The sequence below is a fragment of the Leptodactylus fuscus genome, chromosome 2 (assembly GCF_031893055.1).
Source record: "Leptodactylus fuscus isolate aLepFus1 chromosome 2, aLepFus1.hap2, whole genome shotgun sequence".
Classification (NCBI taxonomy): domain Eukaryota; kingdom Metazoa; phylum Chordata; class Amphibia; order Anura; family Leptodactylidae; genus Leptodactylus; species Leptodactylus fuscus.
The window spans coordinates 105,827,187-105,890,451 of NC_134266.1; the positions used below are offsets into that span (position 1 = coordinate 105,827,187).

Here is a 63,265-nt window from a genome sequence, read left to right on the forward strand (position 1 = left end):
AGAGGAGGAACCGGCCCCACAAGTGATCTCCCATGCCAAGAAGATCTGGATAAGAAGACAGTAATTATGATGGGGTGGGCAGAGTAAGTTAGTTGGGAAGGAATTGTAGTGGGCAGGCTAGCTAGAGAGATGGGGAGGGAGTGTGAGAGAGGGAGGAGGAGTGAGTGAGAGGGGGAGGTAGTGTGAGTTAGCCCTGAGTAAAGAGTAATGTATCATGGTAGTTGTAGGATAAAAGAACAGGAGGCAATACCTAAGTAAACCAATGCAGAGAATGCTAAGAGTTCCCAAAGAAATCCAGAAATCACTCAAACCAATGCTAAGGGTATTTAGATGCCCATATTAACCCAACTGACCCGGAAACCCCTTTAAGGCCAGGGCTAGGTGTTGTTTTTGGCCACTGCAGATACAGTGCAGTGTCAAAATGCACTGTCAGCAACACTGAATTTTACAGTCCTAGCAAAGTGAAATACTGCAGAAAAAAACATATTCAGAACAAAAAATAAAAAAAAACCATATTCAAAAAATAACAAAAATAAAATAATAAAAATAAATATATCTGCAAAAAGCTGCTTTTCTGTTGCTGATTTCTTGTCCCATATTCAGACCTCATAAACTAAAAATAACAAACATTTTCAGTCCTGTGTCCTTACTCTTTGGCATGATTTTAGCCTTTCCATTGCTTTTGTGCTGCTTTTCTACATTGGTTTCCCCTCTGCTTTTTCTTTTCTGCAACAGGAGACATTCTACTCAAATTAAAACCCAACTTTGCAAAGCTGAAACTTTTTTTGCTGCTGCGGAAACAATGCTGCAAAAAAAATGCTGCGTTTTACAGTACCTGCAAATTTATTGAGATGCATAAAACCTGCATTTTCAAAAGCTGCTGTGTTTTTAAAAATCGCAGCATGTTAATTATACCTGTGGAAATGCTGGCATTTTTCCTGCAGCATATTTTAACTGCGTATCGCTACGTAGGGCCTTAGCCTTATGTCTTGAGGTGAATGAAACCACTGTGACAGAAGGTGAATGGCCACCATATTCTCTTACTCCTATTGCCACTATAGCCCTGAACCTCCTCTCTGCCTGAAAACATTGCACAATGATGAAATCTATTGGAAAGACAAGCCAGAAAAAAAAGTACTGTTTGTAAAAGTATTCATAATTTGCTATTGAATAAACAGTTCCATCTGTTTCTGTGGGTTTTTTTTTTTAAAAAAAAAAACCAGCTAAAAAGAAGCAAAAAACTAATTTGTGTTCAACTTTCATCAAGGACAAATAGCACTCCTTCTCTTTTTTTTTTTTTATCCAGTCCTGTTTTGGTTTTAAAAACAGCATAAAAAACCTGAACATATGTCCTTATCCTTAATACTTTTTGCTAAACGTATTATACTATTTTAATAAGTATTAGGATATATTTGTATCTTGGTTTCTTTAGCACATTTTTCTTTCTGTACATACAGTATTCATAGATGGCTGATCATTCTCCTGTGACTGGGAATAGATTTGGAACCTTTTGTATTCCTCTCCCACAATAGTGCCAAGGATTAAAATTGTATGCATAGTAGTCCCTTTTTTGTTCAGAGATCAAGGTCTGCAGCACAAAGACAGGTGCATGATTATCAGTCTTCCAAAAAAAGTATAGCTCTTAGGGAGACCGTAAATCCCTATGAATGTCACTCACCATTTAAAAATGTGTACACTGCAGAGACTTCTCAGTCTGATATACCAGCTTCCACCAACCAGGTTATAAAGAGGTAAGTGTTACACTACTACTGCATATAGACAAAAAAATAAATGGTGGTATTACATATATATATATATATATATATATATATATATATATATATATATATATATGTATAGAGATAGAGTTCGGTGCTCGTGGGACCTGATGCAACCATTCAGTATCTAGACCCATTAGTTGGTAATAACACAACCTACTAGCTTTCCAAACACACGCAACAAAATCCCTCCATTTGTACATGAAAAGTCATATGAGGCAGTTCTTACAATAAAACTCCAGCAACAAACTTTTTAGAGCTTCAAGAGTTCAAATGATCAGAATTTGATAAAGCAGGATTGCAGTGTGACTCTGCTTACATTAGTGAAATAGTTTGTATGGCAACACATTGATCATTGGTTATGTGACAGAAGTCATGGCCAAAGTTGCTGTGTAGCCCAACCTTAGGCGTAGATTCTGCTCCTAAATCCTCATCAGCTGCACTAACAGTCTACAACTTGGGAAAAAAATCTGCACATATTTTTGACTGTGCCACATGAAAAAACTGTGGATTAGTTTTACTTAGATTCAAGTCTATCTTCGTGTACATTCAGGACAGAAAACAATGTATGGGCTTATATAGTTACAGACTAGTCTGGCTGCTGCTTATTGTACTTGTACTATAGATGTTAAAGTATATTCTGATAGCTAGAAACCTCATTATTATTATATTTATGGGCAGTTCTCTGAGATACATTATACCACACTGTAGCTACATTTTTTCTGCTTGTCACAGTTAAATAGATTTGGACTAGTTTGACTGCTGCTATTTGTATTGTATTGAGATGTTAATATGTGTTCTGATGGCCAGAAGCCTTATTTTTATTTTCATGGGCAGTTCTCTGAAATACTTGAGATAACATATCCATATGTACTTTGTTTTTCGGGGTTATCCTTTTTTCCTCCATATAGTTGTAAGTTTTTAACGTAATTGATGTTCAATAAAGATGTATTATGTTTTTGTTTTTTTTACTTGAGGCTTTCCTGTTACTTTATTCGGTTTGAATATATAGGTTATTTATGGGATATATATTATGCCTGCAGTTTTGTAGGTTGAGTCATCCTTAAGTCTGACACATCACTTGAGATTTTATTTTATTTTTATACCCTACTATCCTAATGAAGTGAGAGTGCAACTCTTTAATTAAGTTGTAATTCATAATTTGAGTGTATATCAATTAGATATGTGATCCATGACCTCTTTCTCATCCACCTTTAGGCTAAGGCTGCATTCACACGGAGTAACGCTGGCCGTAATTTGAGCTTATTTTTACAGGCATAGAAATCCGAGGGTCGCGTTAACGTTGCATTTACGCTGCGTTTTATTTACTATGAGCGCATACGCGCCATTTTTTGCTCATGTAAACGCTCCACGTTTTTTAACGGAGCGTGCACGCGAGCAAAAAATGCCGTGTATGCACTCATAGTAAAAAAAATGCCACGTAAATGCAACGTTAACACGACCCTCGGATTTCTACGCCTGTAAAAATAAGCTCAAATTACGGCCGGCGTTACTCCGTGTGAATGCAGCCTAAAGCACCATGTTGTGGAAACACATCTTTTTTTGTTGCAGATTTTGAGTCAAAACCAGGACTGGATTGAGCAGAAGGGAGAAGTATACGTGCTTCTTATAGATTTCCATTTGTAGCCATTCTTGGTTGCAATGTGGCTCCATTCTCTAACATGAGGATCACAAAGCAACACAGTGATCTTTGGTCATACAACAGCAGTCATGACTAAAGCCACCATGCAGCCCAGGCCAAAATTATCTCAATACCTTGCAAGGCTTTATAAATTTCCTCAACTGTGCTTTGACTCTACTGCATTTTTGTAGAGTGTTTGTGGTTAGTTGTGGCTTGTTTAAGTATAGCATTTTTTGCATTTTTACATAGGCAACTCTGTAACATTTAAAAAGACACAACTGTTTGATGAGGGCGTAAAAAAAAAATATTGTTACTCTTTGAGGTTTGGCTTTAAGCTAAGGCTCTACATCACTTTGGGAAAAAACACAGTGCAAACGCATTGCATTTTTTCCTGCATTGCTTGTCACGAAAAGAGGTTTGCTTTGTGGACTTTCTGCCTCCATTATACCTATGGGAAAACCGCCAGCGTTTCAATAGGAATAATTATCATGCAACGATTTCCAAAACTAAAACGGTTTTAGAATTCGCAGCATTTCAGCTGAACTTATTTTTCTGCAATGTGTGGATGGGATCCGATCCACTTTGCATCGACTGTAAACACCATCTGGGGCCTCAGCCTCAAGCTTTTATTTAAAAAAAAAATGCAACAGAGTCTAGTTACAGCTTTTTTTTTTCTGATATCTTTACCCATAAATTTCTGATAAGTACTTTAACCTCCATTCACATTAAGACAAGGCCCCACATTGATATTGTTACTTTTTTATTGCATATTAATAATTTGAAAGTCTTATATACATTTTATCCCATTGGTGACTATTGCTAACCTCATGGACATTAACTGAATGTTAATGTCCATGAGGTTAACTGTAAGTTATTATTGTATATCAAGTACATAATTGTATACTGCATAATTTTTAATATTTTATGGGTTGGAGAATTCTGTCATTAATATTTTGGAATTTGTTTTTACATTTCTGGTATATATGACAAGGTAACTTCACTCTGCAGACCATTACAGCTATTGAAATACAAAATTAAGGCTAAAGCTGCATCTACATGATGACTTTTTTTTAACAATATCACAGTCATATGGTAGCATTAAATTCAATGTCAGTGAATAGGGGCTATTCGCATGACCATTATTTTTCATGGTTTGTTGTTGCAGAGCGTTAAAAGGTAAAAGGTCATGTCCTTTTTTTAATCATTTTTCACAATCAAATGCATGGGGGGTGCATGAAAAAGAGTGCCCCTCTGGACCAAAATATTGCATGTTGCAAGGCATTTACACAACGGCCACACTTAGAATATTGTATGCAATTTTGGGTCACAATATACAAGAAAGACATAAGAGAACTTGAAAAAGTGCAAAGATGGGCAACCAAAATAATTAAGGGAATGGGTGGACTGGAGTACAACGATAGATTAACAAACTTGGGATATTCAGTTTAGAGAAAAGACATCTACGGTGAGATCTAATAACAATATACAAATACATGAAGGGACAATACAAAGAACTTTTTAAGGATCTTTCTACTCCTAGGCCAGTGACAGTGACAAGGGGACATCCACTACATCTGGAGGAGAGAAGGTTTCACCAGAAACATAGAAGGGGATTCTTTATAGTAAGAACAGCGAGGCTCTGGAACTCTCTGCCCCAGGAAGTGGGGATGGTGGATTCAATAAACAAGTTCAAAGAGGGCCTGGATGCCTTTCTTGAAGAGAACAATATTACAGGTTATGGACTCTAGATTTTAAGGACACGTTGATCCAGGGTTTTATACTGACTGCCAGATTGGAGTCAGGAAGGAATTTTTTCCCCTGAAACGGAGCAATTGGCATGAGCCTCATGGGGTTTTTTGCCTTCCCTTGGATCAACACTGTAGGGGATTGTAGGATTATAGGTTGGACTTGATAGAGTGATTTCTTCGTCCAACCTCATCTACTATGTAACTATGTATAAATGTAGATTTATGCCATATGTTGCAAAAACATAGCAATTTTGTTTGCTGCTAAAACAGAGCAGTGAAAACGCTAGATTATAACAAGCAAAGTGAATGAAATTTTGTGTAATGTCATCCTTGCATTGCAAAAAAAAATGTTAGGAATCTGTTTCACACTTCTATTCTCAATGTGGGAAGAAGATTCCCACACTACAATTTTCCTGGCCCTATAATGATTGTAATATATATATATATATATATATATATATATATATATATATATATATATATATATATACAGTCCTATGAAAAAGTTTGGGCACCCCTATTAATCTTAATCATTTTTTGTTCTAAATATTTTGGTGTTTGCAACAGCCATTTCAGTTTGATATATCTAATAACTGATAGACACAGTAATATTTCAGGATTGAAATGAGGTTTATTGTACTAACAGAAAATGTGCGATATGCATTAAACCAAAATTTGACCGGTGCAAAAGTATGGGCACCCTTATCATTTTATTGATTTGAATTCCCCTAACTACTTTTTACTGACTTACTGAAGCACAAAATTGGTTTTGTAACCTCAGTGAGCTTTGAACTTCATAGCCAGATGTATCCAATCATAAGAAAAGGTATTTAAGGTGGCCAATTGCAAGTTGATCTCCTATTTGAATCTCCTCTGAAGAGTGGCATCATGGGCTACTCAAAACAACTCTCAAATGATCTGAAAACAAAGATTGTTCAACATAGTTGTTCAGGGGAAGGATACAAAAAGTTGTCTCAGAGATTTAACCTGTCAGTTTCCACTGTGAGGAACATAGTAAGGAAATGGAAGACCACAGGGACAGTTCTTGTTAAGCCCAGAAGTGGCAGGCCAAGAAAAATATCAGAAAGGCAGAGAAGAAGAATGGTGAGAACAGTCAAGGACAATCCACAGACCACCTCCAAAGAGCTGCAGCATCATCTTGCTGCAGATGGTGTCACTGTGCATCGGTCAACTATACAGCGCACTTTGCACAAATAGAAGCTGTATGGGAGAGTGATGAGAAAGAAGCCGTTTCTGCACGTACGCCACAAATAGAGTTGCCTGAGGTATGAAAAAGCACATTTGGACAAGGCAGCTTCATTTTGGAAACAAAAATTGAGTTGTTTGGTTATAAAAAAAGGCGTTATGCATCGCGTCCAAAAAGAAACAGCATTCCAAGAAAAACACATGCTACCCACTGTAAAATTTGGTGGAGGTTCCATCATGCTTTGGGGCTGTGTGGCCAATGGCGGCATCGGGAATCTTGTTAAAGTTGAGAGTCGCATGGATTCCACTCAGTATCAGCAGATTCTTGAGAATAATGTTCAAGAATCAGTGACGAAGTTGAAGTTACGCCGGGGATGGATATTTCAGCAAGACAATGATCCAAAACACAGCTCCAAATCGACTCAGGCATTCATGCAGAGGAACAATTACAATGTTCTGGAATGGCCATCCCAGTCCCCAGACCTGAATATCATTGAACATCTGTGGGATGATTTGAAGCGGGCTGTCCATGCTCGGCGACCATCTAACTTAACTGAACTTGAATTGTTTGTCCAAAATACCTTTATCCAGGATCCAGGAACTGATTAAAAGCTACAGGAAGCGACTAGAGGCTGTTATCTTTGCAAAAGGAGGATCTACTAAATATTAATGTCACTTTTCTGTTGAGGTGCCCATACTTTTGCATCGGACAAATTTTGGTTTAATGCATATTGCACATTTTCTGTTAGTACAATAAACCTAATTTCAATCCTGAAATATTACTGTGTCCATCAGTTATTAGATATATCAAACTGAAATGGCTGTTATAAACACCAAAATATTTAGAACTAAAAATGATTAAGATTAATAGGGGTGCCCAAACTTTTTCATAGGACTGTATATATATGTATATATATATATATATATATTGGAGGGGGGAAAAGGTAGGGTCAATAGGGATCAAGGAGGGAGGGACATTGTTAATTATGTACCATATGTCATCACATATCACATAATTATGTATAATATGTATCACACATGTATCCCAAAACATTGTTCATGTAGCAGCAATAGTAACAAAATAAGAGACAAAGAAAGTGTACCACTAATCAAATTCCTGGTTAAAGGTGAAGTCCCAGTGGTAGCAGAAAATGCCAACAAAGGATTAGAACTCATAACCTGATCATGCAGCCCATTTACTCCATAAATTTTTAAAGGCGGGTGTGTTGCCCAATCTAGATGACAACATATGTTCCATAGTACAATTAAAAGTGACTCCGCTAGTAATTTTAGGTATGCAAGGAAGATCGGAGCTCTTTCACAGTTGGGCTATCTTGGATATGGTAACAGTTAGTTAGAACATGGAAAATGATACATTGATCATCAAGGGGTAATGTGAGAATGCGCAAACAGAGAAATGTCACATGTGGCCCCCAGGGAAACAGGTACTGGACAACAGTATATAATAAATCATAAATTCGGGTCCAAAGTCGTGTGATTTGTGGATATGACCATCATATATGCATAAAAGAACCCATGTCCACATTACATCTCCAGAAAGTTTTGGATAGAGAAGGGAAAATAAGAGCTAGTTTGGAAGGAGTATAATACCACCCTTACATCACTTTCCTTGAGGACTCCAACTGGTCAATGCAATGAGATACCCTCAAAGGTAAGGAGAATACCTCAGTCCATTGAGCGTTGGTAAATGTCTGATTAAGGTCAGATCTCCATTTAGATCTAAAGCCAAGTTGCAGAGGAGGTGAATGGTCGCAGATAGCTTTAAAAACAAATGAAATTCCTTTGATCATTCTAGAAGGAATATACAAATATAAGGCAAAGGGAGAGTTAGGGACATTGCCAGGATGAGTCCTCTTTCAGAAAGTGACGAATTGGAAAATATTTATAGAATTCAATTCTGAAATAATTCACAAATGTGAACAAAGGAATGTAAAACTTTGTCTTGATACAACTGATCTAAAACCAGGAAGCCACCCTGGATCTGTTTCTGGATGTCTAGATCGGAATAAAGAAATTTAGGGTCTCCAGAGGGGCAAATGCAAGGTTAGTTTGGACATTAAGTTCAGTATGGCATAGTTTCCACACATTCACTGCTGCCTGCATTGTAACGCTAACCTTTGGAGATGGGAATCTGAAATGCTAAAGCAGCAATGAAAGTGGGTAACCCCGAGCAATGTCTCTCAATATCAACCCAATGTTTCCTTTAACACATGTGCCATAAGGCTTTTAACTGGTCTAAAGTAGATGCATAGTAACAATGCAGCAAATTAGGGCAGTCTAACCTGCCTTTGATTTCGGAGAGAAGCAATATGGTGGATGGAATTCCAGCTCTTTTGTGCCCCCAAATATGCTGGCAAACCCTGAAGGGTGTTAATATGATGTTTGGGGATTTTGATGGGGAGGTTTCTAAATTAATATAACATTTTTGGAACAAGGAACATTTTTGCCGCACAGAGCTTGCCTTGTCATGAGATGTGAACTCATGGATAATATCTTATCAAATTTGTATGGTCAGTAGAAGTTTAGAGTAGTCAGTCCGGCAAAGTTTTAAAGTTTTAAAGATTTGTAAGGAACTTGGACATTATTGGCCAGTTAGTTGTCATACAGTCAGTGGCGTAACTACCACCATAGCAGCGGTAGCAGCTGCCACAGGGCCCGGGACATTAGGGGCCCGGTGACAGCTGCTACCGCTGCTATCATTATTCTCGGAGGTCTTTTCGGACCCCCGAGTATAATGATCGGGGCCCCCTGTTGGTGGAATACTTTCCACCAACAGGGGGCCCCGAAGCTGCAGCAACGGCTGAGACACAGGACCTGCAGCTCTGGCTCCTGTCAGCGCTTCAGGATGCTCCCCCTCTCTCCCCCCTCCCTTTCTCTGCTGTCCTCTGCCCACCAATGAGAGGAGGAGGCGGGGCTTATCCCTGCCGAGCTCCTGCCATCCTGCACTGGAGGGTGAAAGGAAGAAGGAAAATGAAACTAAAGCTACACAGGTACGTACTGGGGTTACTTATTAATGTCAGGCATATGGGGTGATTACTTGTGTTTTAGTAACTCCATGTGCCTCATATTAATAGCAGTTAACCCCATCATCTCCCTCACATTAACCCCTGTGTGCCTCACCATAAGAGTTACTGATAGGTGAGACATATGGGGGTAATAATAATGAAGATACTTTATTATTACCTCCATGTCTCTCACATATCAGTAACTCTTATGGTGAGGCACACAGGGGTTAATGTGAGGGAGATGATGGGGTTAACTGCTATTAATATGAGGCACATGGAGTTACTAAATTGTAATGCACATGACCAGATTTTTTATCCACAATTTGTCCTGGTATAGCGGTCAGCGGGTGACGTGACAGTATTTAGTCCTGTAGGGGCCACTATTGGGTATAATACTGTGTGCAGGGGCCACTATTGGGTATAATACTGTGTGCAGGGGCCACTATGGAACATAATAGAGCGCGCAGGAATGCGTAGGAGGGACTCGGTCAAGATCTTCGGTGTCGGGGGGGCCCCATGTCAAAAGTTCGCCATGGGGCCCCGCCATTCCTAGTTACGCCACTGCATACAGTATAATCACTAATAACATATCTCAAATATGTTAATGCCAAACATGATATTTGGGCTGTAAATTTATCAATCCCAGACTATATAACATGCAGACTCTTCCCATGATTAAAATTCCTGTCCAGGGTACAGTGAAATTTTGATCTTGAACTTCAGATGTAATACTGGGAGGACCTTCCATACTCAATTCTCTGTGATTGAATGACATTATCACATGTTGACAGTGGCATAACTAGGAATGGCGGGGCCCCGTGAAAAAACTTTTGACATGTACCTCCCCACGCATCCGAAGACCCCGACCGACCACCCCCCTGCATTCCTGCGTGCTTTATTATGCCCCCTAGTGGCCCCTGCACACAGTATTATGCCCCATAGTTGCCCCTGCACACAGTATTATGCCCCATAGTTGCCCCTGCACACAGTATTATGCCCCATAGTGGCCCCTGCACACACTATTATGCCCCATAGTGGCCCCTGCACATACTTTTATGTCCCATAGTGAACACCCATGAACAATTATTATACTCTGGGGTCTTTTTGCGGTGTACCAGATTGACAAGTTTTGCCAAAGAGGTGTGCAACCATTTCTAATGTTGCCCTCATGTCCCCCTATCCTCATTCTCAACTCCCGGTTCGATTTCCCGACATACTCTTTTTCACAATCACAGACAGCCCTGTAAATAACACTTTTTGTTCAACAGGAGATAAAGTGTGTGATTTCATATCTGATGTTGGACTTTGAAGCCATGAAAGTGAAACTAGTTATTAAAAATGGGCAAACTATGCACCTACTGCATTTGTGACAAGGTAGCTCAGTAGCAGTAATAGTGCGGATCCAACCAGTCAGAGACAGGAACACAATGTCTGATGCCAACAGGTTTATTTGGAAAAAAAACTGCAAAATAAATAAATCTTCACTTCAGGTACAGAATAAGTAAAATAAAATACAGCCTTAACTTTAGGCAAAAAAACATCAAACAAAACCCTGCTCATCCGAGCACTAACTAAACAGTAAAAACTAACTATATGTGTGGCTTACTATCAACCACATGAACAAACAAAGTAGCACAGTATAGTTTCCCAGACTCTCAGTATTTCAGAATACAGACTCCTCTCACTCCCAGGATCTGTCCTGAAGTGTAGGCTCTGCAGCCTTCTATGGCCAAATAATGAGCCCAGCACCCACACCTGGGCTGAGGCCTACACTAGACCCGCACTGGACCACATATACATGAGAAATCTGGGGAAGATATACTGTGAGTCCAGTACTCTGCCTGTCACCTTCTCACATAGGAAATAACAGTAGTAGACAGTGGCGTAACTAGGAATGGCGGGGCCCCATGGCGAACTTTTGACATGGGACCCCGCCCAACTGACGCCGAAGACCTCGACCGACCCCCTCCTCCGCACTCTATTATGTCCCTTAGTAAACCCTGAACACATTATTATGTCCCTTACTGGCCCCTGCACACAGTATTATGTTCCTTAGTGGCCCCTGCACACAGTATTATGTCCCTTACTGGCCCCTGCACACAGTATTATCCCCCATAGTGACCCCTGCACACAGTATTATCCCCCATAGTGGCCCCTGCACACAGAATTATGTCCCTTACTGGCCCCTGCATACAGTGTTATCCCCAATAGTGTCCCCTGCACACAGTATTATCCCCAATAGTGTCCCCTGCACACAGTATTATTTCCCTTACTGGCCCCAGTATACAGTATTATGTCCCTTACTGGCCCCTGCACACAGTATTATCCCCCATAGTGGCCCCTGCACACAGTATTATCCCCAATAGTGGCCCCTGCACACAGTATTATGTCCCTTAGTGGCCCCTGCACACAGTATTATCCCCCATAGTGGCCCCTGCACACAGTATTATCCCCAATAGTGTCCCCTGCACACAGTATTATGTCCCTCTGTGGACACCCATAAACAATTATTATACTCTGGGGTCTTTTCAGACCCCAGAGTATAATAATCGGAGACCCGGGGTATAAAAACATTAAAAAAAACACTGTTGCTTACCTGTACCCGGCTCCTATGCTGTCGACCGCCGAACATGTCCTTCTTTAATGACGTCGGATGTCACATGACCCGGGAAGCATGCCGGGCTCATGTGACGTCAGAGACGTCAGACGAAGTAGGACAGAGGCCTGGCAGGATCATGGAGAGGTAAGTAACAGTGTTTGTTATGTTCCCTTACCCCTCCGGTCCGCCGATCATTATACTTGGGTAGTCTGCAAAGACCCCCGAGTATAATGATAGTCTTTGTGGGGCCCGCGGTGTCACTTGCCGATCCCGGCCCAGCCAGGATCGGCAAGTGAATAGGGCCCATAACGGCCTATTTTTTTAAAAAAACTGCAGCGGTAGCAGCTGTCACCGGGCCCCCTAATGGCCCGGGCCCTGTGGCAGCCGCCTCCGCTGCCTCTACGGTAGTTTATTTAATTTATTTGTTTGAACCTCCCTGTGATGACAGGAGCTAGGTAGAATATGTATGTATTAGTGTATGTATTATTGCTTATTCGAATTAGTCCTACATATACCTATAGGAATGTTGTGTTTATGCTGTGTTATCAATCTGCCTCAATGGTTTGTGGATAATCGTGCACATCAGGGAGAGTGTGTGCCTACATAGGCAGTACGGAGACTTACAAGTCATTCCTGCTCTGCCAGGGATTTTGGGTAAAAAAATATGCAAATCTATTCTCCAGGATGTAATTAGGAGAACAGTGCACTCTGTGTGCCACCCTCTAGAGGGCAGCATCCTTAACATCATACATGACTCCTATCATGAAAAGTCTCCTATCATGATGAGGAACAGATTCCCAGTTCCGTTTTGGCCTATTGGGCCTCCTTAGCATAGCGCAGGGATACTGATTTGGCAGAGTGAGAGACTATAGACCAGGGTCAGGGGATAATCGTACACATCAGGGAGAGTGTGTGCCTACATAGGCAGTACGGAGACTTACAAGTCATTCCTGCTCCGCTAGAGAATTAAATCCACATCATGATAGAAGACTTTTTAACTGAGTCATGCATGATATTAAGGATGCTGCCCTCTATAGGGTGGCATACAGAGTGCACTGTTCTCCTAATTACATCCTGGAGAATAGATTTGCATATTTTTTACCCAAAATCCCTGGCGGAGCAGGAATGACTTGTAAGTCTCCGTACTGCCTATGTAGGCACACACTCTCTCTGATGTGTACAATTATCCCCTGACCCTGGTCTATAGTGCATCAACCAAAATCAGATCCCGGGGCTTGCTCTACACTACTCTTCACGACGCTCATTCTGACACGTAAACAGAAATCACATTGAGTTCAATGGGTTCCATCTTATGTGCGCTACACATTGAAATCAATGTATAAGGAAAATGTTTGTTGTTGTACCGTGTTAGCTAGTGGGTAGGAAATATAAAAACTAAAAATTTGAGAGTCTTCAGTAGTTGATATCTTTTTTAATGGCTAACTCATAATGATGACAGATTACAACGTTTTGAAGCTCTCGGCTTCTTCTTCAGGTATATCTAAAAACAATTTCTGAAGGATTAAGAGTAGAATTTACGACGGAGTGGGGAAAGAAGCTTATTGTTATGTACAATTAAACAATTCCACAGTTCCCAGGTTCTTATCAGTTCACAGAGTGTTTTTATGGCTGTCTCAGTTCAGTGATTTCTGTAGGATGCCATGAACCCATGTGACAGATTCATCCCTTTCTCCAGTGTTTGAAGCAGGGTCATAAACTTGTACTCATAAATCCGTCCCTCTTTCCTGGATTTAAAATTCCCTCTTAAAACCAAAATTTTCAAGTCATTGGTGATATTATGATCTTCATTGCAGAAATATTTTGGCATGGGAAGGTCCATTCTTTGTTCTCTAATTGTATGGCGATGTGAGTTTATCCTCATGGAAATCTCCAACTGGACGAAATTTTGATCTGAATAATTACATAGACTGCTTCAGACACATGGTCAAATCAACTATACTGGATACAAACAAAAGACTGCCGTCTAACATAAGTGCCCAGGAAAGAAGGGCCATACAATCCCTGAGAAATAACAAAGACATCATCATTAAACCAGCAGACAAAAGTGGTGCAATAGTCATGATGAACACATCAGACTACATACAGGAAGCACACAGACAACTGACTGACACACAGTATTACTCCAAATTTGATTCAGACCCTACAGAGGAGTACTTCAAAAAACTGAAAAAGGTTATCTCTGGCTTATCTAATAGAGCAAAAAACCTAAGCGGCCTCATACCAGCAAGTCCAAGGATGGGGACCTTTTATATGCTTCCAAAACTGCACAAATCTGGGAAACCAGGGAGACCAATCATGTCATGTGTGGGCACCCTCACTGAACAGATCTCTGGATGGGTGGAGGGCATCCTCAAACCTTTAGTGAAGGATACAGCCAGCTACCTTCAGGACACCACATACCTATTAAATAAACTATCTACTATAGGTCCCCTTCCAGATGGAACCATCCTGGCCACCATGGATGTAGAATCCTTGTACTCTAACATCCCACACCAGGACGGTAAAAATGCCTGCCAGTTTTTCATGGAAAAACAAGGTATGAATGCTGAATCGGTAGTGAAACTCACAAAATTCATACTCGCCCACAATTACTTTTCTTTTGGGTTCTCTATTCTGAGATTTTTGCAATTATTCTTGCATATGGGCTCTCAGCTGTCTGTGTCTGCCCTGGTGGCAATTAGCTATCATTTGTGTTAGTAAGTATGGTACTTGACCATGCAAACCACATATTACAAACTTCTTGCTAACCAACTAAAATAAAAATTGCTCATGCATATTTTTTTTTTTTTTTCACAGGAGAAGAGTCTTATTAGCATTATGCCAGAGTCGTAAGTATACAGTTTATGGGGAGAGGGAAGCCAAATTGACAGTTATTTTATGCATGATTTTATTAGTATATTGTGCACTTGGACATATTCAGTCATCTAAAAAGGATTTTAAAAAGCAGCTCCTCCATATAATAGAATAAGAATAATTAGAATAATAAAAATAGCTGTAGATCCCTTTTTGCAAATTGGAATAAGACTAGCATTATACTCCCACTGCATGGGCTAAGTGACCTTCATTCCACTATTGTTTTGGGTCAAGCTCTATCTTACAGTGGATGAAAGTGAAGTAAGTGAAAGGGCAAAAAGCACCAAGGATTCCTGATTCCAGATGGTGAAGCCTGATTTTATAAGACAGCAGGAGTCTCCATTGAAAAAAAAAATAGTGAAAAAAGTGAAATACTAATTATAATTGTACACTATATCACATCCCAAAATTACATAAATGAATGACAAATATAAAATACATTTATAAACTATAACAGCTAATTAAAATCCTGTACTTGAACTACCAGTGAAGTAGGGAACTTAGCTGTTCTATGCATGTGCGGAATATTACACAAGCTGCACAAGTACTGGATTATAGCAAGTACTGACATAGGAGACGAGAGCAATTAATTGAAAGTAGAGTAGGGCTGGAAGAATGGTAAATGGCACTCCAACTAAAATTAAATAACTGAATATATGGCTACTTGTGTGACCCTGTTCTCCTCCTTCGGCCCACCTTAATTAGTTTACCTAAGTTTGCCTTATAAAGATAGAGAGATAGGTTATGTTCAGATTGCTCAATATGGACTAGCATAACCAATTGTAGTTATTTTATATCTATTTTGAGACAATACTAATCTTAGTATAGTCTTTTTATGGGAGGAATATGCAAATCTGTCTCCCAAGATGTAAATAGGGAGACAGTGCCTCTGTTATGCTGCCCTCTATGGGAAGCACCCTGAACATCATGCCTGACTTTCCCAGAAGCCTTTACTGCATAATGTGGTTTTTTTTTTACCAAGTCAATTTCTCATTACACATCAGAGAATTAGATACACAACAGCACACACTATCACACATCAGGGGATTAGATACACAGGTAAGCACACATCAGAAGATTAGATGCATAGTTCATCACACAGTATCACACATCAGATGATTAGATACACAGCTCAACACACATAATCACATATCATTGGACTAGATACACTGATCAACACACATCATCACACATCAGAGCTTTACTTCAGGTTTCCTTAACAACCCAGCTATTTTTCTTCACTGCTGCAGGTCAGCTTTAAAGGGGCAGGATGCTGATGATGACACGGTTACACAAGTTCACATTCACACAGCTTTACTTCAGGTATCCATAACAACCGATCGCAGATTTTTCACTGCTATCAACTTTCCCTGGGATCACATGCAGGTTATTCACAGACAATTCTGAGTTATCATGTCTGTGCTGTCTGCAGCTCTGCTCCTTCTGCCTTCTTCCTAATTTGGTAGCTTTAAGATGCTGCCTGGGGACAAAGCCATATAAGAGGATCACTTAGGGCTATGAAGATGACCTTAGATTAATTTTAAAGATGAGAATATCATCCTTAAAATAATGCCAAAATCATCATGATAGCTCTTGCAGCTTCAGATTGATCCATTATTAAAAATGCCATCAGGAATTGAGATCTGCATTGGGATCTCAATACCAAACACCGTATTCACCAGCAAATCATTCTGGATCTGTATCATGGTGATCTTGGTATCATTTTAAAGATGAGATTCTCATTTTTAATAATAATCCAAGGTCATCTTCATAGCCCTAATCAATCCTGAGAAATCAGTAGCAAGGATGTACTATATATATAGATAAGCGAACAGCGTTCGATCAAATAGGTATTCGATCGAATATCAGGCTATTCGAGATATTCGATTCGAATCGCATACCACAAGGGAAACGCAGTAAAAATTTGTATCCCCTCTCACCTTCCCTGGCGCTTTTTTTTGCACCAATTACTGAGCAGGGGAGGTGCGACAGGAACTATGACAACGTAGGCATTGAAAAAAAAAAATAGGAAAAAGTCATTGGCTGACGAAATCAGGTGACCTTGGATTTATAAGAATAGTGTCAGTCATGTTCATCACAGTAGCACTTTGGAGAGATAGGGAGAGACATCTGCTGAGGGTCAGATAGACGTAGGTACTGTTAGGCAGGAAAACTGAACAACAACAGCTCTTTTAAGAGCTATACTGCAGCAAGAGGCGATATACAGCTCAGTGTATCCCCCGAAGAAACCGAAGCTGTATACAGCAATATATATATATATATATATATATATATATATATATATATATATATATATACACTCAATCCAGCTTTCCTGATTGTATAACACTCAAAAAACCAAAGTGGTATACAGCAAAATATACGCTCAGGGCTAATTCACATCTGCGCCCAGTCTCCGTTCATACAGGTTTCCGTTTCCTGCACAGAACTGAACAGGAGATTGAAACCTGCAGGACTCTTTCAAATGTATAGTGCCGCGTATACGATCCCGGTTCCCATTGAAATCAAAATCTCACACGGCGTATACGTGCCACATCACGTGGCACGTTACTCCGTGTGAACTCCCCCTTAGAATCCTTAGCAGGGCATGCATGGCCTTATGTGTAAGGAATATGCAAATTAGACCACATTGGTGGAATAATGGAACATTGTGGGAGACAGGCAGTGTGGCATTTAAACAGGTTCACAGTATTCTTTATTTAAAAGAGTTTCCCATTATGCATACTTATCCCAATTCCCAGGACAAGAAATAAGTGTCTGATCGCTGGGGCCCCAGTGATCAGGAGGACAGGGGGCTGAAAATCTCTCTAAGCTCTCCTTGTGAATGAAGTGTCAGTGCTCCATTCACTTCTAAGGGGCTGCGGGTGCTACCAGAGATTGCAATCACGGCAGCCACATTCAAGTGAACAAAGTGCCGTTCCTGCAAGTTCACTGAAAATCTATTCACAAGGAGAATTGGGGGAATTTTTGGTCCCATACCTCCACATCACTAGGAGATCCAACATAAGTGTCCATAATGGGACAACCAGCCCTATTAAAGGGAGTTTTTCAACAAATCCTAGCCCTACAGATGGAAATGTTAGTATTGTCTAAATCAAACAAAGCTTGAATTCACAAGGGGAAAACACAGGTTAGGGTCACCTGAATCAAACCCAAGTTTTCCCATTGTGCATTGGTGCCTCTATTGCTGAGATATTGCCATTTTCGTAATTATCCAGATAAGCTTTTTGAAACAGATAGGGAATTACTGTTGCTCCAAAGAGGTAAGTGGCATGTCCTTATTACTCCAAATAGTTTATTTACATAGTATCTAAAATAGTGATATATCAATCGAAGCACGATTCACATGGGGTTTGATTCAGGTGACCTAAAATAAGAAAAATAAAAAACATGATAGAAGAAAACTTCCATTATGTTTTGTACTTTGGGGCGAATATAGAGGGCATGAAATCAAAGTAAATACGGAACAGACTGAGCATATAATTATACAGTATTGATAATTGTGTACCATAATTTTCAATAATTAAGCATTTAATTTTGAAACTGGAATTGGTAACTTTTTTCCACCCAACTGGCTCTAATTCCAACTACATAACCGTGGGAGAAACCAGCCATTGTAGGTGAAAAATTACAAGTCTGTATATCTTCCACAATGCAGGAAGGGAAAAACATTGTTCCTGGGAAAACCATTTAGGCTAAAGCTCCATGTAGTGTATACAGAAAAAAAAAACACTGCAGAAAAAACAGCTGCAGAAACATGTCACATTTTTTTGCACAGCATTTTTGTTTGCGATATCACAGAGTTTTCCTCTGCTGGTTTTCTACCATTATTATACCTATTCGGAAAACGACAGCTTTTTGGCAGAAATAATTGACATGCTGTGATTTTCAAAAACACAAGCAGATTTTCCCCTGATGATTTTTTTTTTCTGTAATGTGTCTTTGAGAATTAGTCAGGTATTGTAAAATGTAGCAGTTTTTTCCTGTGGCATTTTCGACAAAATGCTGTGTTTTCACAATGTGGGGCCTGGCCTTAAGCTTCTTCCCTATTAATATATGTACATGCACAAAAAATTTCTACTGAGTAACATATTTTTCTGTTTCTTTCTTTGTGCAAACGACAAAATATGAACTAGAGAGGTAAGAAATATATTTTGAATATATATGTTTATTGTTTTTGCAAATGTTCCTTTCCACAAGATAGATACAAAAAATAAAACTTAAGGCTAGGTTCGCACCTGCACCCAACCTCCATTTGGGGTTTCTGACCATGAATCTACTTAATGCGGAAAGAAAAGTCCTGAAAGCTGTGAAAAAATTAAATGCATTTAGTATTCTGGCTATGGCACGCTGCGTGGGTCCTTAGCCTAATAAGGATGTTCCACATTATTAAGCAGGCCACAGGTTTCAAGCAATATGAGAAAGAAAAAGGATGCTGAAAAGCATATCTAATGAATACATTAGATATTTCACAAAAACCTAACCGTGATCATCATACTGTAGAGAGATTTGGGGCCGATTCAGAGCACAGGTGGGTTTGTGCAGATAAAGACACAAGAAGGAAGAATTCTGCCATACAAATTCATCAGATGAAGAGAACATCTGCTAAAATACCAGTACAAAAACGCAAACAGGTATTTGAAGCTGCTGGTGCCTCTGGATTACCACAAACCTAAAGTGTACGATCATCCAGAGGCTTGCATTTGTCATTAAACTACTATATAGCCACCCCTAAACAGTTATCACAAACAGAAACAGTTGCAGTGGGCCCAGACATACATGAAGACTCGAACAGTTTTGAAGATTTTGAAACAGTTTTGAAACTAAGTTGTGCCATGCAACTATTGATCGTTCAAATGAATGGATTAATGAGTGCATGGATGGTTCATGGCCATCATGTTCCGACAAGTCATGTTCTGAGCGATAATCAAGAGGAGAAAGCTAGTAGGCTCCTTTAGTGTCCCTAAAAGTGTGAAAACGATCTCTGCAAAGTATATTAAGTTTCTGACTGACCACTTTCATCCACGGTACAAAAAGAAGAACCATGTCTTCTATAGCAAAATCATCTTCATCCTTGGCAATGCTCCACATCTCATGCAACACAAAATATCTGAGTCATTGGCTGCTATGTGCATAGAAAGAGACAAACTTATGGTATAGACACCATCCTTCCTTAGCTCAACCCTATTACCTTTGGATTCCTTTGCAGTATCATCAAACAAAAGATTTAAGGGTGAGAGGCAGTTCATATTAAAACAGTGTCTCTGGGAGAAATTCAAACACAAGCTATCTAAAAAAAACTCACAATTTCAATGGATGCAAGAAATGTGAAGGTGATATTAAAGAAGGTGTCCTATGTTAAGATATAATTTGGCCTTTTTTGAGCAAATGCAAATATGACCTCCTAATGCTGCAAATTCAACAAATGACAATTTTCAGTTCCTTACAACCTGGTGGTGTAACCAGGAATGGAAGGACCCTGTGGTGAACTTTTGACATGGGCCCCCCCCCCCCCCGACCGACGCTGAAGACCTCAGCCAACTGACCCCTACCGCCGCCGCCCCCCCCCCCCCCCCGTGCACATTTCTGCACACACTATAATACCCCATATTGGCCCCTGCACACAGTATTATATCCCCATAGTGGCCCCAGTACACAGTATTATACCCCATAGTGGCCCCAGTACCCAGTATTATGACCCCATACTGGCCCCAGCACACAGTATTATGTCCCCATACTGGCCCCAGCACGCAGTATTATGTTCCATTGTGGACACACATGAACAATTATTATACTCTGGGGTCTTATCAGAAACCAGAGTATAATAATCGGAGGCCCAGAGGGATACAAACATAACAAACTACTGTTACTTACCTATCTCCCGACTCTCCTGCATTCTCCGTCACTGTCGGTCATCTTCCGGGACGTCATGTGACCAGGGCCCTGCGTCGCAGGTCATATGACGTCACACAAGTAGGCCGAAGCCTGCCTGGAGAGGTAAGTAACACAGTTTTTTATGCTATCTTACCTCTTCCGGGCCTCCGATCGTTATACTCGAGTATAATAGTGATTGTGGGGCCCGCGGCGTCACTTACCAATCCCGGCCCCTGCCAGGATCGGTAAGTATATAGGGCCCGTTACCGGCTGGAGTAACTCTAGATGGTAAAGGCCTATTAAAAAAAACAAAAAACGCAGCGGTAGCGGCTGTCGCCGGGACCCTAATGTCCCAGGCCCTGTAGCAGCTGCTACCACGGTAGTTACGCCATTGTTTGGAGTGTATAATCTGCTGGCAGTTTCTCTTTGTCCACTTATTCCTGCAAAATTTTTAACTATTATGAAGATGTATGAAAAACATTAAATATATATTCCTTTTCCTCCTAGAGAAAATCAAAGATTTCAGCTTCACGCAAACTCTTGTTAAAGGTAATTTAATTTAGAATATGGGATATAGCACCACACAAAAATGTTTTTTAATATAATTTGACATTTCATAAGTATATACTGTAACTTTTTATTTTTGCACCTTGTTTTTTTTTTAAGACAAGTAGTACTGTATTTGTGAAATGTTGCGTTATGTCTTGATAAGTATATTAACATTATGGTTTGAACAACTTGGGTAACCCTGAACAAACAAGTAATAAAACATAACTTTTATTATATAAAAAATAAAAAACATGGGACTTGTCCCTAAGGTGAATAAAAACTTAACATCAAAGATTCACTTGATACAGGATACCCGATCTTTCTCCTGTATTATTGTATGCAGGTATATAGTCACCCACCCCTTCTCCTTTAAAACCCTTTCTATTCCCAATTCAGGTATTCATGGGTTTATGCATAGATGGATTACGAAGGGTTAATTAGACTTTCACTGGGTTAACTCTTCCTGCTGATAGCCAAAGTTTCCTCCCTGTTAGTCTTAGAGGGCCGTGGTCCTTGACCTAATTAAATTGCACCCATTCACAGTCAGCGCCGCACCTCCCATGAGGCGCCCTGAAGCGAGCGCTTCAGGCGGCGCTATGTCAGGACCCCAGGGAGGGCGGCATTTTTGATTACCTAAGCCAGTCCAGGACAAGCTGTCCTGGACTTGCTTAGCACCGAGCGGTGGTTTGGGGAGGCCACTGGAGCAGCGCTGCTCCAGCAGCCTCCCCTCACGCTCAGTCAGAGAGCAGGTCATCTCCGTGCCTGCTCTCTACCTGCGAACGGCACTAAGCCCCGCCCCCTTCACGTCGCCACGCCCCCTTCGCTCAGCCACGCCCCTTCACGCCACCCCCTCCTCCCGGGGGGGGGGCAGCTTTCTATAGTTCGCCTCGGGCGGCAAAAGGGGTAGGTTCACCCCTGTTCACAGTGTATATTGAAGGGGTATAAGGGCTAGGGTAATAAATTCTGCTACACTGACTCCTCTGTGTCGTATGGTAGTCAGCTCATGATTCAGTGTCTCTGGGTCAGACTGTTTGAGATCCCCAGTCCCTGGTCAGTTACCCCTCCCCCCTGCAGATGCAGTGGTGTGCTTAGGTCAGGTCATAAACAGAGCCCTATAGTTTCATGGATGTTCAAATTCTCAACGCACGTTTCGCTAACTGAATTAGCTCCTCATCAGGAGAGATTATAGGTTGGGAGATTAATAGCACAATAGATAAAGATGTGCAGTTAAAACCGCATTTCCTGTGACCTTAGTGGTAGGTCCCAGTACTCCAGCAAGTCCGACACTGTGTGCTGCTAGTGCCTGGTTTAAATAGCTCTAAGATGGAGTCTGTAGCCCCGCCCCTCCGCCACCCCTCCCGGGCTCAGCCAATCAAATGTTGCCAAGTACTGAGCACATCATCGGGGGTTTGGCGAGGGGGCAGAATCTCAACCACTTCCTGAGTTTGTTGGTCGTACGTACCTATCATTCTAATAATGTGTGTCTCCTGTTCTTTTCTTTTAGGTACTAATAGTTCTCTCGGAGTGGCCCTTGCTATTCCCCTCGCTTGTTCAAATATATGGCGGGGGTAGCCCCTATTGAGGAAGCGGTTCATGAGCAGATCACTCTGTGCATCAAAGTCAGTAAGGTTGGAACAGTTCCTCCTAACCCGGAGGAACTGTCCCTTTGGTATTCCCTTTTTCAGGGCCTGGGGATGATGACTGTCCCATCTGAGCAACGTGTTGGTTGCGGTATCTTTTCTAAACAATGTTGTTTCTAGTCTTCCTGAACCTAGAATGGTAATCTGGATATCAAGGAATGACATGGATTTTGGGTGGGTGGTGGACGTGAATCTAAGGTTCAAATCGTTATTATTCAGGCAGTTGACGAATTCCTGAAATGCCTGAGTTGTCCCGGACCAAATGATGATGATATCGTCAATAAAATGAAGCCATACAATGATGTTAGAAGCCCATTGTTCACACGCCTCTCCAAATACCAGTCCCTCCTCCCAACTCCCCAAATAAAGGTTAGCGTAAGTTGATGCGGCGGGGCACCCCATTGCGCTGATGGTAAATCTGACCATTGAAAAGGAAGGCGTTGTGTGATAGGACGAATTGCAACAGTTCCAGGACAAAGCTGTTGTGCCGATGGAACCGATTCCCCCGGGTCCTAAGGAAGCACCCCACAGCCCCACACCCCCTGTCGTGGGGTATGGCATGGTACGTCCAATGTTGCCAGGGCCGCCCCCGATGGAACTTGGATGTCCTCCAAATGGCGGAGGACATCCATCGTGTCCTGGACATACGACAGGAGCGCCAACACAAAGGGGCGAAGGATGGTATCTAGATAAATGCTCGCCCCCTGCGTCAACCCGTCGATGCCCGAGACGATGGGGCGGCCCTTAAGGGGGGATACCCCTTGTGTATTTTTGGCAAACAGTAGAACGTGGGGACCTGGGGGTTTTCGGGGGACATAAACTGATGTTCTTTAAATGAAATGAGACCTTCGTCCCTAGCCTGGTCCAAGATGTGTATAAGTTGGGATGTGAAAAGTGGGGTTGGGTCTGAGCTCAGAATTGTATAGCTACTAGGGTCATTGAGGATTTGTTGGCACATTGAGACTTATTCTTCACGGTTCATTAGCACTATGTTCCCCACCTTGTCAGAGGATTTAATAATAGTGTTACGGTCTTCTTCCAAATCTCTGAGAGCTTGTAATTGGATCGCACTCAGGTTTGGTCTCCTGAAACTCGGTTTGGAAGCTAATACTTCCAGCTGTCCTACCACCATTTTTTCAAATGTGTCAATATATCTCGAGTCGCAGGGTGGGGGGTTCGCCCGATTTCTACGTCTCAATTGTGTCAGGGCCTGATTTTCCTCCATCCCCTCATTTTCTAGCAAAAGTCCCTCCAGGATTTGAATACCCTCGAGATATCTCAACCTCAACCCCTAAGTCCCTGGCATTCCTATTTTCAATTGTAGCCATAAATTTGCACCAACGGAGTTTTCTCACGAACAGAGCCACGTCTTTCACCCACCCAAAATGATGAAATCTAGTAGATGGCACATATGATAAACCTTTTGTAAGCACATCCAATTCATTTTTTGTCGATTCCCTATCCAATAGATTGATGACCTGTAGCTTTTTTTCTTTTTGTGACATATCTATCCTGGGGTCTGGTGTTCCCCCCTGTTCCTTAAGAGGTACTGGGTGATTTGTGGGCCCTGGGCTAAAAAACCCGATGTGGAGGGATTCGTGTCGCGGTTTTGTCCACGTGTCTTCCCCTACTGCTAGTATTTGGGTTCTTTCCCCTGAATTGGCCCCTTCCCCTCTGGTGTCCTCTCTGTTCACTATCAGACGCCTCAAACTCTGAGGATGATAAATCACTCGTTTGACCTGATCTCCCCAGATCTTGATATGCCCTGTTTTCTTTAAATTCAAGCAGATCCCTTTGGAACTGGTAGGGAGTATCACTAGAAAGAGGTTATGTGTAGTTGGAATAGATCGAATTAAAAGGAGACACAGACCGAGTAAATTTTATACAGTGATACACACAAGCAGTGTGAGTTATTGTATGGAATACATAATACACTGCGCAGCCATGCATATGCCACCTGAATGAACTATATCAATAGGTTATTGAAAGGATGGATCACTGGCTCCCTGTGGCACAAATAGTTAACTTTGCATGACCCCCAGGCAAGAAAAGAACTGTTTACATTTACCTGATCAACTACTGTTGATCTCCTCCAGCGACACATGGCTAGTGTTTACATTGAGACTCTGCCCCCTCGCCAAACCCCCGATGATGCGCTCAGTACTTGGCAACATTTGATTGGCTGAGCCCGGGAGGGGCGGCGGAGGGGCGGGGCTACAGACTCCATCTTGGAGCTATTTAAACCAGGCACTAGCAGCACACGGTGTTGGACTTACTGCAGTACTGGGACCTACCACTAAGGTCACAGGAAATGCGGTTTTAACCGCACATCTTTATCTATTGTGCTATTTATCTCCCAACCTATAATCTCTCCTGATGAGCTAATTCAGTTAGCGAAACGTGCGTTGAGAATTTGAACATCCATGAAACTATAGGGCTCTGTTTATGACCTGACCTAAGCACACCACTGAATCTGCAGGGGGGAGGGGTAACTGACCAGGGACTGGGGATCTCAAACAGTCTGACCCAGAGACACTGAATCATGAGCTGACTACCATACGACACAGAGGAGTCAGTGTAGCAGAATTTATTACCCTAGCCCTTATACCCCTTCAATATACACTGTGAATGGGTGCAATTTAATTAGGTCAAGGACCAAGGCCCTCTAAGACTAACAGGAAGGAAACTTTGGCTATCAGCAGGAAGAGTTAACCCAGTGAAAGTCTAATTAACCCTTCGTAATCCGTCTATGCATAAACCCATGAATACCTGAATTGGGAATAGAAAGGGTTTTAAAGGAGAAGGGGTGGGTGACTATATACCTGCATAGAATAATACAGGAGAAAGATCGGGTATCCTGTATCAAGTGAATCTTTGTCTGAATGTTAAGTTTTTATTCACCTTAGGGACAAGCAGCGCCGCACCTCCCATGAGGCAACCTGAAGCGACCGCTTCAGGCGGCGCTATGCCAGGGCCCCGGGGAGGGCGGCTGTCCTGGACTGGCTTAGCGTCACCGTCACCGAGCGGTGGACTGGGGAGGCCCTGTGGACGCAGCGCTGCTCCAGCAGCCTCCTGCTCTCTGCCTGCTAACGCCTCACCGCCACGTCCCCTTCGCTCCACCACGCCCCCCTTTCTGTCATCCTCCTCGGGTGGCAAAAAAGGTAGGTTCACCCCTGACCAGGGGTGAGCAGGAGGGGGGGGGGGGACACAGGAGAGCGGTTCGGTTTTGGAGGGGGGAAATGGGGCTGCCCGGGAGGAGGGTGCGCGCGGGAGGGTAGTTGGAGGGTGCGCGCAGGAGGTGGGTTAGGGGAGCCGACCCACGGGTGCAGGTGGTTCGTCGCCAACAACGACCCGTGGACGAAGTTGCGGGCAAATGCTAGTAAAATATAAACAATGTTTTTCTATAAAGTGCACGGTTATGTGCTTTATTTTATTCTCTTGTTTGCAAGGGATGTGGCTGAACTACCTGAAATAGTTGAACTTAATATAGCCCACATATATAGTTCATATTAAAAAAAAAAATCTATATTTTTATAATTTACATCTGTTAGATACAATTTGTCTTAGACGTCTCAACATTGTTTCCTGTCTGTACATAATAACACAGGGCTGTGAAAACTTCTGGTACGTAAATAAATGCTGGTCTATCCTTGGCATACCGTATTAGAAAAAAACCTATAACACACAGTACACTATTTTTCACTGAATGGTTATGAATGGAACAATTCTGTGCCATTTCATACAGTTTGAAAGACAGAACCCCCAGCAGTTATTCCTATAACATATCGATAATATATTGTATACAGCAAAAGTGTCCCACCTGCAATATGAACATAGCCTAAATCTGAATCTGCATTTTAACATACATCCTTTGATAGGTATAATTTATTTTGTGCTTTCCCCTATAGAGTTTAATGCTAGCAAAGGCAAAGGAGGCATGGGATCAAGAACATGTGAATACACAGGAAGAGAAGCAAAGATACCTAAGTGAGAGAGTAACGCACTGCAACACACATGGTTTGGGACTGGCAGCATTACAGGTATTTCTTAAATAATTTCTGTTAACACGGTACATTTTCATACTTACAACATTTGGAGAGATGGAAGCAGGAGAATGGTGCACTGTGTAGCAGTTTTTAGGTAAGGCCATGACCCTTCCCCATTTGGAATGTGACTTGCCCCTTTTTGTGACAAGAGAAGCAATGTGCAGAAAAGAACATGCCCTTTTTTCAGGATGTGGGCTGCACTTAAAGTGTCCAAGTCACCTATAAACTGAGAGAAAGCTTCTGCCAGGCTGAGATATCCACCCAATCTTTCAGGATCCTCTTGGTCATCTTGGAACAATTGAAAAGTATGCCCTCTTTACTCATCTGAATAAATGTAAAGTGGACCCACCACTAAACTAACATTGCAGCACCCTCACACTTGGAAGGAAGTTACAGCAGTTGGGTCCATAGGAAGCAAATATGTCATTGATTCGTGTTATGGCAAAATCTTTATTTCTTTACTTTAAAGGGGCCCTATCAACAAAATTATGCTAATAGAGCCCCACATATGCGTGAATAGCCTTTAAAAAGGCTATTCAGGCACCGTAAATGATATATTAAATCCCGGTCCCGTTTTTAAATAAAAGCATTAAAACATATATGTAAATCTTACCGAACGTGCACCATGGGCGGGGATGCACGATGTGACGTCAGCGTCAGGCACGCCTGCCTCTTCTGTCTTCTTGTAGTAACGCCTTCTGGTTCCGTGTCTTCTTCCGACTTCTCTTCAAACCCCGCACCTGCATAGTAGCGCTTCCCTTCGAAGCACTACTGCGCAGGCTCACTTGTGAACTTCCATTAAGTAAAATGAGTAAGCCTGCGCAGTAGCGCTTTGGAGGGAAGCGCTACTACGCAGGCGCGGGATTTGAGGAGAAGAAGCCGGAAGACACGGAACCAGAGGGCATTACTACAAGAAGACAGAAGAGGCCGGCGTGCCTGAAACTGATGTCGCATCGTTTATCCCCGCCCATGGTGCACGTTCGGTAAGTTTTGCATATATGTTTTATTGCTTTTATTTAAAAACGGGACCGGAATTTAATATAACATTTACGGTGCCTGAATAGCCTTTTTAAAGGCTATTCACGCATATGTGGGGCTCTATTAGCATAATTTTGCTGATAGAGCCCCTTTAATTTTTAGATAGACCAGTTTTAAATGGGATTTTCTTTTTACAGGCGTTGTGTCAAGAACTCCATGAAAAGGTTGGAATTGTTGACGAGGAAAGATATGACATTGAAGCAAAAGTACTTCACAATACAAGAGAGGTGATCCAGTTTGGCATTTTGTACCAAATAAGTATGAAATGTTTGTGTTACTCAAGCTCACATGCTAGTTATATTGCAGAAATGTCTTCAATTGTCCAGTACATCTAAAGGAGGCTTGGAGAAATTAATGAGCTTGCAAGAAAATTGAATTCAGTCCCAGAATATTCTGTTTGAATAAATCCTAAGAGCAACATAATTCGAGTGATATTTTGTAATCTATAAGACTTGATCATGCAATTACTGGTTCCTGAGCTCATTTTTTACATACGGTATTGAGTTCAACTAGATCTGTATTAAACTGTGTTCAATGAGCTCCACCTAATGGTATCCATAGGTAACTAGAATTGTACCATTTTACACTATGACTGTGTGAATGGGATCAGGGGTTCTATAACCCATAAACCAGAATTCCAATAATTATAAAGATACATTCTGAAATTAGTTCAGCTCAGAATTTTAATCCAAGAGAAATCTATCTATTATTATTATTATTATTATTATTATTATTGTTTATTTATATAGCACCATTAATTAATTCCATGGTGCTTTACAATTGGGGGTTTACATACAATACACAAAATATACAGGTAGATATAATACTAACAGTGACCAACTGGCACGGTGGGGTAGAGGGCCCTGCCCGCGAGGGTTTACAATCTATGGGGGAAGGGGGAGAGACAGAAGGAGAGGGAGAGACTGTACAGATGTCAGTGAGGTGATAGTGTTATTGGAGGTTGTAGGCCTTCCTGAATAGGTGAGTCTTCAAGGCCTTCTTGAAACCTGTGGTTGTAGGGATCAGTCTTATGTGTCTTGGTAGGCAGTTCCAGAGTATGGGAAATGCATGGGAGAAATCTAGGAGGCGGTTGTGTGAGGAGCGGATGAGAGAAGAGCGGAGTTGAAGGTCATTGGAGGATCTGAGGTTGCGTATGGGCAGGTAGCGGGATATTAGTTCAGAGATATATGGAGGGGACAGGTTGTGGATCGCTTTGTATGTTAGCGTTAGTAGCTTGAACTCAATTCGCTGGGCTATAGGTAGCCAGTGGAGGGACTGGCAGAGGAGAGCAGCCGATGAAGATCGGGTGAGAGTTGAATTAAATGAGCAGCATAGTTTAAGGTGGACTGGAGGGGGGCGAGGGTGTTTGCTGGGAGTCCATGGAGAAGGGTGTTGCAGTAGTCTAAGAGGGAGATTATGAGGGCATGGACGAGCATCTTGGTAGTTTCAGGGGTGAGTAAGGAGCGGATTCGATGAATGTTTATGAGCTGGAGGCGGAAGAAGGTGTTGAGGGTTTGAACGTGTGACTTGAAGGATAGGTCGGAGTCCAGGGTTACCCCAAGACATCGGGCCTGTGAGACAGGGGTAATTGTGGTTCTGTTAACTTTGATAGATGGGTCAGGTGGAGGCAGGGGTGAACCTACCCCTTTCGCCGCCCGTGGCGAACTACAGAAAGCCCCCCGCTGGGAGGAGGGGGCGGGGCGTAGGGGCGTGGTGGAGCATAGGGGGTGTGGCAGAGTGAAGGGGGCGTGGTGGAGCAAAGGGGGTGGGGCTTAGCGCCGTTCGCAGGCAGAGAGCAGGCACGGAGAAGACCTGCTCTCTGCCTGAGCGTGAGGGGAGGCTGCTGGAGCAGCGCTGCTTCAGTGGCCTCCCCAAACCACTGCTCGGTGCTAAGCCAGTCCAGGACAGCTTGTCCTGGACTGGCTTAGATATTCAAAAATGCCGCCCTCCCTGGGGTCCTGACATAGCACCGCCTGAAGCGCTCGCTTCAGGTCGCCTCATGGGAGGTGCGGCGCTGGGTGGAGGGGGCCACGTTGGGTGGGGTGAAAATGATGAACTCCGTTTTCTCCATGTTCAGTTTGAGAAAGCGGGAGGAGAGGAAGGAGGCTACGGCCGCTAAGCAATCTGGAACTCTGGCCAGCAGGGAGGTAATGTCTGGTCCAGAGATGTATATTTGGGTGTCATCGGCATAGCAATGGTATTGAAAACCATGAGATTCTATGAGCTGGCCTAGGCCAAGGGTGTAGATGGAGAACAGGAGGGGTCCTAGGACGGAGCCTTGGGGGACACCTACAGAGAGAGAACGAGGTGAGGAGGTGGTGTGCGAGTGGGAGACACTGAATGTGTGGTCAGTGAGGTATGAGGAGACCCAGGAAAGGGCCAAGTCTGAGATACCAAGGGATGAGAGAATGTCTAACAAGAGGGAGTGGTCAACTGTGTCAAAGGCAAAGGAAAGGTCAAGGAGGAGGAGGACAGAGTAATGGCACTTGGCTATCTATCTATCTATCTATCTATCTATCTTTATATTTTGCTATGATAGTTAAAGGGATCCAATCCTTGGAATCCATTTTTTTTTCTCTCTAACACATAAGAATAGCCTTAAGAAAGGCTATTCTTCTCCTACCATTAGATGACTTCGCTGCCGTTTGGTAGAAAATCTGGTTTTCTTCTGTATGCAAATGAGTTCTCCAGCAACGCCTTTACCTTTGTCTGGAATACCTTTCTCTGCATCTTCTTCTTTCCTGGGTTTCAAACGTCTAGGCATGCGCCGTCGGATCTGCCATCGGGCCTTGGGCAGAGCTGACTGCCGCTTACACCAGCTTGCTGTGTATTGTTGATTTCCTAACGCCGCCCCGTCCGCTACATCCCGCCCCCTCTGCTCCGCTCCGCCCCTCCTCCGTCTCAGGCGGCATAAAAGCTAGGTTCACCCCTGGCCGGGGCCTGCATGGAGACACCTGACCCGATTCCTGTCCAGCGCTGGGATTTCGGCTTGTTCTGGCGCTGGCATAGGCCGGAGGCCTCTGCTTGAGTTTGTGGAGGTTTCAGTTTCCCCCTAGCACCGGGAATGGCACTTCCAGGGTCAGGGGGTCCAGCGGCGAGCTTGAGGATATTTAGATGTCATTTTGGTTTTGGCTCATCGCTGGTTATTCGTGTACCTGCGGTATCAGCTACCCCAGCGACGAACCTCCTGTCTTCTGTTCCTTGCCTGTATCTACCTGCCTCCTGCTGCCTTACCCTGTCCCTGGATTCTCTGGATGTGTATGACCCGGCTTGCTTTACAGACCTCTGCTCCATGATCCTGATTTGGCACCTTCCTGAATGACCTTTGGCTTCCACCTGACCTCCCTTATTTTTTTATTTTTTTTTCTTATGGTAGAGTTGGAAGGGACCTCAAGGGCCATCGGGTCCAACCCCCTGCGAGTGCAGGTTTTCCTAAATCATCCCAGCTATATGTTTATCCAGATTCCGCTTGAAGATTTCCATTGATGGAGCACCCACCACCTCCCGTTGCAGCCTATTCCACTCTCTCACTACCCTCACTGTCAGAAAGTTTTTCCTAATGTCTAATCTGTATCTCTTTCCCTTTAGTTTCATCCCATTGCTTCTTGTATTTCCTTGTGCTAATGAGAATAGGGTAGATCCCTCTGCACTGTGACTACCTTTCAGATATTTGTAGACTGCTATTAAATCTTCCCTCAGCCTTCTCTTCTGCAAACTAAACAATCCCAGTTATTTTAGCCGCTCCTCATAGGACATGGTTTGCAGACCTTCCACCATTTTGGTTGCTCTTCTCTGGACTTGTTCCAATATATCGATGTCTTTCTTGAATTGAGGCGCCCAGAACTGTACACAGTATTCCAGGTGTGGTCTGACCAGGGAAGAGTACAGCGGAATAATGACCTCTCTTGATCTAGATTCAATGCTTGTCTTAATACATCCCAGAATTTTATTAGCCTTTTTTGCAGCAGCACCGCACTGTTGGCTGATGTTGAATTTGTGATCTACTATTATGCCCAAGTCCTTTTCCCCTATGCTATCACTTAGTTCTATTCCTCCCATACTATATATGTTTTTTACATTTCTGTTACCCAGATGTAGAACTTTGCATTTGTCCCTGTTAAATACCATTTTGTTCGCCTCAGCTCATTGTTCCAGTGTGTCTAAGTCCTTTTGAATACACTCTCTCTCCTCTCTAGTGTTGGCTATTCCTCCTATCTTCGTATCATCTGCAAATTTTATGAGTTCCCCAATAATTCCATCGTCCAGATCATTTATAAAGATATTAAAAAGTACTGGGCCCAGAACAGAGCCCTGCGGCACCCCGCTTTTGATTTTCTTCCAGTTCGATGTGTAGCCATTTAGTATTACTCGTTGTGCCCGATCATTAAGCCAGTTGTGAATCCACCTAACTGATTTTTTGTCAACGCCATACTTAATCATTTTTTCAATAAGAAGGTTATGTGATACTTTATCAAATGCCTTACTGAAGTCAAGATATACTATGTCCACAGCATTCCCTTGGTCCAACCATTCAGTGATTTTGTTGTAGAAGGAAATCAGGTTAGTCTGACAAGATTTATTGGTCCTAAAGCCGTGCTGGCTCTGGTTAATTAATGCCTTCCCATCCAGGTACCGAAGTAAATGTTCCTTGACAATTTGCTCAAAGATTTTTCCTGCTATCGAGGTCAGACTTACCGGCCTGTAATTTCCTGGATCGTCCCTTTTCCCCTTTTTGTAGATGGGGACAACATTTGCCCTTTTCCAATCTAAAGGGACCACTCCTGTTTCCCATGACTTACCGAAGATTATAGCAAGGGGTTCTGTTATTTCCTCTGCTATCTCTTTCAGGACTCTAGGGTGTAAATCATCTGGTCCTGGGGACTTGGTTTCCTGTAACTTGGCTAAGTGCTCTATTACCAGACCTTCGCTTATAGTCAGCTTGGAGTCCTCCTTCCCCTCATCTCCATCACCATTAATGTCGATATTTCCATTAGTTTCTTGGGAGAAGACGGATACAAAATATGAATTTAGTAGCTCCACCTGCTGTTCCACCATGTTAACTGTTTCTCCTTTGTCATTCTTCAGGACTCCAATGGTCTCCTTCACTTTTCTTTTGCTTTTAACATATCCCCAAAATCCTTTTACCTTACTCTTTGCCTCTTTTGCAAGCTTCAATTCGTGTTCAGCCTTAGCTCCTTTGATGCTTGTCTTGCAGAGTCTGCAGACTGCTGTGTACTCTTCCTTAGGTATAGTTCCCATCTTCCACTTTTTGTATGTTTCCTTTTTCCTTTTTAGCAGGTTATGTAATTTTTTGGTCATCCATCCTGATATTTTTAGGTGCTTCCCATTTTTCTTCCTTCTAGGTAATGTTAGTTCCTGTGCTTTATTGATTTCCCTACGGAAGATTTCCCACACTTCATGTGCATTTTTGTGCTTAAGAATTTTGCACCATGGAATTCTGCTAACCCTTGCCTTCAGGCTCTTGAAGTCTGCCCTGCTAAAGTCGAGCCTTGAAGTCTGTGTCTTCTCAGGTCTTCTTCTTCTTGCAACCCCAAACTCAAGTATAGCTTTTGGAACCTGTTTTGGTTACTCCGTTAATCTCCAGTGTATGACCTGCCTTCCCTGACTACGTTTCTGCCTCTGCCTTCTGCTAACACATGACCTCCAGTTATCGACTCAGCTTGCCTGACCACAAATTTGCTCCTGTATTCCCTGGATTACCCTCCTGCTCATCTGCTACTCCAGTTCAATTCGCTTCCTTGGGTTCCAATCTAAAGTTAGTGTCTGGGAACTTCTGGGTCCTCCTACTTGGGGTTCGCTGGGTGTACATCGCCCTCTGGGCAGTTGTGGATCCGGGCCTCTGACTTTTACCAAGTCCAATTCCACCATCAGAAGCTCTGGTAAAGAACTCCTGGGCCTGGTTCCGCTCTGGTTAAGAGAGCGTAGCACACCCAGGACTGTTTTTGCCTCAGCACTTGCCTCAGCGCTAGTTGCCCAGTTTTATAAAAACAATGTTTTATGAAAACAATGGCTAATGAGCCCCTAATTTATTTCCCCACTATTGAATGCCTTTAAAAAGGTGTAATGAGCTGAGTGCAGATATTAGTGAAAGATAATTCACTGTTTTTGCTGTAAAAGACTTGTTGTGTTCCACCTTGAACACACAGATATGAGCAATGAGCACCAGTATAGTGGCAGTAAGCGCTGCAATGTGTGTTATGGTCTGCAGGTTAAAAAAAAAACATAAATAATTTATAACCTGCGGAGCCCAACTGGGCTCTGAGTCACAGAGATACCCTGGTGTGAACAAGGCCCAAAAATTAGCGTCACTCCCGGGCTACTCCACCATCTAAGTGCAGATGTCACAAGCTCGCACAAAGTCCTGCACATCCTTAGAAAGAGAAGGCCAATAATAGTGTTGGGAGATCAACTCCCTGGTGCGGCGGAGATGAAAATGTCCCCCAATGCGAGAAGCATGCCCCCACGACAGTACTTCCTGTCGCTGCAAGAGAGGAACCTGTGTCTTCCTAGGTGGCACTCGAGTTAGATTCACTGGGTTGACCACCACTTGCTTTTTGGAGGGAATGATAAGCCTGGCCTCAGATTCCTCCTCATCAGGTTTCAGAAAGGAGCAGGACAAAGCGTGAGGTTTCTGTAATCGGTAAATGTGTGTACAGGATAATATAGGTAATAAACCTACCCTGCCTTCTCTCTGGGAGCTCCAGCTGAAGTTACAGCCGGCTCCCAGTATCAGCAATTGCATAATCTTGTGCAGCTGCTGTGTTCTGGCAGGACATATCGACATGTCCTGTCAGAACAAAGCAACCACTATCCGGACGTTAATTGGCAGTCCAGAATTGGTTAAGGCTTACAGTCTAACAGGAATTTTCAAGAGAGTTAAGGAAACAAATTTTTTAAAGGGACAAATTCAGTTCCAAAGGGGCTTTGAAAGATCTTTGTTTTAGAAACCCCCATAAATCAGCTCATCTTATCTTTAAAATGAACCCAAGACCTTATTAATTGCATAGTGGATCCGGAGATAGTAATTAAATAACAAACCTAATACTCACCTCTCCTCTCCCCTGCTGTTTGGCTGTGTGTAATCACTGGCAAGCTAAGCAGGATAAAAGGTGGTTAGAGGCAAAGGCATGGACAGGTGTGATGTCTAGGGGGGAAAGCAGTGTAGATGTGGAGGCAAGCGCATTGCTTCAGCATGGATGGTGTGAAGGGGAGTGGAAAATGGAGGAAATGGAGATTGACCCTTACAGTTGGGGGCAGCGAAGTCATGCCAAGTAACACACTGGCACACATGGCTGACTTCATGTTGGGTTGCTTTTTAAGAGACAAAGACATAGTTCACATCATGGAGAGCAAAAAATACCGGATTGAACAAAAGTTGGATTGAGCTTATATAGCCTGACTGAATTGCTGTGTATCCCACTTAGCTTTTTGGGGGTACATCATGAAAAACTGGATTGAGCTTATATAGTGTGACTGAATTACTGTGTATCTCACTTAGCTTTTGGGGGGTACAGCATTAACAACTGGATTGAGCTTATATAGCGTGACTGAATTGCTGTGTATCACAGTTACCTTCTGGGGGGTAGACCCTTAAAAATTGGATTGACCTTATATAGCCTGTCTGAATTGCTGTGTCACCCAATTAGCTTTGGGGGGTACAGCATTAAAAACAGGTTTGACCATACATGGCCTGACTGAATTGCTGTGTCTCCCTATTAGCTTTGGTGGTGGTGGTGGGGGGGTACAGCATTAAAAACAGGTTTGATCACACATCGCCTGACTGAATGGCTGTGTCTCCCACTTAGCTTTGGAGGGTACAGCATGGGAAAGCTGGATTTCGCGTATATGGACTGACTGAATGGCTGTGTCTCCCACTTAGCTTTGGGGGGTACAGCATTAAAAACAGGTTTGACCATACATGACCTGACTGAATGGCTGTGTCTCCCACTTAGCTTTGGGGGGTACAGCATTAAAAACAGGTTTGACCATACATGGCCTGACTGAATGGCTGTGTCTCCCACTTAGCTTTGGGGGGTAGACGCTTAAAAATTGGATTGCGCTTATATAGCCTGATTGAATTGCTGTGTATCCTAGGTAGGTTTTGTGGTTACACACCGTGAAAAACTGGATTGAGTGTATATAGCCTGACTGAATTTCTGTGTATCCCACTTAGGTTTTGGGGGTACACACCATGGATATCTGGATTGAGCGTACAAATACTGACTGAATTTCTGTGTATCTCACTTAGGTTTTGGGGGTACACACCGTGGATATCTGGATTGAGCGTACATAGCCGGATCTAATGGCTCTTATGCCTGTTTTGGGGGGACACCGCCTGCAAAGCTGGGTTGAGAGTATATAGCTGGATTGAATTGCTCTGTATCCCTGTTTTGGGGGGACACCACCTACAAAACTGGGTTGAGCATATATAACTGGACTGAATTGCTCTGTATCCCTGTTAGGTGTTTGGGGGGACACCGCCTGCAAAGCTGGGTTGAGCGTATATTGCTGGACTGAATTGCTCTGTATCCCTGTTAGGTGTTTGGGGGGACACAGCCTGCAAAGCTGGGTTGAGCGTATATAGCTGGACTGAATTGCTCTGTATCCCTGTTTTGGGGGGACACCGCCTGCAAATCTGGGTTAAGTGTATATAGCTGGACTGAATTGCTCTGTATCCGTGTTAGGTATTTGGGGGACACCGCGTGCAAAGCTGGGTTGAGCGTATATAACTGGACTGAATTGCTCTGTATCCCTGTTTCGGGGGGAAACCGCGTGCAAAGCTGGGTTGAGCATATATAGCTGGACTGAATTGCTCTGTATCCCTGTTTTGGGGGGACATCGCCTGCAAAGCTGGGTTGAGTGTATATAACTGGATTGAATTGCTCTTTGAGACATAAGGACACCCCGTGGAAAGCTCGACTCCTCTCCCTTCAGTATAGCTCTGAGAGCTGTTGTTTTTCTTCCGTTTTTCCCTGCCTAGCTGAAGCTAATCCCTTTCTAGCCCTCAGCAGCACGTCTGTCCCTATGTCTCAAAGCCGGAAAATGAAACGAAGATGGCACTGATTATTCTTATATATCAGAGGTCACATGTTTTCGGCAACCAATGGGTTTTTTCCAATTTTTTTCAATGCCTCCGTTGTTGTAGTTCCTGTCCCACCTCCCCTACACAGTTATTGGTGCAAAAAACACGCCAGGGAAGGTGGGAGGGGATACAAATTTTTACTGCATTTGCCGCGTGGTATTCGATTGGAATCGAATACCTTGAACGGCCTGATATTCAATCGACTACCTATTCGATCGAACGGCGTTCGCTCATCTCTAGTCAGGACCTACAATCCAAGACTGCCCTGCCAAATCTGGGACGGTTGAGAGGTATGAAACAGGAGTGAGAAGGTGAAAGACACCTCCTCACCTGGATAACACTATAAGGAAGGAATAAGCTTCCCTCTGCCTGTCCTACTGACATAGGACAGAAAAAAACTCATTGGAGGCTTGGTACTTCCTGCCTTATATTGAGGAAGGGGAGGGGTTAATGTTTAATCATTTGTTCATTAAAAATTACATTCTGTCCTACCAGTACACAGGGGCAGAAATATCCAGTATTGTGCTGCAGATGCGATGAAAGGGAGCCTAAGGGTTGGTTCATATTTGCGTTTGGTATTCCGTTCGGGGGAATCCGCATGGGGACCCCCCTGAATGGAATACCAAACGCATTGGAAAGCGGTGTGCAGTGAAAGCACATGGATCGCCGTAGCCTATAATGGGGTTTGTGTGCTCACCGCAAGATCACAATCTACTTTCCTCTACGCATGTTTAGTGCAGAGATCACGCAGCAAGCACACGGACCCCTTTTATAGTCTATGGCAGTCTGTTCAGTCCCCATACGAACTCCCCGAACGGATTACGAAACGCAGATGTGAACAAGGGGTAAAATCTCTCAGTTCAAGGATTGTGTCCATCTCAGTTTGCTACATATATTAGATAATTAGAGTGTTGACAAACAGGTGATATCACACAATCTTTCTACACTACTTGACCACATTTTTCATGTGGTTAAAAAAAACTTTGCCTTCAATTTGGCTTTTATGTCTCTCCCATATTCCACGGTTGGAACTAAGTGTTTGAAAATGTGTCCATTTGCAGAAGTGTGACATCACTATCAACCCTGTACTTTTACACTTCCGATGCTGCAGCTTGACATATTCAAGTTAGGTCAGGGCCACAACACACCGTTTTATAGTCATCGCAAGGTGGCTAGTGAATCCCATCCACACATTGCGGTTTTGGAAATCGCAGCATGTCAATTATACCTACAGAAACGCTGGCGTTATAATGGAAGCAGGAAGTCTGCAGATTTTCAATGTAAAGCGCTGCAGGCAAAAACACAATGCATTTTCACCGCAGTTTTTCGAACAACACTTTTTTCACCATTAGACATTCATGGATTATCTTCTTAGCATTGTAATGCATTGCATTAGTGATCAGACCCCCTGGGGTTCAACACACCTAGGAGGTCTAATAAATGCAAAAAAAAAATTAAAAAAAAAGTTAAAAAAAATATAAAAAAATATAAAAAGTATTAAAAGTTCAAATCACCCCCCTTTCCCTAGAACAAATATAAAAGTAGTTAAAAACTGTGAAACACATACATATTAGGTATCCCCGCGTCCGAAATCGCCCGCTCTACAAATCTATAAAAATATTTTTCCTGTTCGGTAAACGCCGTAGCAGGAAAAATAGTCAAAAGTGCCAAACCGCCGTTTTTTCACTGTTTTAATTCTGATAAAAATTTGAATAAAAAGTGATCAAAGCAATAACATTTCCCGAAAATGGTAGAACTAAAAAGTACACCCGGCCCCGCAAAAAAAGACGCCCTATACATCCCCGTACACGCACGTATAAAAAAGTTACGGCCGTCGGAATATGGCGACTTTTAGAAAAAAAATTTTTTAACACCGTTTTGGAATTTTTTTTAGGGGTCAAAATGTAAATAAAACCATATAAATTTGGTATCCCTGGAACCGTACCGAAACACAGAATATAGGGGACATGTCATTTTGGCTGCACAGTGAACGCCGTAAAACCAAAGCCCGTAAGAAAGTCGCAGAAATGCATTTTTTCTTCAAATCCACCCCATTCTGAATTTTTTTCCTGCTTCCCAGTACATTATATAGAATAATTAATGGTGGCATCATGAAGAAAAAATTGTCCCGCAAAAATTAAGACCTCACATGACTCTGGGAGCGGAGAAATAAAAAAGTTATGGGGTTTAGAAGGAGGGGAGTCAAAAACGAAAAACGAAAATCAAAAAATGCCATCGGCGGGAAGGGGTTAAAGATAGAATATCAATTAATAGCCACAGAAATCCCATTTAAGGCTAAAGCTCCACTGGGGGGAACCGTAGAAAGGCTATGCTGAAAATCCTAAGGAATTATGGTCCTCTGCTATTTAAGCTGGGGCCGGAAGCGCTGCGATTTGCCCGCAGTGGAAACGCTGCGGGAAAAATCGCGGCATTTTACAGTACTTGCAAAGTGGATGGAATTCCTGCAAATCCCATGCCCACTTTGTGGAAATAATCGCAGCGCGGACACGCTGCAATTTCCAAAACCGTTGCAGTTTTGAAAATCACAGCATGTCAATTATATCTACGGAAACGCCAGAGACATTCTCGTAGATATAATGGTAAGAGAAAGTCCACGGAGGAAAACTCCGTGAGCATTCTAGTGTGGCGGTTCCGGACCGTGGGACCTTAGCCTCAACCAAGCAAAGCAGTGAGTTTTTGTCTGCGGATTTTGATGCTTTTCTGCTGAGTTTCCGTAACACATTTATCATTCTCCGTTTTTACTGCGGTTTTCACACTTTCCATAGAAATCTATGGAGGGAAAATCTCAGTGTTTCCGCAATTATAATTGACGATGTAACGTGGCGCTCATTCTGACACGTAAACATGTGTCAGAGTGAACGCTTCAAAAAAGAATCCCATTGACTTCAATGGGTGACGTCTTACGCGCGCTACACATTGAAATCAATGTGTTAAAAATCCTCCCGCTGCGTTACATCGTGGGAACGGGCCCTAAAATGCAGAGCTACGTTTTTGAAACGAAGGGCCTTGGCCTTAGACTAAGGCCCCATGTTGTAGAAATGCAGCATTTTTTCTGGTGCAGAAACACGGCAAAAAAGACCGCTGCTTTTTAAAGTACCATCAAAGTGAATGAGATTCCAGCTAATTCCATCTACACATTGTGTAAAAAAATAAATAAATGGGAAAATATGGGGGGAAAAAAAACACTGTGGAGGAAAAAAGCACTGTGAAAAAGCTGTGTTTTTGAAAAACGCAGCATGTCAATTTTAATTGCAAAAATGCTTTGTGTTTTCCCTATAGCCAAAGAAAAACTGAAAAGAAAAACACAGCAAAACACGCTATGGAAAAAAAATGTAATGCTTTTAGCTGCGTTTCCGTAATGTGGGGGGCTCAGCTTAAATTATCCAATTTATTATCCAATTATTATTTCCAATATAAAACAATTTAAAGTACTAATTTTTATACCAAAGTACATTATTGGTGACACAGATATGTGTTGAAGTTTTGTGTTGCATTAACATTAATATAATTTTTCATGGTAGATTCAAGATTTGAAGATGAAAGTGTTAGATTTGCGTGGGAAGTTTAAAAGACCAGCCTTACGCAGAGTGAGAGTATCAGCTGATGCTATGCTTCGCGCACTACTTGGCTCAAAACACAAGGTGTCAATGGATCTACGTGCTAACTTAAAATCTGTGAAGAAGGAGGACACAGAGAAGGTAGTAATATTTTAAATAACTTAAATAATTTTTTTCTTTTATTATGTACAAATTAGCAAAATACATATAATACATGTAATATAAATATTGTGGTAATAATATTCACGGAACAAAAAAATGAAGGGAACACTAAATTGATTTCAATGGGTAGCACGCGCATGCCAGCACCCATTCAAGTCAATGGGATCTGGGTTTTTCGCGCTCACTCTGAACGAGTTTTACGTTCAGAATGAACGGAGCGTAACTCCGTAGCTCATCATATACTTAGTGTGAATGCACCCTAACACGTTAAAATATCTTGTTTTGAAAAATTAGGTGTTAATTGTGTTCCCATTAATTAGGAGCGTCCAGTGGAAGTCAGTGATTGGCGAAAGAATGTGGAAGCAATGTCTGGCATGGAGGGCAGAAAAAAGATGTTTGATGCAGCAAAGTCTCCTACTGCACAATAACAAGGTGAACTCCTGTAGTCAACTGCGCTTGGTAATGCATTTCATAATTTGGTTTTATTTAAAGTTTATTTTAAAAGGTTTTCATTTAAAACATCTACCATTTTCAGCAAAATATATGTCTTAGATCAGTAAGGGCTCGTGCACACAGAGTTAACGAGAGCGTATTTTAGCATAATACACATGTATAGAATACACGTGTAAAAATAACACTCCCATTGACTTCAATGAAATCTTTTACACATGTAACAAACGCATCAAAAAACGTGTGCTCTCCTACATTTCCTACACACTCAGCTGGGCTATTCCTTAGTACTACTAACACACTCAGCTCGGCTATTCCTTAGTGTAATAGCCCAGCTGAGCGTGTTAGTAGTACTAAGGAATAGCCCAGCTGAGCGTGTTAGTACTACATACTGGACCACGCGTAAATTAAAAATCTTGTGGGAGATATAGCATGATTCCAGCACTCTGCCTGTCACCTTCTCACACCACTTGGAGACTTAAACTAAGGAGCTTCAAACTGTGTGGAAGCATTATATAGAACACAGCACAAATAAGATAAGATAATCCTTTAATAGTCCCACAATGGAGGAATTTCAGTGATACAGTTTCATGGATGGTACAGTAGTATATAACAAGAGAGGAAACACATACAAGCTCATGGCAGAGGGAGAAATACTAGGAATCATAGCAACTAAAAAAAAATAAACAAAGACACAGGATCATTTAGTTCTCTGTTCGAAGTGATGTTGATAATACAGCTGCAGTTGGACTGCGGTTGGAGGACACGAGGAGTGGGGCATAGCATGTAGATATAACAGGCAGAAACATTTTTTGCAGAGGTGGAGGACATATGCAGCTATCATGATAACATCTGATAGTTCCTTTGGTAGGTAGTGAGATCTCATGCTCACAGTTGATAGTTCGATATCTTGCATCAGTACTATTGTTCCTTAACCACAAAAAAAGTCCCAAAAGAGTACCCCATCCTTCATCGCAAGCCCTCCTCCTTTCTTCTTACCACTGTGCTCTACTGCCCAAAGAAGTCTGAAGCCATCCGGGGAGACAGGGTGTTGCTCTCTTGCCAAGCTTCCATAAACTTGTGTGCCCCCCCACCAGGGCCGCACCTCCCATGAGGCGACCTGAAGCGAGCGCTTCAGGCGGCACTATGCCAGGGCCTCAGGGAGGGCGGCATTTTTGCTAACCTAAGCCAGTCCAGGACAAGCTGTCCTGGACTGGCTTATCACCGAGCGGTGGTTTGGGGAGGCCGCTGGAGCAGCACTGCTCCGGCAGCCTCCCCTCACGCTCAGGCAGAGAGCAGGCAGTCTCCGGGCCTACTCTCTGCCGGCGAATGGGGCTAAGCCCCGCCCCTTCACTCGGTCACGCCCCCGATCCACCGGCCACGCCCCAACCCACCCGGCCACGCCCCCGATCCACCCGGCCACGCCCCCGATCCGCCCCCTCCTCCGGCGGGGGGGGGGGGCGGCTTTCTGCAGTTAGCTCGGGCGGCAAAAGGGGAAGGTTCACCCCTGCCCCCCACACACATGTTTATGGAAGTTTGACAAGAGAGCCAAGCTGGGAATCTGGGAATCATGTGTCCACAGTAAAAGAAAGAAATACCAGTCATCTGTAGGCATCTTCACATATCAGCAATAGACGCCAAAAGTCATCTCCTTGAAAGAAGAGGTCCGCACTTCCATGTAGGATTCTCCTCCATGCTTTGTCTGCCTCATGTTCACCATGCTGTACTTAGCTCATGGGGGATGGTAACAGGCACATGTCCACACAGGAAATTCCAGCTGAACAGGTCTTGTCCATGCTTAAACAATAGAAACAGAAGAAAAAAATACTCCATAGGGTCTTCCATTTGATTTATAGTTGCTAGTTCATAGTGCTAGTTTGCTTGGGTAGAGGATTCTTGAAGATACAGACAAAAAGAGTAAAGAAAAAGGAAAGATAAAGGTTGCTCTCAGCTTGGAGCTCTGTAACCAGGCTGTCATTCATACGGCGTCATCTTGGAATGCTCCATTAGTAGCCTCTTTATGTTGTAACCAACTATTGATGCTCCTCACAGCATGCTGTTTAGTGCCCCCTGCCCCATGAAGTAGAATTCTCCATTTGTTCCCCCTGCACAGTATGATGATCCTGATTGAGCACAGTTTAAATGCCCTATTAGTGGCCTTTACATGTTGTAGAATTCCCCAGGCTTCTGTCAGGGTTTGGATAGTGGTCTCCCAGTTGACTATCCCTGGTGTATTCTTGAAAGAAACAACACCCACAGGAACTCATACAATACCATTGGCTTGATAAAGACAGACTTTGCTCCTAGATAAAGTCAATAATAAAAAGTAAAGTAGTAGCTCACCAAATGCCCATTTTGTAGTCCATTCTTCAGGGTGCACGGCTGGAAAAACCCGGACTCCAAAGGTAAGCGGTAACACAGTAGTAGTACAATATGTATTCCAGTCCGCACTCCTGAGATGTTTCTTTAAAATTTAACTTTAATCTTCCATGTAAAAAATGGGAAAATACAGTACAAAAACACAAAACAGACGTGACAGTGAAAACTCACAAGTATCGTTAAAACCCCATAATAAAAGTCTGGCTGACGCATTTCTGGGTATGCTTTACCCCTTAGTCATAGCCTCATACTGAACTGACATTTTAAATACCTTATAGAGTCTGAATTCCCACCTGAACCACATCATTAGGTTAATCACCTACTTCCCTTCACTGAAGCACAAGCCGCACATGACATAATAGTAAAAGAGCTCATAATAAACAATCCTAGATAGAAACCATACCTAATCCCACTTATGAACATATATATTTTAATTAATATCCATTACCTTTATAAAACTCCCTTTTTGTAGGACGTCCTTTCCTCTTATACTACCATAAACATTCGTAATGTCCTATTACTTCCTCCTTTTTTTTCTCTGAACGGACAGTCACATGATGTGAAAGATCCAATGATAAGCCACCTCCATTCATAGGCTACTCTAGTCACGTGGTACAAATCAGCCAATGGATCTCCCTTGCATCCGTACAATGTAATTCCATTTCAATGCCGCCCGAACTAGACGAAACAGAGCACCTGATTGACATACCTCTCGTCTATTCATATGAAACACCTCCTCCTTCCTACAAATATCTCTTCACTCTATAGGGACAACTATATGTTATAAATCATACATATAAGGGCTCGTTCACATCTGCGGCCCGGCACTCCGTACTTAGGTTTCCGTTTCCTGCCTAAAACACAGGCAGGATACGGAAACCTGCAGGAGTCTCTCTCACCCATTCATTTGAATGGGTGAGAGAGATGTCCGGCCGTGCGCGGCAGTGAGCGTTTTAGGCTCTCCGCCGCGAAACCGGGTTTTATAATCCAGACACAGAGTCGGACATGCAGTACTCTGTGTCCGGATAAAAAAATCCGGTTTCGCGGCGGAGAGCCTAAAACGCTCACCGCCGCGCACAGCCGGACCCGGTCTATGGTTTCCGTCTTCTGGCATGCAGAAGACGGAAACCATAGAACGGAGACCCCAAACGCAGGTGTGAACCCAGCGTAAGATACTTAATATATGAACATTAAGTCTGATCTTAAATTGAGTCCATACGGACTCCGGCTATTAAATTTGAAAATATAGAAAGCCTCTTTTTCCAACAGAACTTTCCTATTATTGCCACTTTGCTCCTTCCTGCTCAGAGATGGATATCTATCAGTTACTGCTGGCTAGATTCAGTGTGGAAAAATATTGGGCTCATCCCAATAACCCAATCCTCAGTAATGGTATGCATCTGAAATTCTGTAAGCACTCAGCCAATGGTAATCTATGTAGAACCTCAATCAGCCATCCTTCTTCATCAATATTCTCAGAGAAGCTAATGGTACAGAACAGGAAAAATAAGCTGGCAGTGTTGTCAAAATTGGTGCTTTCTTCCCCATCAGTATCTTGTGATCCAGGGTATGTCTTTCCCCCAAATCTATATTATGGCAAAAGAAGGTGCCAGCATATGCTCCTAAGACCTGGGTAAACAGCTTCCGTACAAGCAGGGTATGATCCATAGAAGTTTCCTCTAATAGCTGCTTGCTCAAGGCTGCCACCTCTTCTGCCTGCACCTGACAGAGGGCATGGTTCACTCCAGCGCCTGATCTCCGTTTTGCAGGTTTCTGTTTTCTGTCGGCGGAAGATGGTAACCCAGCATTCAGTGTCTGCTAGTGAGCAAATGAATGGCTTTGAAAACTGCCTGCCGTTTCTGTCTCCTGTCCAGTTTCTCGGACAGGAAACGGAAACATGTAAAACGGAGATATCGTGCAGGTGTGATCCTGCCCTCACAACTTCAGTGTATACTGCAGGGCCAGTTGCAGAAGCTTCTCATTCAGAACTTACTTACAGTGCTTCATCCCAAATACAACTAGCTGTCCTGGGTCTGTGAACTCCGTCACCACTACTACACCCTTCCAATGTACAAAGGGTCTGCCCTAAAGTTATCTGTTATAATGTCTTTTCTTGGCTTTTATTAGTGGAGAAAAAAATAAGTGGTTTATTAGCCATTGTGTGCTGAAAGGAGAAATTTACAGGAATTTTTGTCCTGTATTAGTTTCCTATTCATTTACTTATTTAATTTAACAGTATATTAGATGATGACGATGATAATGATGATAAAACCCCTTCTTCTCACGGCTCCTAATTGCGATCAGCTACATCATCATCAAGTACTGTTTGCACATTACTGATGTCACGTCATTTAATTTTTTGATCTAACAGTATGCCAGACAGAGAAGCAACAGGACCTGCACAGGAGAGAGGCACAGGCCTAAATGTTTTGGCACAGGTTGTAGTAGAGTAAAGGGGCATAGCAGCAGGTGTCACTTTCAGAGGCCAGAACATTCAGTGCCTTCACCTGTCCTCTGTCATTTTCTGTTCTCTCAGCCACAGAAGTACTCTATGCTATAGACTGAGCTCCACTATACAGCCAAATTTGGAGGAGACATCCACCACTTCTTCCGATAGGCAGAGAAGTAGTGATGAGGAGAGTGGAGTGGGAGCTGGTATTTGCTCATCACTAAGAGTTCATTGAAGAGGACTTAAGTGTCATGCAGACAGTACTGAATGATGACGTAGCCAATTGCAATTGGGAACCAGGTGACGAAAGGGCTTCATCATCACTTGGAGAAGAGGTAGTGGCGCAGCCAACAAGTCGGTAGCGTAGCTGGGAGTGAGCAGGGTGGAAGCAGTGGGAGTTTGGGAGCAAAATATGCCGGGGTAGACAACCCGCTTTGCAGGAGCCTATCTGCTCAGAAAACAGTAGTGCAGGGATTCACGTAGTCAGTGATGAAAGCAGTCAGTCAGTGTGAAGTGTTGGGGGTAAAATCAGCTACTCAGCGGTGTGACAGTTTTTTGTTAAGCCACCGAGGGAGTTGAACATGGTCATATGTCGAATCTGTGGGCAAAAGGTGAAGCATGGACAGTGTGCCAATTTAGGCACCAAAATGCCCTGCGTCAACATATTAGTGTCACCATAAAGTACCCTTGGAGAAACATGGCTCCAATGTGGTGGTCCAGCCTGCCACAGCAACGGCTTCATCTCCCAGTTACACACACTCCATTTCAGGCAGTCAAGGATCCACTATCCCAACCGAAGGAAGCTGTGTGCCCGTCCCATCATCTGCTGGTCCTGATGCTCCTCTTCCTCCTAGTCAGTCATTGCGTCAGCAATCGATCACCATAGTTTCTTTAAAGTGTATAAATAAGATTCATTACCCTTAGTAGACATTCGAGAAGAAAAGAGAAAAAAAGATTATAGAGCTAAATAAACTAACCAGCGTTTTTAATATACACGCGTTTTTTTCTTTTATATGTTTGAACATATACTTACCATAAATATTGGAATAGGTGGAATCCTGGAAACAGAATATGTTTTTGATAAGATTAACTTGTATCAAAAAGAATGCAATGTTGATTGATGTTCATACGCAGTCATTAACTTATGTTTGTGTTATATTGTAGTTTTGGGATATTATGTATAACAATGAAGATGAAAATTAGAGAATTATAAATGGAATATTAGGAATAGATTATTTGGTGTAATAAAATAATGGGATAGTAGATTACAACAATATTGGGATATGTCAGAAATACTATCAGTAATGTATATTTATGTTTCAATCCGGACTTCATATTTAAAAGTATTTATTTTATATAAGTTGAAATATAGGATATAACTTTGATATAATTTAATATTTAAAGTATACAGACACATGAATAGAAAATTTGTAAGATCGAAGTTTATTTAAAACAAACACAGACACATACTGTATACAGAAAAACGGAAGAGCAGGTATAGACAATCACGTGGGAACAGTTAACTTACCTGCTACACATGCAACATATGGGCAGGAACATATAAATATAGACAGCATTTCTTAGAAACATCAGAACATACTACAATGGCAGTGAATAAGGGATAAAGTTATCCTGAAACGCGTCAGTGATCTTTTTGGCACAAATGTTTTTCTGACTTTTTTCACTCTCTGTATGTGGACTTTGTATAAGAAAAAATGTCTTTGTACCGTGTTAGCCAGTGGATATGAAATGAAAGAAATTTTTTGAGAGAAGTCCTCAGTAGTTGATACCTTTTTTAATGGCTAACATAAAAACTTTTTTGATGACATATCGAGCTTTCGAGACTCTATAGAGGTCTCTTCATCAGGATGGTATAACACAATTTCTGAAGTTAGGCATATATATACACAGAGAAATGGAGTGTTAGATGCAAAATAGATGGAAAACAGAACATGTAAATACACAGTTTAATAAAACATATTTATCAGTTCACAGGAAAGTTCTCTGGGTTTATGGCTTCTTTTGATCAGTGACGTGGTGTCTAGTGGTTATAAAACGTCATAAAACCATGTGCCTGATTTAACCCCTTTTGGAGAGTGTTGAAGGTCCTTCATGAGTTTAATCTCCCATATGCGGCGATCCTTTTTGTTTCTAAAATTCCCTCATAGTACCAGGATCTTCATATCCTTGGTCATATTATGATTTTCATTGCAGACGTGTTTTGGCACAGGGAGGTCCAGTCTCTGTTCTCTAATCGTATGTCTGTGTGAGTTCATCCTCATCCTAAGTGACTGTCCTGTCTCACCTACATACAGGCCCCTAGGACACTTAGTACACAATATCAAATACACTACATTAGGTGTGCTGCAGGTGAAGTTATCTGGGATCTTGTAGTGTCGATCAGAGTTCGGGATCTTTATTTTATCCATAGTCAGTATGTGAGGGCAGGTTTTGCACCTCTTCTGTCCACATGGAAATGTTCCTTTGTTAGTTGGAGGTGACAGTGAGCTGCTAATAATCATATTCCTGAGGTTTGGTGGCTGACTGTAGCACAGGAGAGGGGGATCTGGAAATATGGATTTTAGATGGTTGTCTTTTTGCAGTAGTGGATCTAATTTGCATGTGATTCCTCTCAGCATCTCCAGATGTGGGTTATATGTGACAACCAGGGGCACCCGATTGTTCTCCTGTTTGGTACTAATGCAAAAAGACAACCATCTAAAATCCATATTTCCAGATCCCCCTCTCCTGTGCTACAGACAGCCACCAAACCTCAGGAATATCAGGCCATTTGAGGTGTTCGATTCCAATCGAACACCAGGTGGCTAACTCACTAAAAATTTGATTCCCCTCCCACCTTCCCTGGCGCATTTTTTGCACCAATAACTGCGCAGGGGAGGTGGGACAGGAAGTACGACAACGGAGGCAGTTAAAAAAAATTGAAAAAAAACATTGGCCGCCGAAATCAGGTGACCTCCAATTTAGACAAATGGTGAATTTACCATTCGCTTAATTTGGAGCAGTGAACTATATGAATGTACAGGGACAGATATACAGGCAAGTTTAGCTAGGGATAACCTTTATTTAGGGGGGAATGTTACTCACCTAGCTCTTTGGGGCTCTATCTTGTCGGGATCCCTGTCAGCTTGCGATATGTGCGAGCTGACTTTTTCCCATAGGAATGCATTGACCAGCGTTGATTGGCCAAAAGCCCCGAAAGCCCGTACACTGGCCAATCAACGCTGGTTAATGCATTCCTATAGCGAGATATAGCAGAGCCCGTGTGGTTAGCCCGGCTACTGCAGACACCGGAGATGAAAGAGCTCTGCACTACACCCAACCATCCCTCCAGCTACTCCTCCGGTACTAACACGACTAGCTCAGCTTGGCTATTCCTTAGTACTACTAACACACTCAGCTCAGCTATTCCTTAGTGTAATAGCTGAGCTGAGTGTGTTAGTAGTACTAAGGAATAGCCAAGCTGAGCGTGTTAGTCTGCTGCATATCTGCCAGCTCTCCTACACACTCAGCTTGCTATTCCTTAGTACTACTAACATGCTCAGCTCAGCTATTCCTTAGTGTAATAGCCCAGCTGAGCATGTTAGTACTACCCGACCACACTCTTCTAAGCCCCACCCCCTCTCCCAACTAGTATTATAGAGAAGGAGGGGCTTAGGAGAGTGTGGGCGGGGAGTCTCCCCGCCCAGTACCCGCCCACACTCTCCTAAGCCCCGCCTTCTCTATAATACTAGTCAGGATGAGGGGGGCAGGGCGCTCTGAAACCCGGACTATGGACCGAAGTGGACCAAGAACAGGGAGCTGTAGGTAAGCGGACACTGGAGGGGGGGGGGAGTTGGGGTTTGGAGTACTAACACGCTCAGCTCGGCTATTACACTAAGGAATAGCCGAGCTGAGCATGTTAGTAGTACTAAGGAATAGCAAGCTGAGTGTGTAGATGTAGGAGAGCTGGCAGATATGCAGCAGAGGGAACATGGCACCACTGGGTCAAGAGCTTATAACCCGCATCCTGGTACTTACTGGTGACCGAACTTTTGTGAGCAAACTCGTGGATCCTGGCAAGTTGGGAATCAGAGAAGGATAATTTCAGGTCTGCTTCCCATTTGTCAAAGAAGGGAGGACGGTAGCCCGGAGGAGGGGAAACCAAGAGTAGATAGAAGTCAGAAAGGGAGTGTCGAATCGGGCCTGACCTGGAGCAAGCCTCCTCAAACTTGATTAGGGGTCTGTCAAAACCCTAAGAGTCTGATATGGAGGAGAGAAAACAAGGATAAATGTTTGGGATAAATATAACAGTCCGTGGAGTCTCATCTTCCTCTTATTTGGTGACAGCTGGACACGTATTGGGCAGCGATCTCCACAGTGGCCTCTTCTTCTCCCAGTAGGATGTAGAGTTTCCTCTTCTCATCTCCAGATACGAAGTCTGGGATGTGGGCAGAGAGTCTTTGGTAGTAGACGGCCCTCACAGCTGAGTATTTGGTGCAGTGTAGCAGGAAGTGGGTCTCGTCTTCTAGGGCCCCCTGGTCACAGTGCTGGCACAGTCTGTTCTCCCGTGGCTTGTACGTCTGCCTGTATCGCCCCGTCTCTATCTCTAGGTTGTGGGCGCTCAGTCTGTACTGGCTCAGGGTCTGTCTGTGTTTGGGGTGGCGTATTCTCTCCAGGTAGGTGGCCATGGTGTAGTCCCTTTGTAGGGATTGGTACACGGTGAGTTTCTTGGAGTTATTTATTTCGTTTCTCCATTCTTCAATGTACCGCTCTCTGTTTGCCTCTGTGGTCGCCTTTATTTTGGCCTTGGTTATCGTCTGTTGGTGTTTTTGGTTTGGTGGTTGGCTGTTGTTTGGTTGGTGAGTGTCTGGTTTGCTCAGGTGGCTTAGCCATGCTTGGTGGTGGTAGGAGTCGGGCTTGCTCCCCTGGATGTGTGCCTGGAAAGCTAGCGCCCTCTTCTGTATGGTGAGCCATAGGGGGAGTCTGCCTAGCTCTGTCCTGCAGGCCATGTTGGTGGTGTTGCGATGGACATGGAGCAGGTATTTGCAGAACTCCAGGTGGAAGTTCTCTGTTGGGCTTTGTTCTCTGTCCCACTTTGACTGGTCTGGGTAGGTGGCTGGGCCCCAAACCTCACTGCCATAGAGAAGGATCGGGGAGATGACAGCGTCAAATATCTTCATCCAGACCCTCACCGGTGGTTTGAGGTGGTACAGTTGTCTTCTGATGGCGTAGAAGGTTCTGCAGGCTTTTGCTTTCAGGGTTTCTATTGCTGCTTTGAAGCTTCCTGATTGGCTGAGCTCCAGCCCCAGGTAGGTGTAGCTGTTGGTTTTCTCCAGTGTGGAGCCGTTCAGTGTGAATTGTGGGGTGGTGGAGGCTTTATTGTGGCCCTTCTTCTGAAATACCATGATTTTGGTCTTCTTCTGGTTGAAGGGTAGAGCCCATGTGGTGCTGAATTTTTCCAGCACTGACAGGCTTTCTTGGAGGTCTTTCTCGGTGGGGGCCAGGAGTAGGAGGTCGTCGGCGTATAGCAGGAACTTCACCTCTTGATTGTTCAGGGTGAGGCCTGGGGTTGGTGAGGCCTCCAGGGCTGTAGCCAATTCATTGATATAGATGTTGAAGAGCGTTGGGCTCAGGCTACAGCCTTGTCTGACCCAATTTCAGTAATACAGTTTCATAGATGGTACAGTAGTATATAACAAGAGAGAAACACATACAAGCTCATGGCAGATAGCAACTAAAAAGAAAGAAACACAGACACACTGAAGGATCATTTAGTTCTCTGTGTGGAGTGATATTAATACAGCCCGACCGTGGTTGGAAGACACGAGGGGGGGGGGGGTCACAGCATGTAGATATAACAGGCAGAAACGTTTTTTTGCAGAGGTGGGGGACATAGGCAGATAACATGTGGCAGTTCCTTTGGTAGGTAGTGAGATCTCATGCTCACAACTGATAGTTCGGTATCTTGCAACAGTACTATTGTCCATTAACCACAAAAAATGCCCCAAATGTCCTTCATCACAAGCCCTTCTCCTTTCTTCTTACCACTGTGTTCTACTGCCCAAAGAAGTCTGAAGCCATCCAGGTAGACAGGGTGCTGCTCTCTTGCCAAGCTTCCATAAGAAGAAAGAAATACCAGTCAGCTGTAGGAATCTTCACACATCAGCAATAGACACCAAAAATCATCTCCTTGAAACATTATGTGGTTGGGTAGTGGTTAAACAGCATTGTTCACACAGTTTTCGCAGATTTTCCTACAGGTATGTTATAAATACAATTTGTTTGTAAGACATACTCTTAAGTTATATTTAAATAAAACTGAACATTTCCTACAAAATTCAATACTATATTTTTCTAACTGTAATTTATATACTAAACAGTTGTTAAAATAAATGTACATTTTAAAGTTTTGATTTAATTTTTTCTTTTTTTTTTTTGCAGATTTTTTTTAACAGAACTCCATGGATATATAATTGTTTCATGTCTTTTCACTGCTTCTTTTTCTAAACTTTGTCTTTGAAAAGCAAGTTCTCTTATTATCCTTACCATTTCTCTGCAACTGTTTTATTACTCTCAGTAAGAGAAATACAATGGTCTTGAGTATATGATACCTTGTTATGGCTAACAAAAAAATTAAAAGAAATCCTGTTAAACAATAAGCATTCGAGACAATTTAAATGGTCACTTATAAAGATAGGTAAACCTGAACAGAATTTTTTCAGTTTGTTTTTGAATAGTTAATGCCAAAGATTTGTTTTGGATTGAATAACCCTGCAATCACACAACTGAGTTTCAACTGTAAAACTCAATCCATATTTTGGTTGGATTTACCCAGAACGGTATGCTAGGAGAAGAACATAACATTTATCTATGAAGCTAGCCATTCCTGCCTCCCAGAAGCATACTGTCCTGATTAGTACAGAACAGTATGTCAGTGAAAAGCAAGTACTCTTATCAACAAAAATAACTATACTGCTAGGAGAAAATAGGCTTTGTGAATGTGAGGTTAGTTTGTTATGAATCAAAGTTTAAATTGGCTAAAAACATAATCGCAAGTTAATCAAAAACAAAAATGTGAATAAAATTTGTTAGGGAATTGCCTGTTGAGCAATTCCCCAGTAGCTGCTGCTGGAACCTGGGTGGAATCTGAAGGACGTAGACATTGAGCTCTGATGCTAGACCCATCCCGAGGTCCCTACCTACTTGCCTCAAATACCCTAAGCGGTAGAGGACAACTGGCTGACAGTCCCTTCCTATAACGAGTTAACACTGAACGCAGACAAGACAAACAAGAAAGTTGGTCAAACTAGCCAAGGGGTCGTAAGAAGATGAGCAACTAGGTACAAAATCATAATCCAGAAGAATAGTCAAGAGGGAAAAGTGAAGGTCAGAAAATAGATAATCAGAGATTCAGTAAACACTAGCACACTTTAAGAGACTAATAGCAATCCCCCAGAGTGGACTATTGGGCTGTATACACGAAGCCCGGAATCCGCCCCACACATGATTGGAAGGCAAGACATCAGCGCTATTTTATTCCACAGTGTTTTTTTTAGCTGCGTCTCACTGTTTGGCTTAATCCTTATCATCTCAATATATTGTACATCACACTATAAGGCTTAGGCCTCGTTCACATCTGCGTTGGTATTCCGTCCAGGGGTATTCCGCATGAGGACTCCCCCGAATGGAATACCGAACACAACTGCAAGTGGTGTGCCAGTGAAAGCACACGGACCCCATAGACTATACCATTAGTACTATACCACTTGCAGTTGCGTTCGGTATTCCATTCATGGGGAGTCCTCATGCGGAATGGCCCTGGACGGAATACCAACGCAGATGTGAACGAGGCCTAAGCCTTATAGTGTGATGTACAATATATTGAGATGATAAGGATTAGGCCAAACAGTGAGATGCAGCTAAAAAAAACACTGTGGAATAAAATAGCGCTGAATGTCAATATATTTTTTCCACAGTGTTTTTCATTGCGCTTTTGATGCATTTTCCAGCACTTTCTCCCAATTCCTCAGCTGAATGTAACCAGCCATGTTTTTAGAAGTGCACACATTTAGGAATTTGCAGCATCTTCCACATCTATTTTTCCTGCAATGTACGGATGAGGTAAATTTGATTAAATTTCATTCACTTTGCTGGTTCTGTAAAACACACTTTTTTTTTTCTGCAGTAGCCAAAGGCGACGTGTTTCTGCAATGTGGGGCTTCAGGTATTTATGGTCTATACTGAGCAACAGGATGTTACCCCATCATTGCCCCCACACAATATGGCCCCATCACTGCCCCCACACAATATGGCCTCATCATTGCCCCCACACAATATGTCCCCATCACTGCCCCCACACAATATGGCCCCATCACTGCCCCCACACAATATAGCCCCATCACTGTTCCCCATACATTATGGGGGACCAGTGAAGAGGCCATTGTAAGGGGGGCCAGTGAAGTGGCCATAAAAAATTTGACCCAAACAACCCCTTAAAAGAGGTTGTCCATAAACTGTAGTGATCACTGTGTAAAAATGGTAGGTGTAAAAATGGTAGGTGTAAAAATAAAAAAAATAAAAATAAAAAAACAACCTTCTTACCTGTCCCAGCACCCCGTTGTTCCCTGCCTGTGTCTGTCAGTCTCATGGCTGCGCCTCATTTCTAGAAATCCTGTACCTAATTGGTCTCAGCGGTCACATGAGGTGCAGGACTCCTAGCAAGGAGGTACCAGTACGAGACTGAATGGACACTGGCAGCGGACAAGGGAGTGCTGAGGACATCGAGTCTGTTTATTTAATTTAAGCACTGTGTGCTTGCCACCAGATCTCCACAGGGATCATGCGGACAGGAAAGTTGTTCACAATCTACTTTCCTGTCCACATGATTCGTGCGGGCAGCGCGTGGCAAGCACATGGACCCCATTATAGTCTATGGGGTCCGTGTGCTTTCACTGCACAGCGCTTGCAGTTGCATTCGGTATTCCGTTTGGGGGGATCCCCATGCAGACTCCCCTGGACGAAATACCAATGCAGATGTAAATGAAGGGTAAAGCCTAACACAGTGTCCTGCATCAAAAAAGTGCTGCAGGAAAAATACCGGCGGCAACGCATGAGTTTTTCCCTCAGCGCTTTTTGCTAAAACTCCACAGAGGTTTCATCTGAGAACTTTCTGCTTCCATTATACCTATAGGGACACTGCCGGTGTTTCTGTAGGTATGTGACATGCTGCGATTTCCAAAACCACAACAGTTTTGGAAATTGCAGCGTTTCCACGGGGTGTATTTGTCTGCAATGTGTGGATGGGATTGCACACTCTATATACCTACACATTCATAGACCATATATACCATATATACTTACAGATATACATTCATATCTGCTCACACATATACATTATTATAGCATATATACATTTATATACATTCATATACCATATATATATATATATATATATATATATATACTTATATGAATGCATGAATAATATATATATACTCACATACATACATTATTATAGCATACTGTATATACAACCATACAGTACTCACACAAGACACATACAGTAAAGAAATGTACACACATATACATATTAAATATCCAGATTTTACCAAAAGAATATACTCACATTTTCCTGAAGTGAAGCATGGCCGCAGACTGCTCCTGTCCCCACACGCTACAATCTAAGGGATGACTCAGTAGTTTATAAGGGGGAGGGGGGAGTGTAGGCAGCATGGACAAGTCTTTATGAAGTGGCAGCTAGTGGCAGAGATAGCTGAGGCTGGTAAGTGCCCGGAAGGGTTAAAAGACAAGCAGCCATTAGCTGATGCTGCAGCATTAATGATGTCCTCCCGATAGGGAAAGTATGCACTGGCAGGGGGCCCCTGTGTGCTGAGGACCTGGGCAATTGCCGGCAGCCGTCCATCTTTAATTATTACATTGTTGCCTGCAGCCTGGAGCCCCCGTGGTTACCGATCCGGCGCTTGACACCAGGGCCGGTTTTAGACAAAATGGGGCCCTGGGCAAAATTAAAAATGGGGCCCCAATTGTACATACAACATAGTCACATTCTGTTAATTCGATGTGCCACAGTGCCTATTACTGGTACTTACAGGGGTGTTCTTAATGTCTTTTAACTAGAGATGAGCGAACGCCATTCAATCGAATAGGTATTCGATCGAATATCATGGCGTTCGATGTATTCGTTCACAATCAAATACAAGGCCGCATACACAGTAAAAATTTGTGTCCCCTCCCACCTTCCCTGGCGCGTTTTTTGCACCAATATCTGTGCAGGGGAGGTGGGACGGGAACTACGACAACGGAGGCAGTGAAAAAGATTGAAAAAACCCATTGGCTGCCGAAAACATGTGACCTCCCATTCATAAGAATGGCCGCCGCCCTATTCGCCATTTTTGCCGTCAGACATAGGGAGAGAAATATCTGCTGAGGGCTGGATGGCGATTAGCTTCAGATAGGCAGGGAAGAAGTAATGAAGAAAACCAACAGCTCTTCTCAGAGCTATACACTGTAGGGGCATCAGTCCAGCTTTCCCCGGACGGTGGAAAACAGGGCTACAGAAAAGTTACACGTTCACATATAGCGGAGAAACAGCTTTCATTTTTGGCTGTCCACACACAGAATAGCCAGAATCCACAGCAATTACAAGTTCATATCGCTGGAAAAAGCCTTGAATTTGGGGGGGAGGGGGGGGGGGCCTGAAACATAGCAGCAATCCACAGCAATTACAAGTTCATATAGCTGGAAAAAGCCTTGAATTTTGGGGGGCCTGAAACATAGCATCAATCCACAGCAATTACAAGTTCATATAGCTGGAAAAAGCCTTGAATCTTTTTGGGGGGGCCTGAAACATAGCATCAATCCACAGCAATTACAAGTTCATATCGCTGGAAAAAGCCTTGAATTTTGAGGGGCCTGAAACATAGCATCAATCCACAGCAATTACAAGTTCATATCGCTGGAAAAAGCCTTGAATTTTGGGGGGCCTGAAACATAGCATCAATCCACAGCAATTACAAGTACATATAGCTTAAAAAAGCCTTGAATTTAAGGGAGGGGGGGGGGGGTGCAAAACCTAGCAGCAATCCACAGCAATTACAAGTTCATATAGCTGGAAAAAGCCTTGACTTTTGGGGGGCCTGAAACATAGCATCAATCCACAGCAATTACAAGTACATGTAGCTGGAAAAAGCCTTGAATTTGGGGGGGGCCTGAAACATAGCATCAATCCACAGCAATTACAAGTACATATAGATGGAAAAAGCCTTGAATTTTGGGGGGCCTGAAACATAGCATCAATCCACAGCAATTACAAGTACATATATCTTGAAAAAGCCTTGAATTTTGGGGGGCCTGAAACATAGCAGCAATCCACTGCATTTACAAGTTCATATAGCTGGAAAAAGCCTTGAATTTTTTTTGGGGGGGGCCTGAAACATAGCATCAATGCACAGCAATTACAAGTTCATATAGCTGGAAAAAGCCTTGAATTTTGGGGGGCCTGAAACATAGCATCAATCCACAGGAATTACGAGTACATATTCCAGTATTTACATACAATACCTCCCTGACCCTCATATAATGGGAATCATAATTGCCAATAATTCTGACTTGGTCATCCTCCTGCTTTTTTTTTTTTTTAGGAACCAGCAGAGAATTGCACATAGTTTTTTTTGGCTCTAACAAAAGCTCCATGCACAACGGTTCTGGGGTATCCCCTATTCCTAAAATGCTGAGACAGATCTCTTGATTAACCTAAAACTTCACTGTGGGAAGAGCATTTTCTACGCGCTCTAAGAAATTGCCCTACTGGGATCCCCCGCTTAAGGAGTTCTGGATGCCAACTGCTCCAATCAAGAAAGCTGTTAGTAGCTGTAGGCTTTCTAAAGATGTATAATGGCATATAAAGTCGATCAATAAAACTACATACACCAAAGATAATGACATACAGAATAATATATATTAAAATAAATAAGGGATATGGAATAGTAGACAACAGTAAGAAAAAATGCCTATATACCATCATTAAGATGCATGAAAAAATAATAACCAATGTCACACCATGTGTGAACGCATTGCGATGCAAGTTTCACCGACACACAATCACCTTCATCAAGGATTGTGGCTATAGCTAGACAGAGCAACTATACCGTATTTTTCGGACTATAAGACGCACCGGACCATAAGACGGTTTTAGAGGAGGAAAATAGGGAAAAAAAAAAATTTAAGGAAAAAAAATTGGTGAAATATTTAATAACCTAATAATATAATATTTCACCAATGTAAATAGAATCGGGGGCTTTCAGACACAGGGATACCAAATGTGTATGTGTTTCACAGTAATGTTTTTGTTTTATATGTATTCTAGGGATATGGGGGTGATTTGAACATATCTATCTAATCTATCTATCTATCTATCTATCTATCTATCTATCTTATCTATCTAATCTATCTATCTATTCTCATCCATGGATGGAAAGAGACACCCTGCAGTGAAGCTATGCAAGAAGAGAAAAAGGGGCGGGCCAGACGGGTGAAGGAGGTGTGGTTTTCTAAGCAAACTTGAAAACATGCCTCTTTCACCCATCTGGCTCGTCCCTCCTTCACTGCCTCTCAGATCTTGCTTCTGCAATGAAGCCACACAGGCAGGGAAGTAGGGGCGGGCCAGACGAGTGAAGGAGGCGTGGTTTCGAGCTTGCCGAGAAAACCACGCCTCCTCCTCCCGTTTGGCCCGCCCCTCCTTCCCTGTCTGTGTGGCTTCATTGCAAGAGCCAGATCTGAGAGGCAGTGAAGGAGGGGCGGGCCAGACGGGAAAAGGAGGCGTGGTTTTCTCGGCAAGCTTGAAACCACGCTTCCTTCACCTGTCTGGCCCGCCTCTACTTCCCTGCCTCTCATATCTCGCTCCTGCAAACATGCGACACAGACAGGGAAGGAGGGGCAGAGCAGGCAGGCACCGTGCTGCTCTCCGTGCTGCTCCTCATAGACAGGACACAGACGCTGCACACGCTGCATTCGGACTATAAGACGCACACACATTTTCCTCCCATATTGGGAGGAAAAAAAGTGCGTCTTATAGTCTGAAAAATACGGTAAATATCCAAGCAATCAATAAAATAATGGCAACAGATGTGTCAGAATACCTGTAATAGATGAGTCACAAAGAACTAAAGAATGCTTTATCAAACCCACTGTGCCGGCACCGACCCGCCACAAAGCACGCAAGATCCTGTAACCCTGGGCCAGTGCAATGAAAAAGATGGAAAGATGTAAAATAAAGAATACAATGACCAAAAACCCCAATACAAAGATGTTAATGTGAAAACACTGAGGTGCCAAGAAAACGAGGGACAAAAAGACCTTCGAATCACAGTACTCCAAAGCATGACAACATATATAAAGCATATAAGAAATATACAATTTACAAAAATAAATATATTGATGGAAAAAAAACCCTCAAAATACTAAAGCACCAAAAAGGCATAAAAAACACATAGAAAACTGTGTCGTGTATAATGTCAAAAAATACCAAATTGCAAAAGCATTTACATATTCATATAGAAGTGTTAACACACACATTATTAAGAAAAAACATACATGTATGCCCAAAATGCCAAAACGCAAAGAAAACTGCATCATGTGTACAATGAAAAAAAATACAAAAGTGCAAAAATATTTTCATATTCATATCTATGATGCAAGAGTAGCTAAAGTCTCCCAGATTTTTAGGATAACCAAAGTCTCCCAGAATTTTAGATCTAGTGGTGCCCTAGTAAGGGCGATGCTACCACCAGTCCACAAATAGTCAAACATAAAAAGAGACCCCAAGGGAAATAAATACACAGCTCTTATCATCATAGAATGCAAATTAAGAAATAAAGATAGATATCGTCACAGATCAAATATTAGCCTTTGAGCCTATAGTATTCATAGGTTATACCACCATCGAGATGGCATTTCCGCAGGGGCCCTCGCTCCTCCTCATTGGTGTGTTATGTGTAGCATGCATGATCTGTCATACATTAAATCAGACCTGGGCAATGTCCGGCCCACAGGCCATATCCGGCCCTCTGACTGATTCTGTCCGACTCTGCATAGCTCCCTGCATGTCCCGCTTTTATACTCTGGTCCCGCGCAGCTCCCTGCATGTCCCTCTATGTCTCATTAGTGTTTTACTTAAGAAACTTTCTCCCGATTACTCCTCTGCTCTTATAACTGCGATAACAGCAGGGAGTGACCGAGAAAAGCTTGTACTACTGTAGAGAAGACCTGTGAGTGATGTCAAATGTCACATGACGGCAGGACAGTGCAAGAAGATGGAGACGCGGTGTGTGTCCTAAGGTACTGAGAGGGGAAGGGAATGTGAGATGCAGTGTGGAGAGAGAGAGTGTCTGTGTGTGTCTGTGTGACAATCTGTGTGTGCGTGTGTGTGTATGTCTGTCTCTGTGTGTGTCTGTCAGTAACCTAGGGGCAGAGATGGAAGGATATGTTATACTGGGGCAGAGATGGAGGGGGAACATGAAAATGGGGGCAGATGGAGGGGGGACATGAAACTGGGGGCAGATGGAGGGAGGGAACATGAAAATGGGGGCAGATGGAGGTGGACATGAAACTGGGGCAGATGGAGGGAGGGAACATGAAACTGGGGGCAGATGGAGGGGGGACATGAAACTGGGGACAGATGGAGGGGGTAAAATGAGACTGGGTGAAGATGGACTGGGGACATGAAATTGGGGGCAGATGGAGTGGGGTACATGAAACTGGGGGTAGCTGAAGGGGGCATTTAATCTGGGGGACATTAAACTGGGGAAAACTGGAGGCGGCATTAAACCGTGGAGGTAGCTGGAGGGGGATGGAAGAGCTGGCAGCTTGCATTATGCCATAGTTTGCTTTTTCCCATAGGAATGCAATGACTGTACTCTTGAGTGAATCTTGAGCTAAGAAGCCCGCATAATGCAAGCTGCCAGCTCTCCCAACTAGCATATGATGGGCTCTCACTAGATGTGCTTACATATGAACTTTCCCATTGCTAAGTCCTTCCCAGCCCGAGATACACTCAAGCGTACGATCAATGCATTCCTATGGGAAAAAGCCAACTCCCGCATAATGCAAGCAGTCAGCTCACCCAACTAGCATATGATGGGCTGTCACTAGATGTGCTTGCATATGAACTTTCCCATTGCTACGACCATCCCAGCCCGAGATACACTCAAGAGTAGAGTCAATGCATTCCTATGGGAAAAGGCCAACTCCCACATAATGCAAGCTGTTAGCTCACCCAACTGGCCTATGATGGGCTGTCACTAGATGTGCTTGCATATGAACTTTCACATTGCTACATTCTTTCCAGCTCAAGATACAATCAAGAGTACAGTCAATGCAATCCTAGGGGAAAAATTCAACTCCCACAAAATGCAAGCTGCCAGCTCACCCAACTAGCCTATGATGGGCTGTCACTAGATGTGCTTGCATGTGAACTTTCCCATTGCTGCGTCCTTCTCAGCCCGAGATACACTCAAAGAGTACAGTCAATGCTTTCCTATAGGAAAAAGCCTACTCCCCCATAATGCAAGCTGCCAGCTCACCCAACTAGCATATGATGGGCTGTTAATAGATGTGTTTACATATGATCTTTCCCATTGCTAAGTCCTTCACAACCCGAGATACACTCAAGCGTACAGTCAATGCATTCCTATGGGAAAAATCCAACTCCGGCATAATGCAAGCTGCCAGCTCTCCCAACTAGCATATGATGGGCTGTCACTAGATGTGCTTACATATGAACTTTCCCATTGCTAAGTCCTTCCCAGCCCGAGATACACTCAACAGTACAGTCAATGCATTCCTAGGGGAAAAATTCAACTCCCGCAGAATTCAAGCTGCCAGCTCACCCAACTAGCCTATGCTATCACTAGATATGCTTGCATGTGAAACTTCCCATTGCTGCATCCTTCTCAGCCCAAGATACACTCAAGGGTACAGTCAATGCATTCATATGGGAAAAATCCAACTCCCACATAATACAAGCTGTTAGCTCACCCAACTATGTGCATATGAACTTTCACATTGCTACTTTCTTCCCAGCTCGAGATACACTCAAGAGTACAGTCAATGCATTCCTATGGGAAAAATCCAACTCCGGCATAATGCAAGCTGCCAGCTCTCCCAACTAGCATATGATGGGCTGTCACTAGATGTGCTTACATATGAACTTTCCCATTGCTAAGTCCTTCCCAGCCCGAGATACACTCAACAGTACAGTCAATGCATTCCTAGGGGAAAAATTCAACTCCCGCAAAATGCATGTTGCCAGCTCACCCAACTAGCCTATGATAGGCTGTCACTAGCTATGCTTGCATGTGAACTTTCCTATTGCTGCGTCCTTCTCAGCCCGAGATACACTCAAGAATACAGTCAATGCATTCCAAGGTAAAAAAATCAACTCCCTAATAATGAAAGCTGCCAGCTCACCCAACTATTCTGAATTACAAAACAACGGAGAAAAACACAATACTCAAAGTAATGTATAAAAATAAAACCAATTTTTATTAAACATCATTAAAAACTTATACTTACACTCCTCGAATATGTATTGACTCGCAATTTCTTTACATTTAAAGGGTCCCTCTACCTACAGCTCCAGGGAACAGCTATGGGGGCGGCATGTGCCCCCTCATATGCAAATCTGTTCCTGGGGCTGTGGGAGAGGGACCTTCTCCCAGACGATCGGGACTTGTCGATGTTCCGCGTCCAATCTTACATCGACCCCGATCGTCTGGGAGGGTACAGAGATACAATTCAAAAGTTTCCTTGACAATCTTAATCAAAATCAATTGAATATTCACCTTACCTATAAATGCAGCAAGGATAATATAGACTTTCTAGATGTCATGCTGTTTAGAGACCAATTTGATACTATACAGACGGAAATTTATAGGAAAGGTACCTTTGTTAATTCCCTTTTGCTCGCTTCCTCTGCGCATCCTCCACAGCTCACTAAAGCAGTTCCCACCGGACAATTCCTCCGAATGAGGCAGATCTGTTCCACACAAAGTGGCTTTGAAAAATATGCAGATGACCTTAGGCTAC

General features: G+C 42.9%; 1 protein-coding gene across 2 annotated transcripts; it reads left to right on the plus strand.

Moving 5' to 3' along the window:
* The first annotated feature begins 1,704 nt into the window (after positions 1-1,704).
* On the plus strand, positions 1,705-52,696 carry TNNI1 (troponin I1, slow skeletal type). Of its 2 annotated transcripts, none has more exons than XM_075264361.1 (8): positions 1,705-1,751; positions 14,817-14,852; positions 21,276-21,317; positions 26,866-26,997; positions 28,179-28,268; positions 40,687-40,863; positions 41,205-41,316; positions 52,604-52,696. In XM_075264361.1, the coding sequence occupies exons 4-7, from the start codon at positions 26,872-26,874 to the stop codon at positions 41,310-41,312; spliced, it is 501 nt and encodes a 166-aa protein (XP_075120462.1). In that variant the 5' UTR covers positions 1,705-1,751; positions 14,817-14,852; positions 21,276-21,317; positions 26,866-26,871; the 3' UTR covers positions 41,313-41,316; positions 52,604-52,696. The 2 variants fall into 2 exon arrangements, with proteins under 2 accessions (XP_075120462.1, XP_075120463.1); XM_075264362.1 differs by having other exon boundaries at positions 1,727-1,751; positions 14,817-14,848.
* Positions 52,697-63,265: the final 10,569 nt, after the last annotated feature.

Bases quoted from the DNA above. Each gene is read 5' to 3' on its own strand.
- TNNI1 (XM_075264361.1), top strand. From the start codon at position 26,872: ATGCTAGCAAAGGCAAAGGAGGCATGGGATCAAGAACATGTGAATACA. The intron at 26,998-28,178 runs GTATTTCTTAAA...TTCTTTTTACAG, and splicing joins TGGGACTGGCAGCATTACAG to GCGTTGTGTCAAGAACTCCA. The intron at 40,864-41,204 runs GTAGTAATATTT...CCCATTAATTAG, and splicing joins AGAAGGAGGACACAGAGAAG to GAGCGTCCAGTGGAAGTCAG.